At 37.2% G+C, this 57,595-nt stretch overlaps 3 protein-coding genes, 1 long non-coding RNA gene, 1 other non-coding gene and 2 pseudogenes across 7 annotated transcripts; 3 read left to right on the top strand and 4 right to left on the bottom strand.

Moving 5' to 3' along the window:
- The first annotated feature begins 5,034 nt into the window (after nucleotides 1-5,034).
- Nucleotides 5,035-11,726, top strand: LOC111012107 (uncharacterized). Of its 2 annotated transcripts, none has more exons than XR_015788729.1 (2): nucleotides 5,035-5,213; nucleotides 6,224-11,726. It is a non-coding gene; the product is annotated as an uncharacterized LOC111012107 (long non-coding RNA). The 2 variants fall into 2 exon arrangements; XR_002601491.2 differs by having other exon boundaries at nucleotides 8,837-11,726.
- LOC111012061 (disease resistance protein Roq1-like) lies at nucleotides 7,287-18,313 on the bottom strand. The gene is made up of 8 exons (XM_022286088.2): nucleotides 18,231-18,313; nucleotides 17,175-18,130; nucleotides 16,680-16,755; nucleotides 16,460-16,578; nucleotides 16,159-16,312; nucleotides 14,570-14,655; nucleotides 10,891-10,944; nucleotides 7,287-7,387 (listed from the first exon to the last, which is right to left on the bottom strand). The coding sequence occupies exons 1-2, from the start codon at nucleotides 18,311-18,313 to the stop codon at nucleotides 17,356-17,358; spliced, it is 858 nt and encodes a 285-aa protein (XP_022141780.2). The 3' UTR covers nucleotides 7,287-7,387; nucleotides 10,891-10,944; nucleotides 14,570-14,655; nucleotides 16,159-16,312; nucleotides 16,460-16,578; nucleotides 16,680-16,755; nucleotides 17,175-17,355.
- LOC111012099 (disease resistance protein Roq1-like) lies at nucleotides 18,187-29,243 on the bottom strand (annotated as a pseudogene). The gene is made up of 9 exons (XR_015789029.1): nucleotides 28,678-29,243; nucleotides 26,903-28,001; nucleotides 26,533-26,811; nucleotides 25,974-26,210; nucleotides 22,598-22,710; nucleotides 19,793-20,873; nucleotides 19,436-19,708; nucleotides 18,423-19,344; nucleotides 18,187-18,327 (listed from the first exon to the last, which is right to left on the bottom strand). The product of XR_015789029.1 is annotated as a disease resistance protein Roq1-like (transcript).
- LOC148208302 (toll/interleukin-1 receptor-like protein) lies at nucleotides 21,826-22,322 on the bottom strand. The gene has a single exon (XM_088119467.1). The coding sequence runs from the start codon at nucleotides 22,270-22,272 to the stop codon at nucleotides 21,826-21,828; it is 447 nt and encodes a 148-aa protein (XP_087975593.1). The 5' UTR covers nucleotides 22,273-22,322.
- A 4,776-nt stretch (nucleotides 29,244-34,019) lies between the features above and the next one.
- On the top strand, nucleotides 34,020-36,706 carry LOC148208303 (uncharacterized). Its single transcript, XM_088120176.1, has 5 exons — nucleotides 34,020-34,491; nucleotides 35,008-35,097; nucleotides 35,251-35,430; nucleotides 35,478-36,037; nucleotides 36,470-36,706. Exons 1-5 carry the CDS (start codon nucleotides 34,020-34,022, stop codon nucleotides 36,704-36,706), a joined length of 1,539 nt encoding a protein of 512 aa, XP_087976302.1.
- Nucleotides 36,707-44,703: 7,997 nt separating this feature from the next.
- Nucleotides 44,704-44,810, bottom strand: LOC148208304 (small nucleolar RNA R71). Its single transcript, XR_015789142.1, has one exon. It is a non-coding gene; the product is annotated as a small nucleolar RNA R71 (small nucleolar RNA).
- A 2,157-nt stretch (nucleotides 44,811-46,967) lies between these two features.
- On the top strand, nucleotides 46,968-49,601 carry LOC148208305 (uncharacterized; annotated as a pseudogene).
- The last annotated feature ends 7,994 nt before the right edge of the window (nucleotides 49,602-57,595 follow it).

The following is a 57,595-nucleotide window of genomic DNA, read 5'->3' on the forward strand; positions in this document are numbered from 1 at the left end:
TTAAGAGTACGCTTGTAGACGAGACAAAATGTTTTATCAATGTCGCTCAGTATCTTGTTTTGGATTTAGGAGACATAGTTGACAGAGAACCAAACAAATGGATACTTTATTGAATAAAATAAATAATAATTAGAAATCTTGCTAAAAGTAGAAAAACAAAAACAACCACATTTGAAGGAAGAAAGGAAAGGTCAACAGCCGCCCTTAGTAGAAGTCCTGTCGTTGCCCCTCATTGAGGTATAGTAGCATTCCCGCGACACTCGTTGTTCTCCTTTAATCTCTCCTACTCCACCCGGTGTTGGGAACTTCATGGACTGGTGGTATGTGGATGGTATTGCTTTGAGCATATGCATTGTCGGTCTTCCCAATATTGCGTTGTAGGAGGATGTGTAGTTAATGACCAAAAAGTCCACCATCTTGGTGACACTCTTCGGCCCACTTCCGAACGTTACAGGCAACTCTATCCTCCCTTCGGGAATGACCCGTTCCCCTCCAAATCCTACCAGCGGTGCTGGGCTGCTCTTAAGCACATTTTCTCCTAGATCCATAGCTTTATAGACTGTCCAGGAGATGATATCCGTCGAGCTGCCCCCATCCACCAAAATTCGATGTACTTTCACATTTGCTATCTTCAAAGCGATAACCAGTGCATCGTTATGAGGGTAGATGAGGTGAGTCGCCTCGTCCTCTGAAAACTTGATCGTCAACTGCCGGTTTGTAATATACGCGTGATAGACCTCATTTTGTTCATGGTTCGCTGACTGGGCGTTTATGCTGAACGCACGCACTAAGCGTGGTAACAATTATATAGATGCAAGCGCACACCTGTCAGAGTAATATAAAATGGATGGAGTATCCAAGTATCGATCCTCAAGGACTTCTAAATAATTTCCAAACTCTAAAGTTTTAAAGAATAATGAATGTTGGAATGAGTGATTCTTGTAAAATGGGAAGTGGTCACAAATAATGGTTTTGGATTTGGGATTTAGACTTATAATGATAAAACCTAGCCCGAATTACTTCAAGTTAGCCAACAAAGAATCAAGGACATGCTAAGGACAATATGCATTTTACTTTAGAAACCAACGACTACGCTTCTCACTTGACTTATGTATAAGCAAGTTCAAAGTCCTAAGACATTCCCTAATATGTCTATTATGAGATATATCTTAGTTTTAGGATGGAAATAGTCGCAACCTCGGGTTAAGGTCCTATGTCTAGGCTACTTAAGCGAAACCCTTATGTCTAAGGCGCTCCTCTCCTCGGTTTAACCACTCAACAATGCAAATAAGCAACCTTTTCAGTATTGACTTGTTAAGACTTACAGTGGCCTTCTCTAAATCCTAACTTTTTGGGAAAACATGTTGAGCAATGAATGGAAAGCAAAAACACTACTTCTTAGCAACCCTTTTTAGACATAAAAGGCTAACTATCCATAACTGGACTAGAGACGGGAATTTAGAAAGACATATTGAAGAAAATACAGCAAGTAAAATGGTTGAAATAGGAATGCATGTGTGAAAAACAAAAGTTAACTAACGGAGAGTTTTTATCGGGGTTGAGAGCTTCGCCCTTCTCTTTCAAGCAAGGGGGAGTGTCACGTGCTCTTTCCTCCAAAAACACAACTCTCTTAACTAAAAATAAAGTAAAGGCAAAGGGAAGATAAGCAAAGTGCTAGATTTTTATATATTTGAATAAGTAGAAAAATAACTAAGTACAAATGGAAACAAAACAAAGCTCAATAAAAGAATGTAAAGTACTCGGGATTTAAAAACCAAAAGCAACTAATGAAAGCAACTCAAAAGTACTTAGAAAGCAACAAAGAAACACTAAAAATGATCAAGAGAAGGAAGCAAGGCTTGATGAATTTGGTGAAGTTGCTGGAATTTATAGCTGTGCAGAATTGGTTAGGTAGGTCCTAAAACGATGGTGAATCACCCATTTCCAACTCTTTTGACTGACCAAATCGTGCTAAAACTGATAGTGGAACACTTCTTCTACACGTATGCATCGGTTGGAACCACCAAAACGCATTGGAAGACGCGTTTCATTAAGGGCAAAGTTGGAAGAAAACCAGTTTTTCTGCAGGCTTCCTAGGCGCCTGGCGCCTCCCATGATGTTTTTTCGTCTTTTTGCTTCTTTTGATTAATTTCCACTCCCAAATGGTCCTAAAATGTCATAAATACAATATAAGCCAACTACAAACCATAATATATGAATTTTTCATGAATTGGAACTCAAACGACCGAGAAAAATCCGAAACAAAGCTGAAACATAGTAAAAACAGCATCTAAAACCTTCTTTTTACGCATGTAAACAAGCGTAATCATTCGCCCTAGCTTCTCGCACATCTGCTTTTCTTTTTCTCCCAGATTCTCTTTCTATGGGGCCTCCCATTATAATTCGAATCTCTCGAGCAGGAGACTTGTCGCTTTCGCCGTTTTGTGTCGCTTTAGAGTCCTCTACATACTCTTTGAGATAGCCCATTCGGATTAGTCTTTCCACCTCTTCCTTGAGATCAAAACAATCCTGAGTTGCATGGCCGTGATCCCAGTGGAAAAGGCAATATCGGCCTTTACTTCGTTTAGTTGACGGGGCATTCATCCTCTCCGGCCACTTAAGCAACCTTTGGTCTTTGATCTCCATCAACACTTGCTCGAGTGGAACGGTGGTCGGGGTATACTTTTCAAATTTTCGGGGTGAATCTTTCTGGCTACTCCGATCCCTCTTCTCACATCTCGACCCCTGCGATTTATCTCCCGACCTCTCCCTCTTTTGGTCGGTTCGCTTTCCGTCTGGCTCCCTTTTTGAGTAATAGAACTCACCAGCGCTCATGTACCTCTGAGCTCGGCTTAGCGCCTCCGAGAAGGTACTCGGTGTTTTCTTTCCGAACGAAAATGACAAATGCTCATCCCTGACGCCAGACATGAAGGCCAGCAGAGATACAGCGTCTGTTAGGCCTTCTACCTGCAGCTTCTCCTCGTTGAGCCGAGCTACATAGTCGTGTAGACTCTCTGCTGTCCTCTGTTTAATAGTTAAAAGATAAGTCACGGGTCGGCTCCGACACCGTCCCCCTACAAACTGCGTCACGAATGCTCTGGCCAAGCTTTTGAAACTCGAGATTGACCCTCGTTTTAATTGTCGGAACCATATTCTGGCCGACTCGTTTAATGTAGTCGAGAATACTCGGCACCTGACCGCCTCCGACTCTCCGTAGATATCCATCCATTCCCGATAAGCATCTAGATGGTCCACTGGGTTGGTCGTCCCGTCGAATTGTTTCACCGTGGGTAGCTTGAATTTTGGAGGGACCTTCTCTCTCATGATCTCCTCCGTGAATGGTGAGTCGGCTTGATCCAGTAGTTCTTCGAGGTCGAAATCCCTTCTCCTTTTGGTTATGTCGCTTCTCCGAAGACTCTAGCCGATCTGTCGGTTTGCCCTTGTCGAGACTTATCGGCTCAGAGTTTCTGTTATCCTGGTTGCTCTTGCCCCCGTTTGGTGCCGGGGATTTATGTTGCTTTTTCATCTTTTGGGAGTCGAAAATCTGGGTTCGTCGCCTGGTATTTCCACCTATCCACAACTTGCTCCTTGCACTGTTTGTTGATTCCTCGGTCTCGCTTTACGCTGGGCCCTTCCCCTTTCTCGGGTCTCTGACAAGGGGTACCTCATCAGACTCTTGTCGCTCGAATTGTTGAAGGACTTGGGTCATGCGTTGCAGCATGCCCTCTACCTTGTCTTCCAAGACCGCGAACTACTTTTGGAGGGGCTCAGGGGTCGTTAGTGCATGCGCCTCGGGCAACCCCTCCTGACGTTCCGGGTTTGACTGGCTGGTCCCATCCTTAGGTCCCCCAACCTGGGGGTCGTCCAAGTTCAGCCTCCTCTTGGCAGAGCAGTTATCATCAGAGCGTCGTGGACTCCTTTCTGGTGTCATGTTGCTTAACTGGATGCTTTAAATCGTTCCCACAGACGGCGCCAATTGTTGATGCGTGGATTTCGATCCTCCGGTTCTCTTCTTCGCACCCACTAAACTTGTTGATTCGGGATTAGTACCTGCAAAACCAAATCGAGCTAAACCGGTGTGACTCTAGTCACACGGGCTCCGATGCTTAAGTTAGCAAGAGAATAACGTAAATGTAATCAACTTTTAGATGCCCCTACCTCTAAGGCTAGATCGCTACTTATAGCCGTGAAGTTGTTCCAGAACTTTTCGTAGCTAACCCTAATTCACCGTTGCAGGGCCTGGGCGAAATCGTCGATCGAAGATGGGGGATCGTTGGCTGGGCTGTGGGCCGAGCCCCTTGTGGCCTAGTAGACTTCCCTCCGATCGTAACCTGTAGCTCGACTATCGATTCCCATTGCATAACAACCATTATGGGATTTCGTTCAAGCATATAAACAGTGAGTATGATCAGATTGCTGACCGCCTTGCTAAGGGTGCTCTTCTCTCTTCTACCTCTGCTTTTTTTCCACAGTGGTTTGAATCTCTTTCAAGCTGTAATTTGCTGTCAAATGTAGTCCAACTGGCCTTTGTTTCTTAATGAATTTCTCCTTTTATATATAAAAAAATTGTGATTAATGTGACCCGATGCAACTAGCAACAAAGACTAAATTGAAACTTTTCTTTTTTTCGTAACGATTAAATTGAAACTTTTTAAACAATAGATTCTAAATTAAAAAAATACTCAAACATGAGGAACTAAAACATATAATTAGTCATAAATTTATTTTTTTCTTCGTTTTTGAAAAATAAAATTATATTATAAAGATATAAAACTAATCTTAAATAATTTTAAAATATAATTAAGTTGAATAATACGTTACTCAATTATTCAACATTCTAAATATTAAACAAAATACACCAACATTCTAAATATTAAACAAAATACACCAATGCGGTGGTAAAATAATAGGGATACTTGGTTGGAGATATATGTTAATTATTGGTGAGTTATGTTCGCTTTCAATACTGTATTTTTAATAGATATTATATATAGATTACAGGTTATAGGTTATAAATGTACGTTGAAGGCCACCCGTTTGCTTGAACAGGCCCAAATAGAATGTCATTCAACTCTCTGTTTTGGTGTAAAATTGTTTGAAACGAAAAGGGTTTCTTAATTTAATTAGATGGTGCCCCCTGCAGTGCCCCCTGCAGTGCCCTAACCGGCGGCGGCGAGTCGCGATCCTCTCCGGCGACGGCGGGGACCCAGCAGGTTTGCTTTGATTTTGTCAGTTTAGTTAGAAATTCTTTTTGCTGTTTTGGACACTCGTAGTTAATTTGTCTGACTTCTCGACTCTATTTATAGAGTTTAATCAGTAATGTTGTGTTTAGAAACACATCCTGTTTCTCTAACTAGTAGTGAAATAGACTTTATCTTCCATTGATGATGAAAAAAATGAATGAATCTCTTGTCATTTATGCTTCACGAGTATCATTATTGATTCTCATTGTAAATCATAATTACCAAACATTACAATGGGGTAAAAGTAACCAAGGAATAAGTTTTGGAAGATTATGAAATTGACTATATATATCCTAAGGCCGATAGGAAAGTTGTCATGTTACTATTCTACTTTATGGTAACAAATGATGTGTGCAGAGAAGTGTGATCTCCTCTAAGATTAGATGTCATGAAATCAATGGAGGTTAGCCTACGTTACATTTTTTGACAATATGTTTTCCTGTTGTCCATGTCTTGAATCATTAAAATCACATGTACATCCTTGAGTCATTAGCATCACTGCCTTCAAAGTTAAAGAGTATTTAGAAATTAGTTACCCACTCATTCCAAAGAAGGATATTGAAGATAGATGCTCAATTTTTATCTTATTGGATATCGAAGTTAAAACTCTATACACCAAATCTTTCTTCTGTCAAAATTAACAGTCTTCTTCCTAGCATTAGGTGAATTAGTGAACTTACATGCCTAAAAAAGTCATTATGACTCACAATCACGATTGCTTAAAACATATAACAATTGAGGTTGAGAAACTGGACTCAACAAAATTGAGTTGCCTATTAAAACTACTTCGGGAGGCAACATCTCTTATATTAAGTTCAACTGCTGCAGAGGTACATTTATGAGTTATTTTTTATTTTACATTTAGAGATACAACCAAGTAGTTTTATTTTCAAATTTCTTACTAATTTCTTGGGAAATTTCTCTTAGTATGTTTGCTTCGAAATATAAATCTTCTGCTCAATAAAGTATATCTTTTTCAGGCTTTATAATTTTTTAGATCATCTGTTAATGAATGTGAAGTTGAGTTTTATGACAAGTTGAGACATCGGAATTTGAAGATGGATAATAAGAGGATGGAGTCATGGAGATGCCAGAATACATTATAGTTTTGCTCAAAAGGCCTCTTATCAGAATTTTAACTATGGTAGTTTCTTGATTCAAGTAACCCATTATTAATTCTTAATGTTCCTGCAAATGCAAAACTTGTTTAATGCTTTAAGAATCTAGTTTAGCGAGAAAAGTGAGATCTAATTCCAATGATCAAAGAGATCTATATTTTCATTGCATTAAATATAGAGTTTTCAGTACATTTTTGGAGTTTGTAGGTTGCTTAGACTGTGCATTATAACAATAATGTGTTCTTTGAGACAGAGAAAATTTACATTGTTTGGTGGTTTAATGCAATTCTGGGCCTAATGTTTCAATTTTTGGCATTTTGATTTCTCTTTTTTTTTTTCTTTTATATTTTTATATTTTAGTTTATTATTAATATGGAATATTGATATTAACAAACAAAATAATAAAAGTAGTAGTATATATATTACTGTTTCAATTTTTGGCATTTTGATTTCTCTTTTGTTTCTTTATATTTTTATATTTTAGTTTATTATTTATATGGAATATTGATATTTACAAACATATGCCCAAAATTGCATTAAACCATGGAACAATGTAAATTTTCTTTGTCATGTTGAAATAGCAGACTAAAATTAACTATCAAAGAACACATTGTTGTTATATTGTGCTGTTACGAACTCCAAAAATGTATTGGAAACTCTATATTTAAACTTTAATGCAATAAAAATATAGATCTCTTTTGATCATTTGGATTAGCTCCCATTTTTCTCTCCACAGCTTGATGGTGGCGGTATGCAAACAAACAAAAACTTTTAAAATAGAGCTAAACTAGGTTCCTAAAGCATTAAACCAATTTTGCATTTGCAAGAACGGTATGAATTAAAAATGCAGTTCTTGAATCAAGAAATTACAACTGTGAATGTTTTGAGAAGAGGGCTTTTGAGAAAAAACATTATGTATTTTGACATCTCCACCCTCTTCTTATCCATATTCAAATTTAGATGCCTCAACTTGTCACAAAATTCAGCTTCGTCTTCGTTAACAAATGGTATAAAAACTGATAAAGCCTGAAAAAAGAGATAATTTCTTGAGCAGAAGATTAAGAGAAATTTTACATATATATTAGTATGAAAGTTGAAAAGATAACTACCTGCAAATGTAAAATAAAAAATAACCCATAAATGTACCTCTACAGTAGTTGAACTTAATATCAGAGATGTTTCCTATCGAGATAGATTGAATAGACAACTCAATTTTGCTGCGCTCAGTTCCCCAACCTCAATTGTTCTATACTTTAAGCTATCGTGATTGTGAGTCATAATGACTTTTTTTAGGCACGTAAGTTCACTAATCCACCTGGTGCTAGGGAGAAACTGTCAATTTTGATCGAAGAAAGATTTGGTGTACAAAGTCTCAACTCCAGTACCCAAAAAGATAAAAATGGTCATCATCTTCAACATCCTCCTTTCGAATAAGTAGGTAACTAATTTCTAGATACTCTAACTTTCAGGCTATGATCGTAATTGTCTCAAAGATGTATCCTTGTAATTTTAATGATCCAGACATGAACAGCTGGTAAATGTAATGTGGGCCAAATGTTCTGTCACAACCTCTACCGATTTCATGACATCTAATCTAAGAGGAAACCACACCTCTCTGCACAGTTCAAGTGAAAAACCCACTCAACCTTAACGATTGGCACGATGACAACTTGCATGACTAGTAAGGAAATGCAAATATCTTTGTGTTGACGATGAGTTCCTCTACATCATGTGTTAATGCAGGGTAGAAGAGTAACATGAAAACTTTCCTATCTACTAGGTCGGCCTTAGGATACAAGATAGTCAATTTCCTAATATTGCAAAACCTATTCCTTAGGGAACCGAAGGTAGAATATAAAATTCTCGGAACAAACTTGCTATTCTAACATATTCATCATCATTAGAAGGTTGAGTCGTGAGTTGACAAGAATCATATTTAAAGTTCATAATAGGAAGGTAAACCCATACATCCTTCCAATTTTTGGACAGGATGCTGGTTTGAACAACAGTTTTTATGTCTACGAACGAAAGTATGTGATGGAGAATGAATTGGGAAAGTGACCTTATCCTGTCCATGCGACATTTTTTAATTAAAAAGTGGAAAAATGGTTAGAAAATACAAGCAAGGGAAGAACAAAAGTAATGAAATAGAGAGCTCTTGCATTTTCGGACCAATGGAAACAAAGAAAAGAGCCCCCCCCCCCCCCCACTCCTTACGTTTTCGGATTTCAATCGTTTCTTAGAGGAAGTCAAATCGTCGAGGTAACTGGGTAAGTTTGATTTCATTTATTTTGTACTCTTTTCAGCTTATATAGGTTAGGGTTTTGGATGATTTTGAAACTCTGTATTTTCATTGTCCCTTTGTTTGTAGTGAATGAATGGTACTCCATTTTTGTTTTAGGGTTTTAGGTTGTTGTAATAGACGTTTTCTGATGGGCAAAATGTGAAATTTGTTTGAAAATGTTTTTGTGATAGATTTGGAGTGAAATGAACACAAACGTATAACTTGGGCAAGCATTCACGCATAGCTTCACTCGTGAAATCAATTTCGTCGAAAACTTTGGGCAAAACCTGTGCGAGATTGCCAATTTTCGTTGAATCGGTTTCCCCAGGCTCAAGTTTGGCAGCGTGTTAGCTCGGGGAAGTTACTAAGGCAATAATGTGGCAACTTGCACGTATTTTTGCACAAATTATGGTGCAAAATTATAACCCATGCGAAAACTTAGGGACACCCTGCCCAAGTTTTAGCCTAGATTATTTGGTTTCTCTTTGGTGAAAACCCGTGCAGGCTGGTCCTTGTTTGTTGAACATGTCTTTTATTTGGGCACAATCTTGGCGGAGCCAAAAAGAATAGTGGCTTTGTAAATGGGGGAACTTGGACTTTTTTTTACTCAGGTTGGGGTGAAAGCTGATAACCCATGTGAACCCTAGTTTTGATTTAAGTTTTTTGACAGAATATTTGTGCATCTGTTTGTTTCTGTTAACATGTTTATATGTTGATCCAATAATATATTATCTTTTTTAATCCAGGTTAAACAAGTCAATTGGGCATAGGAATAACTAGAGGGAGGGATCTTGGGTACCATTTTCACTTACAACCTATAAGTCAGGGAACAAAAAAAGAGCACATTCGAAATCAAACAAGCAGAGAAGAAGCAGAAAAGACATAACATAACCAGGACAGGTTCCATAAACTTCTGATGAATTCCTCGAACCTAAACTTAGGCCAGATTGTGCCTAGGAATTTTGTCAGAAGGTATAAAACTCAAGCAAAGTTACTAAATTTTTCAAACTTCGCTCAAGTTTTCTACCATCAGCTGAATTCCTCGGTACAAAACTCGGATGAGATCATGCACGGGGAAGTAGACATAAGGTATAAAACTTGAGCAAAGTTGCTCAATTTTTTAAACTTCACTTGAGTTTTGTACTTCTGTTGAATTCCTCGGTCGAAACTTCGTGCAAGGTCTTGCCCGGGAAATTTTACAGAAGGTAAACTTGAGCGAAGTTCTCCAATTTTCCAAACATATGGTCCCTTAGTTTCATCCAACTTTGCCCGAGTGCATCATCAAAACTTCACCTTCAACCTTCCTCCCACCACCTCAAAATAGACCAACCAGACGCTAGAAAATCAATCAGAAATGAAACAACACCAAATAGTAAGCATTATTTCATCTATTTTTCGAAAAATTAAATCGACGCAAAACAAACCCTAAACCGAAATTTGTTAATCTATACACGAGAAAAATGGAATAGACGGAAAAATGGAACCATCGACGCAAACCCCAACCCCTCAATTGCCATAAAAATTAAATGCTAACCTTCAAAACGACGCAAAACTTACAAACTATCAAACTTACATCTAAGATTCAAACTTCAAACAATGTTTGTTGCCCAATGAAGAGAAAGTAGAGCAAGAGAGGTTTTGAGAGCGCAAAAGAGAAACGAAATGGAGTGAAGGAAAACGACAAGGAAAATGGGAGAAATTTAGGATGAGAAGACAATCGGTTCTTTTTTACCTAAGGCGCTCGCATCCCTTTCAATTCAATAAAATAATGTTTTAGTTTATCAAAAGATGTTTTAAAAACGTTGTTCATTTGAGCAGAGTGATAAAATTGTTAAAGTGATGAAATAATGTTTTAGGTTACACACTTTATATGCTCCTTGGGAGGGTGAAACTGTTAACGTGCCCTTACCAGCTGCCTTCCTTATCATTTAACCAAAAACTGGTTAACTTAGTCAAAGCTGATTAGTTAAGTAATTGGTGCTATACTATTGCAAGGCAGAGTGTATTTTTACTTTCTGTACACCATCTTGTTAGCTGCTTATTCTTTTCTCCACTCACTCTTTATTTTTAGTTTTGAGTGATTTGTTTCTTGGTTAATTCCAACACTCATAAATCTTCTCTCAGTTTTCCATTTCTCAACACAGCACAATCATATTTGAAAACATGCATTGACAAAAAGCCCACTGTTTGAAGGATAAAAACTAAATGAAATACTTGAAAATTTGAAAAGCTAATGGAAACATACTTTGTTGGCCTTTTCCTCTCGATCTTCTCCTCATAAGCACATTTTCAGAATTACCTGCAAGATGAGAGAGCTTGTTGTGGAGATGAATGATTGAAGTTTTCATGTAAAATATCAAAAACCTCATAGCCCTCTTTTCTTGAGGGAAGAGGAGGGTCAATTTTCTTCATTTCAATTTTAGGTTATTTTCGTCAATGTCTTGTCCAAGTTTGTGTGTTATAATCCCAAATAAGAATGCATATATATTGCAAAAATTTAACAATGACAGTAATAAAAAGCGAGATTGGTTAAAGGATATATATTTCTTGAATAAATTTAGTCTTGTGAGGTCCAGCATCATATATTCTTTCAGTGTTCTTATTCGGCTACTTGCTGGAAGCTTTTCTTTGAGATCTTTGAGGTTTCTTGGGTTTTTGACTTCGAAGTTGCAAAGAATGTTCAATCTTTGTTGTTTGGCCCGCGTCTTGCGTCAAAGGTGGGTCTTCTTTGGTGTAATGGAGTCAAAGCTTTGCTGTCCGATATTTGGTTCGAGAGAAATCAAAGGCTTTAAGGGGAATCGTCGAGATCCGGTTGAAGTTTTCTACCTAGCAAAGTTTAAGGCTTCTCAATGGTGTGCTCTTCCCAATGTTTTTGTTAATTACTCTCCGAGTATGATTTGTTCTAATTGGGAGGCTTTTATAACTCCCCCTTAGCTTTTGTTTTGTGTTCTGCTTCGTTTGATGCTTTCTTAACTCTTTGTTACATTCTCACTCCTTCAGGGGTTTGTATCTTTGAACAATTTTCTGTTCCTTTTCATTAAATCAATGAAAAGTTCGTTTTTTGTTAAAAAAAAAAACTCATTACTTAGTCTCTTAAATGATTATCTCCATTCCCATCCATTTTGATAATAAACCATAAACTATTGCATAAATGGTGCATTTTCTTCCTCCTATTCAGATGTATGCAGAATAATCAGAGAATTCTAAGAGGCTTTGTCGATGCTGACTATGCAGTGGATCGAGATAGAAGAAGGTCATTGACAGGCCTTGCTTTTACCTTATTTGGAAATATCATCAGTTGGGGGTCCACCCTACAATCTGTTGTTCCCCTTTCAACCACAGATCAGCTTTGTCTGAAGCCTTTAAAGAGGCAATCTGGATTAAAGACCTTGTTGAAGAGCTTGGAGAAGACCTTTCAGAACAAGTGGCCGTGTTTTTAGATAGTAAATAGTGCAGTTTTTCTATCTCGAAATCAAACTTATCATGAAAGGACCAAAGCACATAGATGTGTGTTTCCATTTTATCAAGAGATATTGTCTCAGAAGGAGAGATCAAGCTAGAAAAGGTAGCTTTTAAAGACAATGCAGCAGATGCAATTTAAAAATCTGTTCAAACTAAAACCCTTGAGAGTTGCTTAAGAACTCTCAGGGTTGGATCTGTTCTGTAAAACAGTTTATGGAGTCCTATTTCATTTCGGATGTGCCAGCTGTCAAGGTGGAGTATTGTAATGTATTGTGACAGCTCATCAAAGTAAATGGACAGCTCAGCTACTGAGTTGGAATATCTTCCAGGTGGTCAGCTCTTCATTATTGCTGCTTGTATTTATTAGCTTTCCTCACAGGGGCTCATACATCATCATCCACAAGTTTGTTATACTCGTATTTATTAGCTTTCCTCACAGGGGCTCATACATCATCATCCACAAGTTTGTTATACTCTTTCTGAGTTGGTTGCCATGACTCAGTGGTAGTTTTGAAATTGGCCTCTAGATTATTCTAAACAGGTGTTTATATTGTAAGGGAATTTTTACCAAATTATCGGGGGATTATTTTTGAGTTAGTTTCTGGGTGATATTGAGAGAGTGCAATTAAGGTGGAGATATGTTGATTTTTGCTTCTTGGTGGTCTGGAATCTCCCAGAAAAGTCTGATAGATTTCTTGTGCTGAAGGTGGAGATTGCTCCTGAGAGTTGTATTCTCTGTAATTTTTCCGTTGAAATCCGAAGATAGTGAGATCCTCAAGTGGATGTAGATCGATTTTATGATCGAACCACTATATATCGTTGGTGTTCTTGTTTTGATACTTAGCATTCATGTTCTTAGAAGAAGGGTTCTGCAGTTTAATTTTTGGGAATCTGTTTCATTGATTTATTTGATTCAATTGTTGGTTGATTTTCTCTGTTTTACAACCTTAGCCTAGGCTTTTCCAACTCAGAAAAAATGATCAAGTTATATTTTTAGTCTGATGCTAAACTCAAAAATTTAAAATTTAAAATGCCAAAAAGTTGAGCACTATGCGGTCCAAAAAGTTACTGGGGTTTGGGCACTGTCGAACTACTGTAATCTTGATGCTTCCTATTTTTTTCTCCTCTCACTCTTTGTTTTTAGTTTTGAGTGATTTGTTTCTGGGTTAATTCCAACAAATTGGCATCAGAGCCTTCGTGTATGAGTGATTTAAGTTCCAGCTCGTGTTCTTTTTCTTCCTGAATCGATAAAACTACTCGATTAAATTCCTTCATTTGCAATCAAGATTTTCTTGATCTCTGGAAATACTTGTTTTTGGTTTAATAAGTCAATTACTTTGTGAATCGATTGCAAATTTTGTGCTCGACAATGTTCGCTCGTTTTGAACTAAAAAGATGTTAAGGACAACAGTACCTTGATATGATATTGTCCGCTTTGGGTATTATCCATACGGTTTTGCTTTTGGTTTCATCCAAAAGCTTTTGGTTTCATCCAAAAGGTCTCATGAAATAATTGTCCTCATTTATATACAATAGATCACTCTCTTCCCTAACCAATGTGAGACTTTGTTTGCCTACTTTACAACCCCAACAACCCTCTTCTTGAACAAAGTACTACTTGCATCTTGCCTCGAACAATCATGCACTCCTTGCTACAAGGACCACATTGTGGGAATATCTGGGGTGTCGTTCTATCGCACCCTCAATCCCCTCCCCTCGAACAAAACTACATCATCCTTCCTATCAGTCTACTTGACTGTGATAGACTTTCTATCAATCTACCTTGAATTAATAGGACATGTCTTGCTTATCATCCGAGCATAGAGCATGTCTTTGCTTGCCATCTCGAGCACTTTTTGTCGATCTGGAGATTCATCTACAAGTTCTGTAATGACTATTAGGCTCACCAATCACTCTGGTTCGGTCTTGTATCCAAGAATTTCTCTCACAACTAGATTTTTTACCATGACTTTGATACCATTTGTTAAAAACAACAGTACTCGAAATATCTCAACAATGGTATGATATTGTCTGTTTTGGGCATAACTCTTACAATTTTGTTTTTGGTTTCTTTCGAAAATCTCATATACCAATTGAGATGATTGTCCTCATCTATATACCATGGATCACTCTCTTCCCTAATCAACGTGAGACTTTATTTGCACATTTTACAACCCAACAAAAGATTCGATGGAAAGGAAGATATCTGTTTGTGGAGGAAATGAAGGAAGAAGATGAAAGCACTATTGGTACGACAGAAGGTTGCTAAGGCGTTAGAGGATCCAAGATTGGATACAATTACCGAAGCAGAAAAAAAGATGTGCTGAAATAGCATATAGTACCATTATCTTGTATCTTGTTGATAATGTACTTAGAAGGATAATAGAAATTGAAAGTGTCAGAACTTTGGACAAAACTTGAGAGTTTGTATATGTCAAAAGTCCATAACAAATAAAATTTACCTCAAGGAACGTTTCTTCAGTTTTAAAATGGATCCTTCAAGGAATTTGGAAGAAAATTTGAATGAGTTCACTTTATTTGTATGGATCTGCAAACATATAGAGAAGATAGATGGAGAGAATCAGGCTGTTATCCTATTAAACTCATTACCTGAGAAGCATAGAGAAATTAAGAGTGCAATAAAGCATGGGAAAGACACTTTGACCGTAGATCTCGTTCTTGATTCTCTAAGATCCAAACAACTAGAACTCAAGACTCAGAAAAAGGAGTTAGAGGCCTTGTTTGTGAAGAGTAATCAGTATAAGAACCAATTTCATAAGTCTTCCAAGCAGCAGGATAAAACTTTCAATAGAAATTCTTCTAAGTAGAAGGAGAAAATGACTTGTTAACTACTATCATTGGGAAGGTGGTTCGAAATATGACTGTTTGATACGTGTAGCAGAAATTCAGTTTTCTATTAATGCACCAAACACATTCAAGTTGAATGTCACTTTGTTCAGGATGCTATCAAAGAAGGTGTAATTGCACTGTCTCACCTTCAAACATCGCCACAATTAGCAGATAAATATCCAAAGGAGGAATTAGATTCAGCTATTGATAAATCTGCTCAGTATGCCCAATTATGGCACAAAAGGCTTGCCCACATCAGTTAACAAGGCTTAGAACAATTAAACAAACAGGGACTGCTTGGTAATGTTAAAACCACACAATTGCCTTTTTGTAATCATTGTATCTTAGGAAAGGCTTCAAGGCAAAGATTCAATCAGAAACATATAAAACAGAGTAAAAGCTAGACTATATTCATTATGATCTCTAGGGACCTGCAAGGATAACAACTCACGGTGGATCAAGGTATTTTCTAACTTTAATTGATGATTTTTCAAGAAAACTAAGGGTCTATTTGTTGAAAACAAAAGACGAAGTCTTTGATAAGTTTGTTGGATGGGAAAATCTCGTTGAAAACCAAACTGAAAAGAAAATTAAAATGCGTGTTAGAATACCTCAACGAGAAATTTCATAACTTGTGTAAAACATTAAGAATTGGGAGATACTTGACTATACCTAGAACCCCTCAACAAAATGGTCTTTCTGAAAGATTTAATAAGACCATACTTGATCAGGTTAGATGTATATTGCTGAATGCTTAAATACCTAATACATTTTGGGGAGAAGCGGTAAATACAGCAGCCTATGTTATAAATCGAAGTCTCTTAACTACTTTGAACTATAAAACTCCTCAAGAAATATGGAGTTGTGAACCTCCACATTTAAGTATATTCGACTGCACTGCCTTTGCACATGTAAAGCAAGAAAAACTTGAACCTCGAGCAAAGAAGTGTGTTTTCTTGAGATATGCTCAAGAAGTGAAGGGGTATAAGTTGTATTTCTCAGAATATGAAATTTATATTTATGTATTGTAACGAATTGGAGACGGAAATAAGAAACAAGAAACTTGTTTTGATTGTTTCCAAAATTTTTATACAATTTTGAGAATGTTTCCAAAAAATAGAAACAAGAAACGTATTTAGTTGCAAAATGCTTAAATTTCTTAATAAAATTTGGAAACGAGAATAAGAAACGGGAACGTTACCAAACGAGTCCTAAATGTCTTGTTAGCAGGGACGTGGCATTCAATGAAGCAGAAATGGTTTGGTCTGAATCTCATAGAGGTTCTTCAGCTGAACAAACTGATACTTTTGAGATTGAACTTCAATCCTTTGAGATAAAGAGCAACACCCCAGAACCTTCGGAGCAAGTTGAAGAAAATCAAAACCACTTGAACAGAGCTCTAGAAATGAATCTAATTTAGAAGAATCAGTTCAAGAGGGTGTTGAACTAGAAACAAACTCATCAGCAGGAGAAAGAAATCTAGATCAAAATTAACAACTTACCAGAGACAAGGAAAGGAGAGTTGTTAGACCACCATCAAGATTAGAACAAGCTGACTTTGTTGGATATGCACTAAATCGTCTAGAGGAAAACTTGTACTCGGAACCAAATTCATATAAAGCTGTAAATTCAGATCAGTCACAGTTGTGGATTGAGGCTATGAACCAGGAAATGAACTCGTTGCATAAAAATAATACTTGGAAACTTGTGAGCAGACCTTACCCTGTCAAAGAATCAAACATTTCATGGCAGAACAAAGCACATTGATGTGCGTTTTCATTTCATTCCATTCGTGATACTGTAAACGAGGAAAAAATAATAAAAAGCGAGATTGGTTAAATTGAAATTAAAGATATATATTTCTTGAATAAATTTCAAACTTGGAGTACTTAGTCTCTTATCTCCATTCCCATCTATTTTTGATAATAAACCACAAACCATTGCATAAATGGTGCATTTTCTTCCTGCATTCATCTTTTTGATCAATACTAACAGAAAAAAGCACAAATTACACTGTACTGTTATTTATTTTAACTTAGCATGCATATATTGTCCCTATGATATTAGCTGGAAAAGATGATGCTAAGATAAAGTATGTAAATTTCTATACTGCAAAAATTTATGCTTTAAAAAAGAACATACAACTGATAGTTGCATGGAAACTAAAGTTCATAAAATATTAATTAAGGCATCTCTACTTCTAAAAAGAACGCTTACCGGTATTTTCTTGCATGTTCTTCAGGGGGATTATGGTAGACATCTTCCAAGGCTAAATGCTGCTGCTTTGTTTTCTTTGGGCTAGGACTCTTTAAACACAACTTGTTGAAACTTGTGTACCATTGAAAGAAAGTGGCCAAGTCAAGAAAAACTAGATGGCTGATTTCCAGTGTAAATCCTTTCAACTTCTCTGTAATATTGTATCAAGGAAATCTTGTTCAACTTTATTGAGCCTCGTCAACGTCTCTTCCCAGGTAGCAAAATCTTTATTGTACAAAAAGGACCCAATGACTCTCAAGGCTAATGGAAGTCCCTCAAGCTTTCTGACGATCTCACCACAAAAATCCTTAAAATTATCATCAGGATGGTCACTTTTAAATGCATGATTGCAGAAGAGTCGGAGGGCACTGGCGTCATCAAGTAACGCCACATTGTATTCTACCATTTTATCTCCGTAAGTAGGTTGACGAAGAAGTACTTCTCTGTCTCCAATCGTAATGATGACCCTACTTCCCGGTCCGAACCAATCTGGACTTCCAGCTAATCCAACTAACTTTTTGATTTGGTTCTCTTCATCGACCCCATCGAGAACAATAAGAATCTTTCTACCACGGACGTAGTTCTTAATCATCTCTACTCCACAATCCTTGTCCCAAATTTGGAAGTCTTCTTTTGGGAGAAGTTGAGAAAGTAGTTGATGTTGTAGTGAGATCAGATTACTTTGCTTTGAAATGTGAAGAAAACAACTACTTTCAAATTCGTCTGCAATTCTATAGTAAACAACTTTAGCAATGCCTGTCTTACCAATTCCGCTCATTCCAAAAATCCCTAAAAAGAGTACCACATCTTTTCTTCCTAAATTCAGGAGCTTATAAACTTTCCCCAATTGATCCTCCATTCCAACTAAATTTTCGTTGGAAGCTGCTGGCTTAGAAGGCCACAAATGAGACATTTGCCTTTTCAAAGTTGATTATTAGTGTTATCAAGCGATGAAAATGGGTCATTTATAATTTATGGGTTGATTCATCAATTTTAACGTATATTATACACTTGTACCTGTACTCTTTTCTTGCAGCTTCTTCAGCGAGATCGGCGACTTTTTTCATCAGAGGAGGATTAGATGGTAATGCTGGTGACATGCTGGTAGAAGTGCCTGAAAATGAAACGAATCAAATAAGTTCGAAGAAGTAAAAAAGAAGAGATTCTGTATTGATCAACAAATAAAAGAAGATGAAGGATAATGTTTACCCCCAGAATCAGGATTTGGTGACATGTCCAAGGACTACACTCCACGAAGACCAACATATCGGCAACTCAATGGAAGCTTTGGTAATTGCTTAAGCTTATTGCAATCATTCAAGTACAATGCTTTTAAGTTAATTAGTTGGTCAAGGCTTTGTGAGAGTTGTACAAAATGATTGCCACTAAGATCTAGAATTTCCAATTTGGAAAAGCAGTGAAAATCTCTAGGAATGTCCTAATCCTCAAGATTGCAGTCACTTAGATTTAGATCTCTGATGGAAGAAGAATTGCTAAATAGAGCTGTCAAAGAACACCAAATATTGCTGGAAAGCCTTTCACAGTTCAAAATTTCCAGATTCCATAAAGTGTGAGTAAACTTTGGTGCATGGTTTATGGATGTTCTTCCAATGTCAAGCTTCTGAAGAGATTCTACATTCCCCAAACTTCGGGGAATTTGGTTAAGCTTTTTTCAGCCATTCAAAATGAGAGTTTCAAGAGACTTCAAGCGACCAATTTCGATCGGAAGATGATAAAGCCTATTACAATTTCTTAAGTTCAATAGGAGCAGGTGAGTTAGACGTCCAATTGAGGGATGAAGCTCATACATGTCAGTCCCATTGAGGTGAAGTTCAGTCAAATATTCCATATGTTCTTTCATCCTTGGAAACCGCACAAGAGCTGAGTTAGAAAGAATTAAAGTTTGGAGATTTTTGCAGCTGATATTATATGAAAATCTTATAAGCCTGATACAATTCTCCAGATCCAGTAAAACAAGACGATCGAGAATATTGATGGACGGGTGAATATATCGCAATCTTTCACAATTTCGTAAAATCAATCTTCGAAGATTTGGAACATTCGAAAAATCAGGGGTCTCAACCAAGAATTTCGAACCACTGACATCGATCTCCTTCAAGTTAACAAATTTCTGTTGCAATATAGCCAAATTTTGTCAGAATAACTAACCACTTTGTAATGAAAATATATAAAGCCATATACAAAGAACATAATATGCTAACCTTTTTGCCTTCCCAAAGCTGTAGAACATCACTATCACGCAAGTGCAGTTTAAACAGATATTGTGATTGAAAACTTGATGGCAAATACTCTGAAGGATAGCCAGACCAGTTGAGCAATCTCAATTGGTTTGATAGAAATTGAACATCTCCATAAAGTTTCACATTGTCAATTTCTAATATTCTTAGCGCAGTCATATATCGAAACGACTCGGCCTCCAATGCTAACTCTTCTTCCTCCCCCAGGTCTACTATTCCTTGAATGTATTCTAGTCCCTAACATAATAATAATAATAATAACTATATTAATTACAATATCAAAATAAGAGAGCAAATGCAAGAAAAGTAACAGTTTCTTACAATTTTTTCATGAAGCCAAATCCTAGTTTGAATGCCTCGTTGAGTTCCCAACTTGCCTTGCGCAATTGCTTGACTCATACAAAGAATCAAGAAATGCATTTGTATCCTCCCATGTGAAATATCAGTTAGACATCTATCAACTAACAAACGTAATTTAATATCGGTTGGGCCATAATCGAAACTTTCAAGTATTTCAATCACTCGTTCCACCCTCTCTCCATTGAAGAAACATGCCAAATCCAGAAGAAGATTTTGGCAGTCTGCGTCTAGTTCTTCAAAACTTGTCCTTAATATTACAGAGAAAAGATCTTCTTGAACTAGTACGTCATAAAAATTCTTCTTCAACTGAAGTTCCCATATATCTATACTTCGACCATACAAGGAGGATCCAATTTTTATCAAGGCCAGTGGATGTCCCTTAACTTTTTGTACGATCTCCCAAGTGAGATGCATGAAATTCTCATCAGGATGACCATCTCTGAATGCATGCTTGCAAAAGAGTTCTAAGGCACCCTCATCAGAGAGTAATTTCACATTGTATTCTTGTATCTTATTTTTATAATTAGGTTGGCAAAAGATCTCTCTATTTCTAGTTGTAATGAGGACTATACTCTTTGGACCAAACCAATCGGGACTTCCAGCTAACTTTTCTAATTGTCTTTTAGTAGTGACCCCATCGAGAACAATAAGAACTTTGCAACCTCTCAAAAAAATCTTAATCATATCTGCTCCTTGATCCTCGTCCTGAACTTTAATGTCTTCTTTTAAAACAAGACGGAGAAGTTGATATTGGAGCAACACCAAATTGCTCGTAGAAATGCGAAGAAAACAACTATAATCAAATTCAAGTTCAAATTTGTTGTAAAAAACTTGAGCAATAGTTGTTTTGCCAATTCCGCCCATCCCCACAATTCCCACGAAACATGCCTCATTTGATTCTGAATCAATGAGGTTTGCCATAGAAAAGAACCGACATTGCATATCAACTAAATTCTTCAACGTATCCGAAGGTACTAACTTGAGATGATGCAACATATCTAATATCAGGTTTGTGATTCTTTTGATGCTGTCCACTTCAGCGCTGCAAATGCAAAGAGTAAATCAAAGTTAATCGTCAATATTAAATTTGTAAATTGATGACATTTTTTTCACTGCAACAATGGTGGGAATTCGAACTCAAATCGGAGATAGCTTTTAACTAGTTGAGTTATACTCAATTTGGTGCAAATTGATGGCATTTTAAGTACAGTTATTATAATCCTCGATCCATACGTCGAAAAGCAGTCAAGATCCATAACTAGTTACTATTTAGGCTGAGTTTCACATATCTGGATAATAAAGTCACTTTTAAGACGAAATTTTTTTTTATAACACACTTTCTATAAAATTTTTGTGTTTGATTGCCGTATTTTCAAAAGTGATTTTTATCCCAAATTTATTTAATTGAGACCCAAGTGATTCTACAAATGTCAATTACCATAATGTGATTCCGATCCATCACTTTATAAAAAATCAACTTTACAATGATTCTTCCGAAAATATTATAAACCAATTTAATTATTACAAAAATGATTTTTACTTGTTATGGAACACTCTAAATTAAAATAAAAATAAAAAACCACTTTTACCATTCTAAAATCACTTATAAAGTTAATCCAAATATTCTTATTCAGAGAAAAAAGAAACTGCATGAAAGGAGTAGTCTAGGTCTATCATGTCCTCTCAAAATATGTGGCTATTTTGACTCATCCATCCTTGCTGGATTCCATTTTTAGGCCGCATGCTCGTTTGAGCTTTTAGGTCCTAATACCATATCAATATTCATGAGTTCCCTCTCAAAATTAATTGACAAGGAGAGGAGTAGTACATGTCTATTATAAACCATTGTAAGGTCATTTTCTTTTCAAAGTGGGATACTTAACGAGTTGATTGTTCTAATGCAGCGATTAAAAAGAGATGTTTGTACTTCACCTGTTTTTTGTGACAACTGCTCCCGCGAGATTTCCAATTTTTGTCATGGAATCCTTCCAATTCTAAACCTCCTCCAAGTAGTTTTCTTTCTGCTCACCTATGAATTTTTGAGCCTCTTCTTCATGTTCATCAAAGCTTTTCTTGAAATTTCCAGATTGATGTGGAACATCGGAAGGATCCACATGGTAAAACACAGGAAGGACTCGACGTGTCGTCTCAGCCACACAACCAATTATCTTGACCAATTCTCTCAAGCACCACTTAGAAGAAGCGTAATTTTCTGATAGAACCACGATCAAAATCCTTGATTCTTCGATGGCTTTCACAAGTTCTTCACTGAGATTGTCTCTAATTAGGAGTTCCATATCGTCCATAAAAGTCCTTATTCCCCATTTACACAAGGCCTCGTACAAATGTCCAACAAAAGTGTTGCGAGTATCTTCACCTCTGAAACTTATGAAAACATCGAAAACCGTCTGAGGAGTATGAGATGATGAAGATTCATCCATGGCCTCTGCAACAGCTTGAAAATAATGAAAACAAATATTAAGGTTGAGAAATAAGGAAATAGGGATGTTCACATGTATCGCAGTATGAATTTAACACCTCTAACCTGATGCAAGTCAACCACCCCCTCCCCTCCAAATAAAATAAAGTAATAAACAATCTGTTTTCCCCTCCCAAAAAAAATAATAATAATAAACTTTATCTAATTGGCACTACTCATTAATAATCTAGAATTTCTGTCCCTATGCTCTTTTTAGGTTTGTCAAGGACTATAGTATCCTAGAATATATCTATAGTATAATATTGTCTACTTCGAATCTAACCCACATTTTGATTTCATCAAGAGATTTCATACATCGCCATGGATCACTCCCTTCTCTAGTGTGAGACTTTGTTTGCACTAATTTCATTGCCAATATTGAGGTGTAAATTTGGATTATCTGAATTGCCAAACTCAAGGGATAATCAGCAAAATAAGATAGAATTACACATCGGTGTGTGCTAACCACACACGCTCCGATGAAGTTAGAATCGGGGTTTACATAAAATGTAGGAACGAGTAGAGTAGATTTTGTTGTATATCTCTATTATGGTGCCTTCTTCATTTTTATGGAGAGGAAGTCCTAAGGGTCCTAGGATATATTTTCCTCAAATCCCATGAATATTTATTTGAATTTCTGAAATAAGATAAGATGCCATTCTCTCCTTAAAATAAGATTGAGCTTTCAAGACCTTTTTATTTGGTGTCAGTGGGCTTTTGGCATTCTTTGGTCTGGACCAGAATCAAATTAAGCCAAATTGCTAATCATGATTCGTTTGTCTTACTTTACTTTATCCATAAACCCAACCATTTCTGTTAAAACCCTCTATTTAGTTTTTTTTTTTTCTCTCCTCTCTAAACTCTCTCCTCTCTCTTTCTAACTATTATCTCTCAATTCTTCTCTAACTTTTCTCTCTCCAATTTTTTCCCCCTTTCCATGTTTCTTATTTCTAATTTTTGCCTGTATTTGATTTTATTTCTCTCTCTAAATTATGTCCCTATCTCTCTTTTTCATTTTTTTCTCTCTAGAGTTTTTGTCCCTCTCCAATCCCTTTTTGTCACTCTCTCTATATATTTTATTTTTTTCCTTACTCTCTTTTATTTTTTCCTCTCAAATGTATGGCCCTTTTTAGTTTAATAATTTTAAAATCCCTTTGGAAAGAAACACACAAAAACTCTTTAATAAAATTAAAATTACTTTTAAAATTGAGTAACCAAATTAAAGTGATAATTGAATTATAATAAATCATTTTAGCTAAACACACCTATCCTAAATGTATTCCAAAACATGCCCTAGTCCATTTCAATTTAACCGAGGTTATACAATATTTTAAAAAATAGGGGTTTTATAACCCTACGATATCACCACCTATCTTATAAATTAGTAATTCTCATGTGTTTCTAGACATCAAATGTTGTAGGATTGTCTGGTGAGATTACTCGAAGTGCGTGTAAGCTGGTTCGGACACTTACGAATATCAAAAGAAAACAAAACCCGTGATATTATTAAAATGCATAATCTTCGAAAAAGACTATAAAAATAACGGGATATAACCTCCCCCAACTTTATTTTAAGTACATTTTTGGAATTTTGTATCATGGAGTTGGCATCTGACTGCCTTGGTTGTCTCACACATTAGTATATTACCTTAAAGAAAGTAAATCCTACAGATTGGTTATTAAATAACATTATCTTTTTCACTTGTATAGGACTCTAGTTGCTATCTTGCCTCCGGTGGAGATGCTCTTCAACCACTCAATAATGCGGTAAGGAACTGAACTGTCTCACAACGTTCTAAACCCAATTTACGTACCACTTGAATCGACAAGTAACCGAATTTTTAGGTGTCTCTCCAAAATTTTAGAGTACGAAGATACCTAAAAATCAAAGGTAATGATGTTGTATTATATACAAAAATGTTATTCGATTTTTTATCGGAATAAATGATGTATAATGTATATATAGTTGGTGTTGCAATAAAATGTTATATATATATATATATATATATATATATATAAAATGATATTTGTGTTGGGTTGGTGTGATCACTCTCAATAATTTTATACTTATAAAGCATTAAAATTAATCAAAATTAACTCCTACCAATTAATTTACATTAGGTAATTTTTAGGGCTATCTTTTTAAATCTTAGAATCTGTAATCATTTCCATCCAAGCATATTCCATTTGATACTTTGATTGAGTTATACTGTTATTTGATTTTCTGTCTTCATTTTCATTTATACCACTAGCACGTCAATTTTTCGTTTTCTATTTTTAGTTTTTGGCTTAAAACTATCTTGTTTGATAACTTATGTCCTGACTTTTATTTTTTAAAATTGTTTTTGAAATCCTCAGTAAATTAAAAGTAAAACAAATTTCTTTTATCTTTTTATCGCTCTAAAATATCTTTCCACCTAAATTTCTCTTTATATAGAACAATTTATTTTTCTCACTCCAAAATATTTCTCTCTCATAAATACTGTATTTTGTCCGTGTTATTTTTATCCTTGTTTTTATTATTTCAAATCTGTCATAAAAATAACAAAAAGGAAACAAAATTAAAATTAAGAATTAATAAAAAATGAGAATTTGAAATACTTTCAAAATAGTTTCTTTTTAATACTAAATATCTCAAATTCCCTCTTTTTTTTTCTCTGATTATTCCCTCCCCACTATTAGAATTGGTGTAACCAAAACGACGTCGGAACGAACTAGGGATGTGTTGGGATCGAAGTGGGAATGAAAATAGGGAAGCGGAACGCTGTAGGCCACAAGGGCCGAGGAGGTAGCGTCGCGATGCTGTCCTGATGGGGCACGTGGGCGTGTCTCTCCGTCCGTAGTGCCATGGCTCTAGGGAAAGCACCATGACGCTGTTTCAATGTTTATAAATACTGCACTTCGGGTTTAGGGTTTTACCAACCGAAAGAGGGGTTTTTTAGCAGCCATTTTTAGAGGTTTTTTGGCAGCTCGGACATTGGCAGAGGAATTGGGGTTGATCAAGACTACGTTATCGGGGAAATTATTGTATCTTGATTCTTGTGAGTTTTCATTCATGTTCTTAAGTATTCATATTGTGTTCAAATAGAGGGTTTTGTTGGGACCTCTAGGGGTATTTTTGGAGAAAGTTTTTGTATTCAAATCCTTGAACAATTATGAGTGAGTTAGAGATGAAAGACCCCTTAGTGGTGAATTAGTATAATCTACTGTGTCGTTATTCTTTATAATTTTCTTCCTATTTACATATTTTTAGTTGTATTTGGATATTTCTGTGGAAGAGGAAATTATATGTGAACACCAACTCCCTCAATTCTAAGTAACTTTCTCCTCCCCAAATAATACATTGCTCTCCCACATTCTTCTTCTCGATCAACTGATAATGAGCTATCAAATTCAAAGGAAGTTCGCATAATCAAGGAGTTTCTAAGCCAATTCACTGAGGTTCTCGTATCGTTTAACTTCAGAGAGTATGTTTGATAATCTCATCAAATCGCGATTCACATTGGATAACAAACTATTATAAAAGATGTCTGTCTTCTTACTCACAAGAATTTTGGACGAAACTTGTAATGTATCAACAAAAAATGTTCATGTAATTGAACAAAATTCATGAATTTAAAACGAAGTCTAGATTACTTTCTAAACAAATGTCGAAGTTCAAACAAATAGTACCTCCAAATTGTCTAGAAGACGTGAGAATGAAAAGTTTTGTAGACTGAAACAACCCCTCACATCCAATAAAACTAGACGACTGAGGGTGCTGATGGAAGAATCAATCTTCTGCAATCTTGTACAATTACGTAGAATCAATCTTTCAAGATTCGAAACCTCAGAAAAATCTGGCGTTTCGCACAAATTCTTGGAATCACTAGCATCGATGACCTTCAGTTTCTGAAATCTCTGTAATAAAACACAGTTTGTTTACATTTATTTGAGATATTAGTACTTCATACAGGAGACAAAGTTTATAGCTGCAACAAAACAAAATCGAACTAACGTAGGAGGTGCTTGTGAGTGATTTTGTCTTTTGCCATTATCAAAATCACGTTCCTTTCCAATTGATTTTAGTAAAATTTAAAACCACTTTAAATTGATTTTTAAGATATGTCTTTGATGATGATTTTAGAAAATCAATTACACTAAAATCTCTTTTTTCAAAATCACTAATTCTACCATCGCTCTCAAATATACCCATAATGAAATGATAATTATATGTACTAACCTTTCGCCCTTGCCAAAGTTGTATAGTTTGACCAACAGGTAGGAGTAGTTCAAATAAATATTTTGATTCAAAATCTGATGGCAAACACTCTAAAGGATAGCCATGCCAATGGAGCAACCGCAATTCTCTGGACAGATTTGTGATGTCTCTGCGAAGCTGCACATTACCAATTTTCAACATCCTCAAACATGTCATATTTGTAAAGAGCCTCCCTTCCAACTCTAATTCATCTTGGTTCTCTTCCAACTCCAAAATTATGCCTTTGATGTGTTTTAATCCCTGGAAAAATTGAGTATATAGCACAAAAATAAAACTTCAATAACAAAAAAGATCATCGGAAAATAACATTTATACTAAAGATATGTCTTACACGTCGTTCATTAAACAAGGTGTGGATGTCCTCTTGAAGCCAAATCCTACTTCGTTCACGATCCGCGTCGCGTTCAATTTGTTGACCCATAGCTTGAATGAATTTAGGCATAATTATTGTTTTTTGGGGTCCAACTTCGATAAGACATCTATCACACAACAATTGCATCTCACTGTGCGGCATGTAACCTAAACTCCTAAGTATTTCAATCACTCTATCTATTGCTTTTCCATTGAAGAAACAAGCAAAATCAAGAAAAACTTGTTGACTGGTTTTTCCTATATCATCAAAACTTATCTTTAATGTGTCAAACAGGCGTTTATTGTGAGCTCTAGTGAGACTCTCAAGCTCTTCTCTCCATATGTCTATACTTTGACCGTACAAAGAGGATCCAATCTTTATCAAAGCTAATGGAAGTCTTCTAGTTTGTCTTACAATTCCATTACAAAGATCTTTTAAATTATCATCGAGAGGACGACCATCTCCAAATGCATGCTTGCAAAAGAGTGAGAATGCACCCTTCTAACCAAGTAACTCCACATGGTATTCTTGTATTTTACCTTCATAATTAGGTTGACGAAGAATGTCTTTGTTTCTAGTGGTAATGATGATGCGACTGTTTGGACCAAACCAATCGGGACTTCCAGCTAACTTTTCTAATTGCCCTTTGTTGTTGACTCCATCGAGAACAATAAGAACTTTTATACCACTCAAACGATTCTTAATTAGTTGTGCTCCTTGATCCTCATCCCGAATTTCAATATCTTTTTCTAAAAGAAGTTGGGAAAGTAGCTGATGTTGCAAAGTGACTAAATTGCGCTCCGGAGTTATGCGAAGAAAGCAGCTGTTCTTCCAAAATCCAAGTAAAATGTCGTCATAAACAACTTCAGCAATAGTTGTCTTACCAATACCGCCCATCCCTACTATTCCTACAAAACGTACATCATTCAATTCTAAATCAAAATCAAGGAGCTTATTCATTTTATCCAATCGGCGTGACATTTCAACTAAAGTCTTGTACTTGCCAGGAGCTACTAATTTAGGACACAACATTTCAAATACTTGCTTTGTGATTTTTTCTACGATGTCCACTTCAGGGCTGCATACGAGAGAGTTACATCAGAGTTAATTATCAAAATATGCAAACCAATGACATTTTAAATATGCAAAACAATGCAAACCAAATGAGAGTTAAATTATATTCAAATGCATTAAAATATAAAGTATCACATCAAACTGAGCAAATGTTAACTAATACGACAATAAAAATTGGGGATAATTGGAGATATTAAATAGAATGAGCTGTTTAAAATTTGGGTTCCTATCCCATTAAGAAAAATGAAAAAGGAAAAAAGTTTGTAGCTCTGGGATAGAGATCGGGTGAGAAAATGGAAGTGATAAAAAGATAATTAATGCGAAAAAAATAATAAAATTCTGCACGTTTAATGAACAATAAAGAAATTAAACATCAAATGTGAGAGAGTGAATTTTAATAGATAAGAAAATCAACTTCTAAACGAAGTGATACGAAATTGATAAGGATAAAAATTTCTCTCAGTCTTATATAATTACAATACTTTCACTATTTAGTAACTTAGCATACAAGTTAAAATAACATTAAAACGTAGAAACTGATCGAAACTTAAAAGATTAAAAATATAACATATTGAAATCTAATCTTTAAAGAAAGAAACTTAAATAAATAAAAAACTGAAAATTAAACCAAAAAAAACTCACGACTCAACAAGATTAAAATGATTTTAGTACTACTTCACCTGTCATTTGTTACTTTTTCTCCGACGACGTCGCCAATTTTGATCATGGAATCCTTCCAGTTTTGAAGATCCTTCGAGAATTTTTCCTTTTCGTCGCCCGTAAACTTCTTAGCAAATTTTTCATATCTCTTAAAGCTTTTCTTAAAACTCCAAGATAGACTTCGAACATGGCAAGGTTCCACATGGTAAAACACGGGAAAAACTCGACGAGTGGTAGTACTCTTGCTCATGCAGTCTATTATCTTAGCCAACTCTCTCAAGCACCACCTGGAAGAAGCATAGTCTTTCGATAGAACGACGATCGAAGCCCTCGACTCTTCGATTGCTTTCAAAAGCTTGCCGCTCAGATTGTCTCCCACCAAGAGTTTCTTATCGTCCTTAAAAGTCATTATTCCCAATTGACACAACGCCTTGTACAAGTGTCCCACGAAAGTATTGCGAGTATCTTTCCCTCTGAAACTTAGGAAGATATCAAAAATCATCTCTGGAGGATTAGATGGTGCAGCCTCCATGGCTGTAGACAAGAAATTGTGAATGTTCTGTGTGTCTCTCTGGTAGACACAGCGTTCAACAACACAAATTGAATGAAAGTCAACGTATAAGACAACTAACAATCCATACTTTTCCTTGAAAACTCGTGGTGACAATATGCAAGTTGCTATTGTTTAATCGGGAAATTAAACTAAAACTTTACTTAAATTAATTTAAATTTGATTAGAGAGGTTTGTGTGAGTTTGTGGTTAGTTGGGTGGAAAGGAAAAATGTGTTAGATGTATGTTTTAGTTATTAAGGGTGTTGATTAAGAATTTAGGCTCTAGATCGGTAGAATTTACACCAATCATGAATGTCAACCTTCAAAAAAAAAAAAAAAACACTGGGCAATGGTGTGGTTCCCACACAGGCTCCAATGTCTAAGTTAGAATGAGATTTTGTGAGTATTGAGAATAGTGTTTTAAGTTGAGCTTATTGTTATATTTATAGAGGTCAAATTCTGATGCCTTTGTTGGGGTGTTTCCATCTTGTGGGCCGAATGTTGAACCAAGGGATCAATAGCCTGAATTAGACTTTCTAGTAGTCGGATTTGGTAGACTGAGACATGGTCGATTGAACCTGGTCGGACGGGACCTGGTCCCTGAGACTTTGTGGGGCCTTGGATCTAGTCATGTCTCGAGCCTAGTCATGCTCTCGATCTGGTCATGTCCTGAGCCTGGTCATGCCTTGGATCTGGTCATGTCCCGGATCTAGTAATGCCCTAAACTTGGTCACCCCTGGATTTGGTCATGTCCTGGATCTAGTCATGCTTTGAGCCATGGACTTGTGATGTAGCTCGCCTGGTCTCGTTTTATCTTCCCGTAACAAAGGGTTTGATATTTTTGTTTTTGTGTCTTATTTTTTAATAAAGAAAGATAGAATTGCATGTCCCCAACACTTATAAATTCAATAATGATAAAATAATATTTCTATTTATATTTTGTAACAAATTGGAAACGAGAATAAGAAACAAAACTTGTTTTTCATAAACAATTTTGAGAATATTTCTAAAATAATGAGAAATAAGAAACACAAATAGTTGTAAATGTTTAGGTTTTTTTAATAAAATTAGATTCGAAAAACAAGAAATGGAAATGGTGCCGAACTACCTTCAAGATTGGGTTGTTTCTTCAACAGATAGTTCCAATTATTTAAAAAGTTTTAGTTCAGTTTACTTCAGTTTTAATATTGTAGAGACTAAGGTTGGAGATAATCCAAATGTTCTGTATTCTCATTATTAAAGTCTATATATATAGACAAATATATAAGTTGACCTAATCCTATAAGGAGAAGGTAAATGACAAATTAATATTAATACAAGAATATAAAATATACTAATATATACTCTAACACTCCCCCTCAAGTTGGTGCATATATGTTAATCATGCCCAACTTGTTAGACAAATAATCTATTCGTGCTTCATTCAACTTGTGTTCTGTGATTTTTTATATCATTGGGATCACCTCAGAAGTTACGATTGATTTCTTCTCCATAACAAACAAGCGAACTTATTTGAACAAAACGACAGAACCAAACCAAACCACTTGAACCAAACAAAACAGTCGGCGGCGGAGGCAGCTGCGGTGGTCGGTGGTGGTCGGCGGCGGCGGCGGCGGCAGCGACGGTGGTCGGCGGTGATCGGCGGCGGCGGCGGTGGTGGTCGGCGGCTGTGGCGGTGGTGTTGGATAGCAATGAACAAAAACCCTAAGGCACAAAACTCTAATGGGCACAAAACCCTAATGGGCGCAAAACCCTAATGGGCATCAAAACCCTAACGGGCACAAAACCCTAATGGGTATCAAAACCCTAATGTGCACAAAACCCGAATGGGCGCAAAACCCTAATGGGCAAGAAACCTAGAACTCTGATACCGTGTAGAGACTAAGGTTGGAGAGAATCCAAATGTTCTGTATTCTCATTATTAAAGTCTATATATATAGACAAATATATAAGTTGACCTAATCCTAGAAGGAGAAGGTAAATGACAAATTAATATTAATACAAGAATATAAAAGATACTAATATATACTCTAACAAATATTTTTCAGTTATAGTGAGATTTCACTAGGTTGAAGGTCATCCTGTGGCAATCAATCTCTATCTTGAAAGTAGTAAGACTTTTGTGTTGGGTCTAGTATAGAATAATCGAGACGTTCCATTTAATGTGATTTTTCATAGCTGTTCACTTTAAGAGTTAATGTCTTGTTTAATCCAACATTTGGGTAGAGGTTATAATGGTGACTTTCTTTTATATCCTCGATCCACTTAGTAAAAGTAGTGCTGACAAAGAAATCCATATATTTTGGATTTTGTGATGTATAGAGCTATTACTGCCTCTAGGAAGATATGATAATATTTATGCCTATCGACTTTCCTCATGGGATAAGACCGGAGGAGCATATTTATTAATATTTAGTTTTTGCTTTTCTTCAGGGAAGATGAGAATATCATATTTATTAATCTTGTTCATCATAGGGATTAACAGGAACTTGGTTTTATATTGCTTCACTATCTATGTAAAATCTACTTGCTCGCCTTCTATTGTCTCTAAACTGAGATAATTATCTTCAAACTATCTATTTTCTCTTTGAAATAAGACTAGATGAGCAAGTCGACTTTTTGATTTGCTTATCTGCGGAAGAGTAGAAGAATTGATTATTCCTTCTAAGTGACGGTGGATTTGAATGGTTGCTCTGACTGATTCTCCTAGATGGCTGCCTAGTCTAGGGGCTGCTCGACCTGTAAAATTTTTGTAAGACCAAGTCCTTGTTATATTTACTTGGCCAGCTTGATCTATAGAACTCTAGCAGCTTGACTAAGCGACTGTTCGTGTTGAACTTGATGAGACTCTTTCTCAACTTAGTTATTGTTCTTCGTTCTCGACTTTAGGTGTGTTCTTGGCCTTGGGCTTGCTCTCTACTATGGGATCGTTTCCGGTCTCTAAATCATTTTCTCAGATTTTAGCTCATTCTAGGCCCTATGTTCGTTCCCAGCCTTGTACTCGTTTCGTCCTTGGTTTGGTTCTCACACATTATTGATTTTGTCACTTATAAATACGTAGTTGGCTCGATTAAGTTTTAATACCTTTGGAGTTCCTTAATTGACACGATGGGCTTTTAACCGAGTCTCTTGAATTTGTACTGGTTGGGCTTGTTTGCCTGTTTTCATTTTAAACACCAACATTTTAAACACCAGATGTTTATGAACTGGCTGGCTTCTTTGCCTGTTTTAAGTTCTTATACCCTAGGTTTAGTAATTGGCTTGGCTTGTTTGATTGCTTTCAGTTTTAGTTTAACCAACTGGGATGGTTCATCTACTTTTAGTTTTTTCACTAGAGGTTTTTTAATTGGTTAGGCTTGTTTTCCTGATTTTAATTTTAATACCTGTTGGTTTAGTAACTGGCTTGGCTTGTTTGCCTACTTTAAGTTTTAACACCCATTAAGTTTCTTAACTAGCCTACATGAATTATTGTACTTATCTGGCCCTGTAATGCCCTAGGCGCAGGATTCAGAATCTGGATTTGGCCTTAATCGTCCCAGCATTCCTCTACGACCTGGTTGTACCATCGTCTAGTTCTGAGCTACTTAGAAGAGCATAGACTATCCCTACAGACCAACACGATTCCTTCTAGCATATGACCCGAAGATTGCTCCAAGTCAAGCATACTTAACTTTGAAGTTCTTACGATTGAGCTACCGAAAATGAAGGTGCACCTTGTTAGTATAGGTAGTGACTATCAATTCTTTTAAGCCTTTATTGATCATTCTTCCATGATCTCAGGTTCATTCATGTATCCCTCTTCGTCGTAGGCCCCTACTTAAGGAGGTTTTTTAGGGTATTAAACAAAAAATTTACACAGTATGCAACATGAAAAAAAAATTAAATAAAAACTTCGTATTATACTAAAATATTACCCAGCAGAAAAATCAAATATCATCCTTAAATTAAATTTACTAGAAATATATGACATGAATAAGTTTTAATTTAGTTGTTCGAATTCATCATCTCGAAGCTATAGTTATTCTCTTCTATCCCCAAATTGTTGGGATTTGGTTGGTGAAGATTCAGCTACATCTTCAATAATCGAAACATTTTTCCTTTACAGGATTACAAATTTGCGGTCGAAATGAAATGGGTATCACAAATCTGGGTTTTGTTGAGAATGGATTAGTGCCAAAAGGCCGCCAAAAATGATACTATTCGTGGATCGTCAAAGGAAAACTGCTAGTTGTTTGCAGATCATGAATAACACATATCAAGTGTTGTTGAACATTGGGGTCTGCTAATGTCTGGGTTGCCACCATCGTTGGAGCCATCGTTCGTGGAGAGCTGCCGTGGGTTGTCATTGGCAAAGGAGGAATCACATATGGGTTGTAGGTGTCACTGTAGGATGTCGTCGAAGAGGGATATGTGGGTGCTGTGCCTCGATGTGACGTTGTTATTGAAGGAATGATTCAAACTTAGTGGCACCAATTATGGTGGCACTAAGAAAGTGAGATAATGAATATGGTGGCACTAAGTTAGTGGGATGATGGCTTCTAAGTTTAGGGAGCACTACATTAGTGGAGTTAGTGGTCATGTATACATGCTATTTTGTTATTGTTGTAAGCCTATATAAAGGCACAACATCATCCTTTTTCAAATAAATAAAACTAAGCATTTGATATTCTCATCATATTTGTTTGCCTCTGTTTTTATTTTGTGTATAGTTCCATCATTTGTTCCCAACAAATTTGGTATCAGAGCACAGTTTGAGAGAGTGAGTCGAGTGTAAACACGTGAGTTAGAGTGTAAACACAAAGAGAGATCAATGGGCAGCAATGACAATGCGATGAGTGCGGCACAACCACTCATTCCCATCTTCAAAGGAGAAGGATACAAATTCTGGAACATTCGTATGAAGACTCTACTCAAATCTCAAGACTTATGGGATTTGGTGAAACAAGGCTATGCAGATCCTGACGACGATCAAGGCAGGTTGCGGGAGAACAGGAAGAAGGATTCCAAGGCATTGGTGGTCATTCAATATGCGGTCCATGACATTGTCTTCTTAAGAATCGCAGCAGCAACAACGTCGAAGCAGTCATGGTCTATTTTGCAGAAGGAGTTTCAAGGCAATTCGAAGGTCTTTGTGGTGAGATTGCAATCACTCAAACGTGACTTTGAGACCTTGATGATGAAGAATGGAGAATTGGTCGCTGATTTTTTGTCAAGAGCAATGACAATAGTCAGTCAAATGCGACTATGGCAAGACGATTACCGACCAGACCATTGTTGTAAAGGTACTTAGAAGTTTGACTCCAAAATTTGATCATGTAGTAGCTGCCATAGAAGAATCGAAGGATTTGTCAGTTTTTACATTTGATGAACTAATGGGGTCTCTTCAAGCTCATGAGTCGAGGATTAACAGATCGCTCAAAAAAACTGAAGAAAAATCATTTCAGGTGAAAGAGGTAGCCTCCAAAGTCAGAGAAGGTGATCATTCAGTGAATCGAGGCCGCGGAAGAGGAGGATTTTGTGGTCAAGGTCGTGGTTTCGGAAGAGGCAAGGGAAGATTCGAATGACAAAGGCAATCCTACGAGCAAACAGACAACAAAAATGTAGTTTGGCGTTAGTACTGCAAAAGATATGGGCACACAAAGGTAGACTGTTGGTACAATAATCAGAGAGCCAATTTTGTAGAGAATGAAGTATCGACGATGCTGGAGATAGTAAGCTTTTTATGTCTCATGTAGAAACTAGCCAAAAGGCAAGTGATATCTGGTTTGTAGATAGTGGTTGCTCAAATCACATGACAGGTACAAAATCCATCTTTAGAGAACTTGATGAGGCAGAAAAGATGAAGATGCAACTCGAAAATTGCAAGGACTTACAAGTTGAAGGCAAAGGTATGGTTGGTATTGAAACTAGCCATGGTAAACTCAAGCTCCTTCATAATGTTTAATTTGTACCCGATTTAGGATACAATTAATTGAGTGCTGGACAACTGATGACTAGTAGATATTTCATAATATTTGATGATGATGCCTGTGTAATCAAAGATAAGCAGACAGGTCAAAAGATGGTTTGGGTTAAGATGACCCAAAGCAAAATGTTTCCATTGGAAGTCTCAAATGTGGGAAGTTTTGTTCTTGCTGCTGAAGGAAAAGATGACTCGAAGTTGTGGCACTTGCGATATAGACATCTCAACATCAAGGGTTTGTCATTGCTAAATCATAGAGGTATGGTTCTTGGACTACCGAAAATTGTCTCTATTGATTTATCAAAGGGTGCATTTATGGAAAACAAACCCGGAAGTCATTTCCTAGTGGGAAGGCTTGGAGAGCCTCTACGTATCTTGAATTGGTTCATGCCGATTTATGTGGGTCTATGGAAACTAAGTCTCTTGGTGGGAGTTGTTATTTCTTACTTTTTACTGATGATTATAGTCCCATGAGTTGGGTATATTTTTTGGAAAACAAGTTGGAAACTTTTGAGAAGTTCAAGCACTACAAGCCTAAGGTGGAAAAACAAAGTGGAAGATTCATCAAATCTCTTCGTAGTGACAGAGGTGGAGAATTATGGTCCAAGAAGTTCAAGTTTTTTTGTGAAGAAAATGGCATTCATAGGGAGCTGACAACTCCTTACACTCCGGAACAAAACGGTATCGTCGAGAGGAAGAATCGGATCGTTGTGGAGATAGCGAGAAGCATGTTACACACAAAGGGGCTTCCGAATCAATTTTGGTCAGAGGCAGTAGCGACATCTATCTATTTATTGAATATATCTCCAACAAGGGCAGTCATGAATCAAACCCCATATGAAGCTTGGCATGGAAGGAAACCAGCTGTAAGTCACTTAAGAGTTTTTTGTTGTATTTCTTATGCTTTGGTACATTTTCAAGTTTGTCAAAATGAAAAGTCTGAAAAGTGTATTTTCATTGGTTATTGTACCCCGTCCAAAGCATATAGATTATATAACTCTCTTAATGAAGAAATTATAACAAGAAGGGATGTAATATTTGATAAGAATGCGAGCTGGGATTGGAAGAAAAATGAAGAAAAGTTGCAGCAATAAGTTCTTTTGGTGAATGAAGAATCGGCAAATGAAGATCCACAACCGACTTCATCAAGCTCCGATGAATCCTCTACCAGTTAACCAAATTCAACACCTTCGACAAGTCCCCCATCATCGCCTTAAAGTTCCAACTCTACAGGATGATCGGACGAATCACCGTCAAGAAAGTTTAGATCCTTGCCTAACATTTATGAATCTTGTTAGTTTGCTTTGATGATTTCAAATCCAATGTGCTATGAAGAAGCAGCAGAAAAGAAAGAAGGGCAGAAAGTGATGGTGGAAGAATTTGCATCGATTGAGAAGAATGCAACTTGGGAGATGGTGGACTTATCGGAAGGCAAAATTGCAATTGGCTTGAAGTGGGTGTTCAAGTCAAAGTTCGCTACAGATGGAAGCATCCAGAAGCACAAAGCACGACTTGTGGCGAAAGGATATACGTAGAAACATGGTATTGATTTTGAAGAAATATTTTCTCCGGTAGCTCGTTTTGAAACTGTGAGAGTAGTTCTAGCATTGGCGGCACAACTGCAATGGCCGATTTATCAGTTTGATGTGAAGTCGGCATTCCTAAATGGAGATTTACAAGAAGAGGTCTATGTAGTGCAACCAGAAGGTTTCATAAAAGATGGCAAAGAGAGAAGATGTATAAGTTGAAGAAGGCGTTGTACGGGTTGAAGCAAGCTCCTCGGGCATGGTATAGCAGGATTGATAGTTATTTTCAACAAAATGGATTCATAAGAAGTGCAAACGAGCCCACCTTGTATGTGAAAAAGGGAGGTAAAAATTATTTCATCATTGTTTGTCTATACGTTGATGATATCATTTATACTAGTTCCTCTAAATCCTTTATCGCTGAGTTTAAGTCACATATGAAGAATGAGTTCGAGATATCAGATATGAGTTTATTGCATTTATTTCTTGGACTTGAAGTTCATCAAGTTGAAGGAGGAATTTTCTTATCGCAAAGAAAGTATGCCAATGATCTTCTCAACAAGTTTGGCATGCTTAATTGCAAGCCTGCAACTACACCGATGAATATGAATGAGAAATTGCAGCAAGAATATGAAGCTGAGATGACAGATGCTACAAAATTTAGGAGTCTCGTTGGAGTCTTAATTTATCTTACCCACACTCGACATGATATTGCATTTTCTGTTGGTGTTATTTCCAGGTTTATGCAACACCCATCAAAGAATCACTTTGGAGTAGCAAAACGGGTTCTTCCATACATTGCTGGAACAATGGAGTATGAAATTTGGTACTATAAAGTATCCAATTTCAAGCTATGCGAATTCACGACAGCGACTGGGTGAGTTCGTTGGATGATAGGCGGAGCGTATCAGCAAATGTGTTTACTCTAGGATCAGGAGTAATCACCTGGAGTTCAAAAAAACAAGCCACGACGGCATTGTCGTCTTCGGAAGTAGAGTTCGTCGTAGCAACTTCAGCCGTGTGTCAAGCAATTTGGATAAGAAGAATACTAGCGGAGCTTCAACAGGAGCAAGAGGGAGTAATGGAGATATTCTGCGACAACAAAGCAACGATCTCAATGACGAAGAATCCAACATTTCATAGCAGGACGAAGCACATTGATATTTGTTTCCATTTTATCCGTGATTTGGTTACGAAGGGAGATATTGCTCTAAAGTATTGTAGCACGCACGAACAATGGGCCGACATACTTATGAAGTCTTTGTCAAAGGAGAAATTCTATTACTTTAGAGCGTTGCTTGGAGTTTGCAAATTTGAATCAAGAGGGAGTATTGAAGGAATGATTCAAACTTAGTGGCACCAAATATGGTGGCACTAAGAAAGTGAGATAATGAATAGTGGTACCAATTATGGTGGCACTAAGTTAGTGGGATGATGACTTTTAAGTTTAGGGAGTACTACATTAGTGGAGTTAGTGGTCATGTATACATGTTTTTATTGTTGTAAGCCTATATAAACACACAACGTCATCCTTTTTCAAATGCATAAAACTAAGCATTTGATATTCTCATTATATTAGTTTACCTCTGCTTTTATTTTGTGCATAGTTCCATTGTTTGTTCCCAACAGTTGTAGATATCTAGGTAACGCACAACTATAGGAAGTTGATGATCATCATGGGTGTCTAGCGTTCGTGTTTGTGGGTGTTGCATCGTGATGTCATGCTACCAAAGCGTGATCGCGCCGTTCTCCGCCGTTCTAAGTCAGTGGCACTTGTGTTTGCCAGAGGAGGTTGCTCGTGTGTTGTTACCAACAATGTGGTCATTGCTGGTTCACGCTCGTAAGAGGTCGTCATGAATCATCAGTTGCAAATCTGGTCCGTCTGAGGGGTTTTGACGTCGTTGGGTGCTACACCGACACTTGCTTTGTTGGTGGATGGATCGGGGAAAGGGGGCGGTGACGGCTGTCTAAGATGAGATGAGGGAGGGAGGAAGAAAACCTAATGGTTTTTTTTTTTCCTTTTTTCCTCTCTCTTCTTCTAGATGATGTCACCAAAGGGTTTCTTTTGGGTGAATGAAGATGGAGAGAGTGAGTTTTACAAAAGATTCTATTGCGTGAAAATTATTCACCAATTTTTTCAATCTCTATTTTATGGCCACATTTTTTTAAAATTTGATGATGATTTCTCATACTCTTATTCGTGTCAAACTGTGTAAACGTGTCGCTTGATACTGATTCTATCATTTTTTGTCGCTACAATACTACTTCCATTGGCTAAATATTTCTGCTTGAGCACTACTTCTACCACTTTTGTGCTTGAATACTACTTTTGTTGCTAGAACACTTTCTCTATTACTTGAGCAGTACTTCTATCGTGTCTATAGATAACGCTAAATATTTAAATTTGACTTATTAAAATTATCAAAGTTGCACCACTCTTCCGAAATAAGGGATTTGAAAAAACCTACAAAATGTAAAGATTACACATCAGTGCTGTGCTACCCACATACACTCTAATGCTTAAGTCGGGATTTTATGTGAAACATAGTAGGGTTTTGTACGGTCCCTCAATTGTGAGAGTTTTTTTTTTGTTTTTTTTTTCTATTTATATAGAAATTTTTTTTGTGAAATATAGAGAAAATGAAAGGCCATCATAAAATTTTCTCCTTTATCTATCATAGAAACTATAGTTTTTTTTTATATCCATAACAGTTCCAAAATCAAATTAATATTTAAAAGCCCAAAGCATGGCGTTTACTTTTTGAGACATTTGCATTTGAACTCAAATAAAACAAAACATCTTTAGAAAGAATTAAAATAAAGTGGGGAAATTTGTCTTCATCGTTTTAGAAAAATGTCTTTGAATATTTATGTGCATTTGAAAAATATTATAGAGTTGTTATAAAACTCACCCACTTGATATTTCTATTTGTTTTTTTAATTAAACTAACCACGATCTCAGACCAAAACAAAATCTCTAATTCATTTTAATCAAACCATGGCTGCATTGGTTTTTGGAGCATTCAAAACAACTTTGAGAGAAATTTAACATTTTTTAGAGGTGTGTTTGGAGAAAGGAGTGAAATTGTTAAATCTGAAGTTGTTTAATTTGGAAATAAATCAAGAAGTTAAATAGTTTGGAATTGTTTAACCTCTTTTGGAGGTGCAGAATTGTTTAGTCTAAGATTATGAAGTCTATGTTTGACATAGGGAGTTATTAAGTCTCGAGTGTGATTGATTTTTCAGGACAATTTTATTGTATTATATCACTTGAACTAGATTTCAATCATTTTTTTTTTCAATTGTAATTAATAAAAATTTTCTCCCTAACAGTTGAGATTTTAAGTTATGTTATTTATGAAGTTTCAGTAGCTATGTTATTTTAGGAAGTTGTAGCTATTTTGATTAAATTGTATATAATAATTGAAATGTATAAGAATAAAAATATTATTTAAGCATAATAATTTAAAAAATAAAAAAGAAGAAGTGCACAGAAACAATTTTCTCAAAAAATCCAAGAAGGAAAATCAAATACTTAAAAGTTAAAAAATGAATCAGTACAAGAACCTACAAAATAACCTCTAAAGTCTAAATACTAGATCTAATTTTATTGATATTTTTTTTTCAAAATTTAACTTTGTTGGTTGTCAAATCCATAATCTGACACGTGTACACTTCAACTCATTCAGAGTAATGAGAAAGGATGAAATTGACCCTTCGTATTTGTCGACCTGATCCATACCAAGCTGAGAAGAATAAACCATGATAGCCGACCTGAGGAATCCAACCTCAGGCTCGACCACTAACCTGGGGGCCTGACAGGTGTAACCGTCGGTCGGAATGGCTCCAACGACCTTGTCTCCCCCGCCAAAGGGACATTCCACACCACGAACCTGATACTCAATTCTGTCCGAGAACGATCTACTACAGCTCGAGCTCACTCAAACTTGGGCGTCAGAGTGTTTGTTCTCTGTGCAGGTCCCGCTGTCACGAGAGGTCGCACCCGATAGCTCGCACCAATGAGCTCGTGACCGACTTATGGGGCTCAACAGAAATTTGCATCAACATTTGGCATCATCGGTGGAAACCGGCATATAAAGTCATTCATACTCTACAATGGCTGACGACAACGGTTCCCATACTGCAAGTAACCGTGACAGAGATCCAAATCTACCAAACGGTAGTGTTGAGAAGGAGGTCAACCGACCTCCGTGACCAAAAAGCCTACAACTCAAGCTGATTCTCGCGAGACGAAGTCCACACCAGTGGAAATGCAATCATCCGAGCTTTTACAATCACAGGTCGCAGTGATGCAGGCACACAAGGATGCCATGGTGCAAGCACTGCTAAACGCATGAGTTCCACTACCCGACCTTCCTGAGCCTAAGATCTAGCGTGACTTCAGAAAGGGAAAGGAAAAGGAAGGCGAGAACCAGCAAAGGCGACAAGTTCATAATCCAGTACCCAAGCTGGTCCTAGGCGGCAATACCCGACCTAAGCTTGACAATGATCTCTGTCCAGAACTTTCCCCCCAGCCTTCCAAAGTGGGAGGCGAGCAGATGAAATATCGAGGTCCGACACGCTCGGAACATTAAAAGGATCTCCTAGAGGAGTCTATGGCCAACATTAGCTTGCATATGCAGTTCGACCAACTCAAAAGAGATTTGGTCGGTGAGTTAAGGGTAACCTAAAGAAGGCTAGTAAGCCGACCTTTGATGATGACGAGCTGGAAGAACCACCGTTTGTCCAAGCCATCCTAGACGCACCAATCTCTTAGAAAAGTCGATTGCCGACCTTAGTCAAGTACGATTGGACGACCGATCCAGTTGACCATGTGGAGACTTATGAATCCATCATTGAATTCCATGCCTACTCAGACGCGATGAAGTGTCGAACTTTCTCCATCACTTTGCAGGAGCCAGCGAGAAAATTGTTCTGACTGCTTACCCCCTACTCAATCTCAACTTGGAAATAGTTGAGAAAAGCCTTTGTGGCCTAGTTCGTGACCAAAAAGATGCAAGACAGTAAGATACCTACCTCTTCTCGATCCGTCAGAAGCTTAAAGAGTCGGTTATAGATTATATCAAGCAGTTTATGGCAGAGCAAATCAAGGTGGAGAACTGTACTAACTTGCTAGCTCGTTCCGCCTTTTGCAATGGCGTGACACACTAAAAGTTGAGCTGGTTGTTGGTAGAGAAGCCAAAATCGACCTTGAAAGGTTACCTTGACCGAGCAACCAAGTTCATTGAAGCCGAGAACATCACGATGTCCAAAGACGATAAGTACTTCAAGAAAAACTTTTCATAAAAATCCGAGAAGAAGAAGGAAGACAAGAAAAACAACGGTATGAACTCATCTCTCCGACATGATTATAGTAGGGAGATGACCAGAAGATTGACAAGCCCCAGAGATTTAGCTTGTTTACCCAGCTAAGGGTCTTAATCTTTGAAATATTGGGAAATATCCAAGATGGAAAGCTCGGCCTACTGATTGATCCAAGGTTGATGCAACAAGATCATGAGCAATGAGATAATTCCAAATTCTACTGGTTTCAACGAGACCATGACCATTATGCTTTTGATTGTTTCGATTTGAAGCAACAAATTGATGTGCTAATTCGACAAAGCTACTTTTAAAAGTACATTGGTAAGAGGGACCAAGATAGCAACTCGAAGCCATCGAGTAGTAAGAAAGAAAAGAAAAGGGAGAGGTCTAGAACTTCCCCGAAACGTGAAGACCGACCCTCTGTGATCAGTGTTAGGGTTGGCTTCTTACTGTAGAAACATGTGTCAGTAGTCGTGTTTGACCATGTTTTTTGACCCCTTTCCCATCATTATTTATCAAAAAGAATTACATATTCTTAAAGTAGAACTTGCATAGAACATTTATGCACAAAAGTCAAACTATGGTACTTTAGGAAAAAAATGAGAAAAATGCGATCAAAGTTGGAAGAAAATAACTGTTTTCTGTTTTGCAGGAATTGCACCTGGCGCAATTTTGAAGAATAATTTAGCCAAAACCTGCGTTTTGATTAATGAAGGGCAAGAATGACATTTTCCATGTGTTTGAATCAAAGTTTAACCGTGAGTCTAAGTCAAATGGGAGTGGTTAGGTGTATCTGAACTCATTTCCACCTAAAAAGATGGGAAGTTCAATAACTCCAAGGGCCTATATAAGAAAGTCATCCTTCCAGCAGCAAATCATCCATTCCAAGCTCGTTTTCAGCTTCATTTACTTTCTTCTTTGTTGAAGAACTTGTTCTTAGGCTTTATATTTATATTTTAATTGATATTTCCTTGTATTTTCATACTTTTGCTTCTCGTATTGCTTTTAATTCAAGTTCTATCTTTTGTTCTTCAGTTATTATGTTCTTCTGATGTTCTTTAGTGAGTTTACACTCCCCTCACGCTCAAGAAAGAAGAGGGTCAAGCTAGAACTCATTGTTCGGCTCGTTTATCCGTTTTAATTCAATGAAAAATACTTCCTTTATGTTTTCGTGCATTTTCTTTCCTTTAAGAATGTTATAGATCAGTTATCAACATCTTTATGGAATGCCTTAGTCAAAATGATTTGATTTTCAACACGCTCGGGATTTCCCCGAAATTGAGCCTGACACTTTTTTTGGGTTGGTTTATAAAAACTCCTCTTTACGTCTTTTTTTCATTTGGCCAGTGGGAACTTGATTTATACACTAAAGCCTAACCCTGAGAAGGGTGAGTTAGGTAAAATAATAGGAAACCAATATGGGATGTGACTTAGACATAAGCGCATAAAATATGGTCCTAGACATAGGCCCTCTGACCCATAATGTATGTGAATTGATAATTATTCTTTAGGATTGTAATCACACATAGACATATGATTGTATGTTACCCTAGCCTCTGCAGCAACCAAAAGCAGTAGTGAAAGAGTAGAACTCAGATTTCAAAGAAAAGCTAGAATTGCCCCTAGTGCATTTTCCCAACAAAGTGTGTTTTCCATATTTTACATCAAAACTAAGGTAAGAAGCAAAGAGGTTGAGTTTTATTAAATTGCTTGATAGTTAAAACCCCAAACAACAACATTTCATCACATTTTTCTTCCTAAAACACAATTGCATATTTGAACCATTTCACGACATTACTTGATTTTGAAAAGCAACAAGTCCCTGAGGATTCGACCTTGGATTACTTCCGAGTATTACTTGTGACTGTGTGTGCTTGTACGAGTCTCTAATCGTTTTTGAAGGTAGAGAAAGTCTCAACAAGTTTTTGGTGCCATTGCTGGGGACTTAAGTTTTCTAATCATATCAAGTGAATTGTTTCATGTGTGATTGTTGCATACCTTTGTCATTGGACCCAATTGTTATATCTAACCTTTAAAGGGAGTTGTGTATGAGCACAAGGTCTGGTTGGTTGACCTTTGATCCAGAGATTGAAACAACCCTTAAAAGGATAAGGCGTGAGCAGAGGTTGAGAAAAGAAAGAGAAAATTAAAAAGAGAAAGAAGTTGAAGAAGAGACCATTGAGATGAATAGAAATCCACAAGATCCTCCACCTCCAAAAAATCCACCTGTGAACAGAGATATGGCAGGTGAAGGAGCAGCAAACTGAGTAGCTGGAGAAGTCCCTAATCCGATCCTACTAGCAGATAATCGAGATATAGCCATGCGGAACTATGTTACTCATGCGTTCCACAACTTAAATTCAGGGATAAGTAATCTTTATCCCAAGCCGCATAGTTCGAGCTTAAGCCAGTCATGTTCCAGATGTTGCAGACGATGGGCCAGTTCGGAGGATTAACTAACGAAGATGCTTACTTCCATCTCAAATCTTTCATTTGAAATAGCTAATGCATTTCAACTTCCTGGTGTCTTTGAGGATGCACTAAAACTAAAAATGTTTCCTTTTTCTCTGAAGGACGGTGCAAGAACTTGGCTAAACGCGCTATAACCAAATTGTATCACAACGTGGGTGGAACTGATGGAGAAATTTTTGGCAAAGTACCATACTTTGACCAGGAGCACAAACCTTCAGGAAGACATTGTGTCTTTTCGACAGAAGGAGAACGAAGCAGTTTAAGAAGCTTGGGAGCATTTTAAAGAGTTACTTAGAAGATGCCCGAACCATGGATTGCCCGCATGTGTGCAGATTGAACAGTTTTATAGAGGATTGGATGATTCATCGAGAATGATGTTGAACACTGCAACCAATGGCTCATTGTTAGAAAAGTCGGTTAATGAGATCGTTGACATTTTAAACAAGATGACAGAAATTAATGACGAAGGAGAAATAGGAAGGTCATTGCCAAAGAAGCAAGCATCAGCCGAAGTCTCTGAATTAGACACAGTAGCCTCAATGCAAGCCCAAATGGCGGTTATGAACCAGATGTTAAAACAACTGACAATGGAGAAGGAAACCAAAACTGCCACCTCAGCGGCGATTCTTGAATTCTCTCCTGTTTTATAAATTTCAGATAGATGTCGTGTTTATTATGGTGATAACCACTTGTATGAGAACTGTCCAGCTAATCCGGCATCTATTTTCCATGTAGGTCAAGGTGCTCAGCAAAACTTCAATCCGTATTCAAACACTTACAACCCTGGATGGGGGCACCATCCAAACTTTTCTTAGAATAACCAAGGAGTAGCAAGTAGTAGTGCACAAGCACCTACTCAACAATACAAGCAAAACTACACTCATCCTGGTTTTCCCACGTAACCAGCATTGTCACCACAATAGTACAATCAGCAAATAGTTCAAAATAACACTCAGCAAGGTGGTAACAATGGAAGTTTGGAGGCCATGATGAAAGAATTCATAACAAGGACTGATGCTGCGATAAGAAACTTTGAGATGCAAGTGAGGCAGATAGTGAATGACAAAAAATCTAGACCATAAGGTACACTGCCAGGACACACGGAGAATCCAAAAGCGAGATCTGAAGGTAAGGAGCAGTGTAAGGCGGTCATCACAAGAAGCGGACTAAGTTATGATGGACCCTCACTTTTAGATGAAGGAGCCGATGCAGTTACACCTGTTCCTGCATCCACCTCCACTCCATAACCAGAAGAGAAAGTAGAACTCGTAAGTTCAGAAGAGAAAGGTAAGAAGGCAGATAAAAGTAAGTAAGTAGTGCCTTGCACTACTCCGTAGGTCGGTAACTTTAAGATTCCTCCACCTTCCCCTAAAGACTAGTTAAGAAAAATCAGGATAGTCATTTTAAGAAGTTCTTTGAGATTCTAAAACAGTTGCATATAAATATACCTCTCATAGATGCCATAGAGCAAATGCCTAACTATACTAAGTTTTTGAAAGATATTATTTCTAGGCGTAAGAAGTTAGGAGAACATGAGACGGTAACCCTAACAAAATGCAGTAGTGATGCTCTAGGGAATCCATTGCCTGTTAAATGTAAGGATCCATGTAGTTTTACTATCCCTTGCTCAATAGGTGGTAAGAACTTAGGGAGAGCATTGTGTGACTTAGGCGCAAGCATTAATCTCATGCCTCTTTCTGTCTTTAAAGAGTTAAATATAGGAGAGGCTTGTCCCACTACTGTGACTTTGCAACTAGCGGATATGTCCATTAAGAAAGCGGAAGGAAAAATAGAGGATGTGCTTGTTAAAGTCGATAAATTAATTTTTCCCGTCGGTTTCATAATTTTGAATTGTGAAGCAGATCTTGAGGTGCCGATCATTCTTGGGAGGCCGTTTTTAGCAACTGGAGACACAGTAGTCAATGTTAGGAAAGAAGAGATCACTATGAAGGTCAATGATAAGCAAGTCACCTTCAACGTCCTTGATGCGATGTGGCTCCCGGATGCAGTCGAGGAGTGCTCTGCAATAGGGGCAAATTTGGAGGAACTCTAGCAAATGATCGTGGAAGAATTAGAAGCAGATTTGAAGGCCGCAGAAAAAGAAGCAAAAATTGCGCCTGGTGCAATTTTGCCATCATTTGAGCGTTTTGAGTTTTTGCAGCCAACAGTAGCTGATTTGAAAGTCTTGCAACCTTCCATCATTGAACCTCCAGAATTGGATAAGAAACTCCTACCCTTTCATTTAAAATATGCCTATTTAGGTTTAAATGATACTTTGTCGGTTATCATTTCTTTGTACTTGTCTAATGGACATGAATCTTTACTTTTTCAGGTTTTATCGAAGTACAAGAGGGCTATTGGATGGACTATAGTGGACATAAGAGGAATTAGCCCTACCTTTTGCATGCATAAAATCATCCTAGAATAAGGAGCCACCAATTCTATCGAGAGCCAAAGGAGGCTCAACCCCAAAATGAAAGAGGTGGTCAAGAAGGAGATAATAAAATGGTTAGATACTAGGGTGATCTACCCCATTTCAGATAGCAACTAGGTTAGCCCGGTCCAATGCGTTCCCAAGAAGGGTGGTATGACGGTGATAACCAACGATGACAATGAGTTGATCTCGACAAGGACGGTGACTGGTTGGAGAGTGTGTATGGACTATTGCCACCTAAACGAGGTAACTCGAAAAGACCATTTTCCACTACCCTTTATTGATCAAATGCTTGATCGTTTTGTAGGGAAGGAGTGCTATTGCTTCCCTAGACAAGTATTCTGGTTACAACCAGATTACAATAGCTTCAGAGGACCAAGAAAAGACCACGTTCACATGTTCCTATGGGACATTTGCGTTCCGGAGGATGTCATTTGGTCATTGCAATGCTCTCGCCACCTTCCAAAGATGCATGACTGTTATTTTTTCTGACATGGTAGAAAGCACGGTAGAGATATTCATGGATGATTTTTCTGTGTTTGGTGCGTCGTTTGATGTTTGTTTAGAGAATTTAGAGAATGTTTTAAAAAGGTGTGAAGAGACTAACCTTGTTCTTAATTGGGAGAAGTGCCATTTTATGGTACATGAAGGTATAGTCCTAGGTCATAAAATTTCAGGAAAAGGAATTGAGGTCGATAGGGCTAAAATAGACTTGAATGCCAAACTACACCCTCCCACTACTGTAAAAGGTGTTAGAAGTTTTTTAGGACACGCGGGTTTCTACCGCCGTTTTATAAAAGATTTTGCGAAAATTTATAAACCTTTGTGTCAGCTGTTGGAAGTGGATCGACCCTTTGTTTTTTCTGAACACTGTTTGAAAGCTTTTGAGACACTCAAGGACGCACTTAGCTCAGCACCTATCATAATTGAACCAGATTGGAACTTGCCATTTGAACTAATGTGTGATGCAAGTGATTTTGCTGTAGGTGCGATGTTAGGTTAGCGAAAAGGTAAAGTTCTTCATCTTGTTTATTATACAAGTAAAACTTTGAATAATAGTAAGTTAACCTACACTGTGACTGAGAAAGAGCTTTTAGCTGTTGTTTTCACATTTGATAAATTTCGTTCATATTTGATTGGAACAAAGGTAATAGTTTTTACAGATCACTCTGCATTAAAATACTTGTTTGCTAAAAAAGAAGCCAAGCCTAGGTTAATTAGATGGATATTATAGCTACAAGAATTTGATCTAGAGATAAAAGATAGAAAAGGAACAGAAAACCAAGTAGCAAATCATTTATCTAGGCTAGAGTCTTCTTTACAACATGATAGTAGTGAGATTAAAGAGCATTTTGTTGATGAGCATTTGTTAGCTATTTCTGAAGTTCCTTGGTATGCTGATTATGCAAACTATCTGGTTAGTAATATAATTCCTAATGATTTGAGTAAGTACCAAATAAAGAAGTTCTTTCATGATGTTAGGTTTTATAGATGGGATGAACCTTTCTTGTTTAAACTGCGACCTTACAATATTCTTCAGAGGTGTGCTGCTGAGCATGAACAGAAGGAGATTTTGGAGGCGTGCCACAAATTACCATATGGTGGACATTTCTCTGGACGTAAAATTGCAGCAAAGGTCCTCCAAAGTGGTTTCTTCTGGCCGTCCTTATTTTGAGATGCTCACATATTCGCTCAAGGTTATGACCGCTGTCAAAGATCAGGTAACTTGACACGGGGACATGAGATGCCCTGAAAACCAATATTGGAAGTAGAGTTGTTCGATGTTTGGGGCATCGACTTCATGGGTCCGTTCCCACCTTCATTCGGTAAGAATTACATTCTCTTGGTTGTTGACTATGTTTCGAAACGGGTTGAGGCTTTGGCCATCCCAAATAATGATGCCAAAGTAGTTTCTCTCTTCTTGCCAAAGTTTATTTTCACTCGATATGGTACACCTAGATGCTTGATTAGTGATATGAGGGCACACATTTTTTAAATAGAGCAGTAAGTAACTTGTTAAAAAAGTATAACATTCATCATAAGATTGCTACTGCATATCACCTTCAAACTAATGGATTAGCGGAGGTATCAAATAGAGCAATAAAGTTAATTTTAGAGAAATCTGTGAATGTGAATAGGAAGGACTGGGCGATTAAGCTTGACGATGCTTTGCGGGCCTATAGAACTACTTATAAAACTTCGTTAGGCATGTCCCTTTATCGCATTATTTTTGGTAAAGCTAATCATCTTCCACTAGAATTAGAACGTAGAGCATTTTGGGCTACGCGGAAACTAAATTTTGATTATGTTGCTGCAGGTGAAGCAAGGTTGCTACAGTTACATGAGTTGGATGAGTTTTGTCAGTTTTCTTATGAGAATGCTAAGATGTATAAAGAACAAACCAAAAAGTGGCACGATAAGAAAGTAATGGATAAGAATTTGGAATCTGGAGACTCAGTATTGTTGTTCAATTCTAGATTAAGGTTGTTTCCTAGAAAGCTCAAGTCTAGATGGTCAGGCCCGTTTGTAGTTGAATGTATTTATCCACATGGAGCTGTGGATTTAAGTGACTCGAAAGGTGATTTCTTTAAAGTAAATGGACATCGAGTCACGAAATACTTTGGTGAGCATATTGACAGAGGTAAAACCTCTGTACTATTGAAAGATCTATGAAAACAATAGCGAAAACAGTCCATCGGTTGGTGTTGAGGGCGTTTTTATGTAAAATATTTTTTGTCTTCTTTTTGCAAAATTTTTACATTTTCTTTAAGGCTTTTTTGTGTAGATTTCAAATCTAATTTTTGTTTTTGCATTGGAATTTTGCAGAATCAAGATCTGACCCACGTCAACATTGCGCCAAGCGCAATTTAAGAAGACAAGAATCGATTTTCGAATTTTTAGCATGATTTTCGTGGGCTTTATGTAGGTTATGTTTAAATGGGCTTTGGGTTGTTTTTAAATAAAAAGGAGGCCCAACAATAATCCAAATTATGTTTTAATATGTTTTTAAACATAAAACAAAAAGCCCTAAGTTTTCAAAACCTCTCTCATTTGCGATTTCCAACTCTCAAATCCCTCACTTGTTTTCAAATCTTCTCTCAAGAAATCTTCAAAAATACCAAATTTTTCTCACCACCCTCTCTTTTTCGGCACACTTAGGGTTTGTTGGAGGAGTTTTTTTTTTTTTGTGTGTTGATCGTGAAGGAAGCTAACAAACCATGGAAGACTCTTCCTACTCCAAGCCATGCGACAAAGATAAGAGGAAAAAGAAGGTGTTGTTGCCACCGCCAACTAAATCGGGTATGATTCGTTTAGAACCTCCTATGATTTCTCATGAAAAGCTAGTTTTTGATCCTAGGAAACAAGGAAGAAAATTTAAGGAAGCTTTAAGAATGAGTCCTAGAAGGAATCAATCCATAGGTGGCGCACATTCTGAAAAAATCAATATAGAATCGTATGATGCTAGGGTGAATAAAGAAGTTCATTGTCAAAAGAAATTAGGGGGAGTTAGTAAGGTCTATCTTCGAAAAAGCCAATCATTGGAAGAAAAAGGTGTTACTTTACATGAGAAAATTGCTAGACTTAATGAGAGAGTAGATATTGAAAATAAAAAGAAAGAAATTAGGGATAAAGAGAACGAGGGCATTCGTGCTAAGATTGAAGTGATGGGATGCAAATCTCGGAGCGGAAGCGATGATCATCATTCATCAATTTTGAAAAACAAATCAAATGTGCAAAAATTAAATACAGGGGAAAACTTACGTTTGAAGAACTGTTTTTCAACGATTTCCCGAACACCACCAATAGACCTTCCTTACTATCCTCAGGGTGCGACGATCTCGCTTGTGGGAGCGTCGGTTTGGAACGTGAGAGAATTGAGAGAGTGTGTAATTGATAGAATTGCTTGAGAGTGTCTGTTCTGTTCTTAGTAGAACCTTTCTACAAAAAAAAAACAACAACAAAAGAAATTGTGACGTGGGGAGTTACCCCACGTCACTTAACTCCCCACTCCCCCTCATTTTTGCAGGGAAGTTATATATTAATTATATATATTAATATTATTAATAAATAATAATAATTCGTATATAATTAATATATATATTTATTTAATTAATTAATCATATTAATTAATAAATAATTATTAATTATTAATCTAATTAACAATTAATATATATATATATATATATATAAATCAAATAAATAATTAACACTTAATTATTTATTACAAAAATAGAATCATATTCTCTCATATAACCTATAGTTGTAATGTACATCTTATGCACATTATTTTTAACCTATAGTTGTAATATGAATCATATTTATATTAATTTTATTTGAATCTCATTCAAATAATTTCTCTCATAATATATAGTTTCGATTAGAATTAACTATATCTTAGAATGTATCACTGTACATATAATCTCTTGAGCAATTTGAACATTTCAAATTTTTTCAAAAACTTGATCCTCGTTTTACCCGTTATGAGCTTGCAAGGGGGCCTAATGGACCTACAGATCAGAAGCTCAAACGATGTGAGATTAATTGGCCAAACTCATTGACCGAGTTAATCAACATTCGTTAACTATGGATCACTCCACTAAAGACCCGCAGGTGCACTCTTCTCACTACAGAATGCTTTCGTGTCCACGGATATACGACCACTAATGACAAGTCAATCCTTCACGAGTGCTCGTAACTCAAGCTGGGTCAAATTATCGTTTTACCCCTGAGTTACATCTTGCTCCTTAAATACCACTGCTCCTCTAATAAACAACCCGATTATGGTCCGACCAATAACTGGAAGTCCCTCTCGGGCCAGTGAGAGGGTGGGGCCCCTTGTTCAAGTCCCGGAGTCAGTAATTAAGAGAACACTCATCTACTCCCCTAAAGTCGGGGAGAAGTGAATTCCATCTTGTGAAGTTATGTTCCCAGCTCTCCACTCGGTCTCGTCCCCAAAATGGTAGGAATATTGAGTCGGCAACTTGGGCAACTCTCACCCATACAGACCAAAGGACGAGCCCTCGCGGGCAGGAGTCCATAACTCACTCAGGATTGAGAATGAGTTGTTTGGTCATCCTATGAAATAGCAATCTGTAAGTCAACGATGTTACATCTAAAGATTGTCTATTTCGCAGTCTGGTCTTATACAAACTCATTGTATAGGATACCCGCACTCACATGTCTCCACACGAATGACCTGGATTGTGTCGTCTGTAACATTTACAAAGTGGGTCGTATCCATAATGTTGCCAGGATAAGGTACCCAGCCTTATCCGTATACTATAGACCTTTTAGGTTATTCACGGGACATTATCCACTCGTATATCAGGGGTATATCAAATATATACCTAGTATATATACTGTCCCGGTTACATGATAATAACCTTGGATGTTTAGTTTATTGGATTTTGTACAATGCAATGATATGAATTCAACAACAAATAGATTGAATAAAACTTTATTGAATATATATTTATTTTTATATAAATACAAACTATGAGTTTAGGGCAACACACCCAACATGAAGAACTAAACGTAAAATGGCAAGAATTCATGGAAAAGTCAATAAAAGTAAGTGAAGAGATTTAGCTTGAGTTAAATAGTATGAGTATACGTCGTAGGTTGAATTCCTCTCAAGATAACCCTGTTTCCGAATCTTTATAAGTATATATCTCTCCCCCTATTTCCGCTACTATTGCTATGAATGTTGAAGGTTAAGAACAGGTTAGTGGAGACTCTAAACACAACACAGAGCCCTTGGAGCATTCAGATTCGGCCACAGTCGAAATACATTGCCAAATTGCACCTGGCGCAATTTTGGAGGACACTCCACCGACCACTCTACAAGGTATTTTGTCTCCCTCTTTTCCAGATCCTATCTTGACTAAAAAGCCCTTAATTTTTGCTGATTCAGAGCAGGAAAGGACAACATCAAAAGTTGCCGAAATTTTGGTGACTTTGAATGAAGCGAGGGGGGAGATCCATTGGAGGATGATGGAAATAGTGGGGCAGCACAAAAATGATTAAATGTTTAGGGAGAGGATGGAGATCTTGGAGAATTACCCAAGAAGTGCATGGAGATGAGTTTAAGGACGAAGAAGAAAATGACGACATATCTCAATATGAAGTAAGAATACGAACTCTGGTGCACAAATCTCAACAAGATGAGGAACAAGAGCGAGAAGGAACATCCGGGTCCTGTGGATTTCCCTAATGAGGCCATGGAGGAAGCCTCTTCATCTTCTTCAAAAGGTAAGTCCCCTTCTTTATCAAGTTTGAAAGTTTCTAACCCCAACTTTGTTGCTACTGCAAAGACCTCAGAGGAAGAGGTGTGTTTGGCCCAAATGGTGAAAAAAACACGAAAGAAGAAAAACGTTGCAGAAATTGCGCCTAGCGCAATTTCCAGGCCAAGGACTCGAGCTGCTGTAGAACGTTTGACTGCCCAAAAAGAAGCCGAGGCTGGTCCATCTAAAAAAGCCAAGAGGGCTAGGGTGCTAAGAGGGGCAGAAGAGCCACCTGAGGATGCCAACGAAGAGAAGCCCGATTCTACTGAACAAACACCATCAAGAGTCAAACGGGTGAGATTGGAGGTAAAAAGGCCTGACTTCACAGCACGTGATATCCTTGTTGAGAGGTGCTTTGGTGAAGCACAAGAGCCCGTCCCAAATATGTTAGGAAGGGGATTGTAGAGGATGGTTGGGAGACATTATTTGCCCCAACTACGCTTGTCTCAGAGGACTTGGCAAAGGAATTTTATGCCGCCATCAATCCGAACCATGGAGACGTAGTGAGAGTACAGGGTAAAATGGTTTGTTGGATGTGTTTAATGCCATAGGTAATGAAGTTTTGGTGCATCTATCGAACGAGCAAGTGAAGGAGGCACATAGACTTATTTGTAGACCACACAGGACATGGACCGTTTCGACAATGAGGAAGCTTTTCCAAAAGACCCTTGACATCAATGAACAAGCAACGGTTTGGTCATATGTGGTGAAAAACTGGTTGATCCCCACTTCTCACGATTCCTCTATTAAGCACAACAGCGCGATGATGATGTACATCATAATGAAGGGAATTGAATTCAATTTTGGATAACTCATAAAAAATGAGATTCGGAGTTGCTCAGAGAAAATGGTAGGTTAATTTGTTTTTCCTAGACTAATAACTGAGTTATGTTTGCAGGCGGGAGTGGAGGTCGATGATGCGAATGTATTGACGCTCAAGAAGCCGGTCACATCCCTAAGGAAAGTTCAGGGATATTCGATTGTTCGAGAGGAAGACTCTCCCATTACCGCTGCGGATCCCGAGACCCGAGGAGTGGTAACTAGGGAGCAATATGACGAGCTTGGGCACAAGTATGAGCTTCTTTTGGTTACTCAACATGCCACATGCGAGTTCCTCAAGAAGTTATATGGTGATGAAACACCTTCTTTCCCCGATGAGCTTGCGGCCGACTTACCATCTTCTCCCAGTCTTCCTACCGATTCCACCGGTGATGAATCTTCGGATGATGATTAGGGGAATATCTACCTCTCTTTGCTTTGATACTGGGATCTTTATTTTGTATGCTAGGTTGTTTGGTTTAGCTTGGTTAGTTTATTTTGTATATTAGGTAGTGTAGGTTGTTTTTGTTCTTATAGTTTTCATGCATAGAACATTTCTGTACAAAAGTCAAACTATGGTACTTTAGGAAAAATATGAGAAAAATGCAGTCAAACTTCGAAGAAAATAACTGTTTTCTGTTTTGCAGGAATTACGCTTGGCGCGATTTTGAAGAACAATTTTGCCAAAACGTGCGTTTTGATTAATGATGAGCAAGACAGACAGTTTCCATGTGTTTGAATCAAAGTATAACCGTGAGTCCAAGTCAAATGGGAGCGGTAAGGTGTATCTCAACTCATTTCCACCTAAAAAGGTGGTAAGTTCAATAACTCCAAGGGCCTATATAAGAAAGTCATCCCTCTAGCAGTAAATCATCCATTCCAAGCTCGTTTTCAGCTTCATTTACTTTCTTCTTTGTTAAATAACTCGTTCTTAGGCTTTAGATTTGATGGGATGTGAAGCCCGCAGCGGAAGCGATGATCATCGTTCATCAATTTTGAGAAACAAAACCAAATATGCAAAAATGAAATACAGGGGAAAACTTACGTTTGAAGAACTGTTCTTCAACGATTTCCCGAACACCACCAATAGACCTTCCATGCTATCCTCTGGGTACCGAGATCGTGCTTGTGGGAGTGTCGATTTGGAACGTAAGGGAGAATTTTTGAGAGAGATCTCTTCTAGAGAAATTGCCTTGGGGTCACGCTATGCTTCATACATCTCATGCCTTCTCTGTTTTGCTGTGTTTCAACAAATATAGAAAAAATGACCTGGGAAGTTACTCCACGTCAACAATAACCTCCCACTTCCCTGCAATTAAGTAGGGAGTGATTTATTAATTTTATTTTATTAATTAAATTAATATTAATTAAATAAATATTAATTAATTTAATATGTATAATTAATTAATCTTATTAATTAATTATTAATCTAATTGACAATTAATTAATCAATTATGTGTATATATATTAATTAAATAAATAATTAACACTTAATTATTTATTATCATAATAGAATCATATTCTAAAGCATTTCTCTCGTATAACCTACAGTTGTAATGTATATCTTATGCACATTATTTTTAACCTATAGTTTTAATATGAACCTTATTCATATTAATTTTATTTGAATCTCATTCAAATAAAGTCTCTCATAATATATAGTTTTAATTTAGAATTAACTACATATTATAATGTATCAATATACATATATTTCCTTAAGCAATTTGAACAGTTCAAATTCTTCCAAAAACTTGATCCTCGTCTTACCCGTTATGAGCTAGCAAGGGGACCTAATGGACCTACAGATCAGAAGCTCCAACGATACGAGATTAATCGGTCAAACTCATTGACCGAGTTAATCAATATTCGTTAACTACGGGTCACTCCATTAAAGACTTGCAGTGGCACTCTTCTCACTGTAGAATGTTTTCGTGTCCATGAATATACGACCATTAATGACAAGTCAATCCTTCACGAGTGCTCGTAGCTTAAGCTGGGTCAAATTATCGTTACCCCTGAGTTACATGTTACTCTTTAAATACCACTACTCCTCTAATGAACAATCCGGTTATGGTCTGACCAATAACCGGAAGTCTCTCTCGGGCCAGTGAGAGGGTAGGGCCCCTTTTCGGTCCCGGAGTCAACATTTAAGAGAACACTCATCTACTTTCTAAAGTCGGGAGAAGTGAATTCCTTCATGTGAAGTTATGTTCCCAGCTCCCCACTCGGTCTCGTCCCCAAAATGGTAGGAATATTGAGTTGGCGACTCGGTCCACTCTCACCCATACAGATCAAAGGATAAGCCCTCACGAGCAGGAGTCCATAACTCACTCATGATTGAGAATGAGTTGTCTGGTCATCCTAAGAAATAGCAATCTGTTAGTTAACGGTGTTACATTTAAAGATTGGTTATTTCGCGGTCCGGTTTTATACAAACTCATTGTATAGGATACCCCCACTTGCATGTCTCCACACAAACGACGTGGATCGAGTCGTCTGTAACATTTACGAAGTGGGTTGTATCCATAGTGTTGTTAGGATAAGGTACCCAGCCTTATCCATATACTATAGACCCTTTAGGTTATTCTCGGGACATTATCCTCTTGTATATTAGGCATATATCAAATATATACCCAGTATATCAAGGGTATATCAAATATATACCCAGTATATATATTTTTCCGATTATATGAAAATAACCTTGGATGTTTAGTTTGTTGAATTTTGGACAATATAATGCTATGAATTCAACACAAATTGATTGAATAAAACTTTATTAAATATATATTTGTTTTTACATAAATACAAACTACGAGTTTAGGGCAACACACCCAACAAACCCCCACTTGAACTAAACTCGAGTGGGGTGTACATTATCATAAAGCAAAGGGAAAATACAAAAAAGTAGGGAATACACTATACCCATTACATTTCTCCCACTTGCCCTAGACTTATCGTACAAATCTCGTCGACCTAGACTTTCTAGATGACCCTCAAACACTTTAGCCGTGAGCGCTTTTGTAAAAAGATCAGCAATATTGTGCTCCGAAGGGATCTTTGTGACGATCACATCTCCTTGTTGCACTATCTCCCGTATAAGGTGGTACTTCCTTTCGATGTGTTTGCCTCTCTTCTGGTTTCAAGGTTCTTCCTTAGCCAAACCGCTTCTTTTTCTGCTTCACAAGCTGCAACATACTTAGCCTCCATCGTGGAGTCTGCGATGCATCTTTGTTTGATGTTTTGCCGAACTACCGCTCCTCCATTAAGAGTGAATACTAACCCCGACGTGGATTTCCTTGAATCCTTTTATATTTGGAAGTCAGAGTCAGTGTATCCTGTAAGGATCAAATCCTTAGCGCCATACATGAGCTTGTAGTTCCCCGTTCTCCTTAGATACTTGAGGATTCCCTTAACAGCAGTCCAGTGATCATATCTTGGTTTGGATTGATACCTACTGACCATCCCTACTACATAGCAAATGTCAGGCCTAGTGCACAGCATAGTGTACATCAGGCTGCTCACTGCTGAAACATAAGGTATACGTCTCATATCCTCAACTTCTTG

This window comes from Momordica charantia (assembly GCF_013281855.1).
Source record: "Momordica charantia cultivar OHB3-1 chromosome 11 unlocalized genomic scaffold, Mcharantia_2.0 BLBB01000011.1, whole genome shotgun sequence".
NCBI lineage: Eukaryota > Viridiplantae > Streptophyta > Magnoliopsida > Cucurbitales > Cucurbitaceae > Momordica > Momordica charantia.

Coding starts and splice junctions, on each gene's coding strand:
- LOC111012061 (XM_022286088.2), bottom strand. CDS start 18,313: ATGTCACCAGCATTACCATCTAATCCTCCTCTGATGAAAAAAGTCGCC. Junction 18,131..18,230: donor GCTGCAAGAAAAGAGTACAG/GTACAAGTGTAT, acceptor AACTTTGAAAAG/GCAAATGTCTCATTTGTGGC.
- LOC148208302 (XM_088119467.1), bottom strand. CDS start 22,272: ATGGATGAATCTTCATCATCTCATACTCCTCAGACGGTTTTCGATGTT.
- LOC148208303 (XM_088120176.1), top strand. CDS start 34,020: ATGGGCAGCAATGACAATGCGATGAGTGCGGCACAACCACTCATTCCC. Junction 34,492..35,007: donor ACCAGACCATTGTTGTAAAG/GTACTTAGAAGT, acceptor ATCACATGACAG/GTACAAAATCCATCTTTAGA. Junction 36,038..36,469: donor GGCATGGAAGGAAACCAGCT/GTAAGTCACTTA, acceptor GAATCTTGTTAG/TTTGCTTTGATGATTTCAAA.